This window comes from Panicum virgatum, chromosome 4N (genome assembly GCF_016808335.1).
Source record: "Panicum virgatum strain AP13 chromosome 4N, P.virgatum_v5, whole genome shotgun sequence".
Classification (NCBI taxonomy): domain Eukaryota; kingdom Viridiplantae; phylum Streptophyta; class Magnoliopsida; order Poales; family Poaceae; genus Panicum; species Panicum virgatum.
Genome location: NC_053148.1, coordinates 9,933,998 through 10,004,465, shown reverse-complemented (window position 1 = coordinate 10,004,465; position 70,468 = coordinate 9,933,998). Strand labels below are relative to the sequence as shown.

Below are 70,468 nucleotides of genomic sequence, written 5' to 3'. Positions count from 1 at the left end.
ATCCCGTGATGGCGAATCAGGTCTAGCTAAGGTGGGTAATGGCTATGTCGGGATCTACACCAACACTTCGGTGCTCGTGTTGTGGTAACCGTTTGTGGGTAAAGTTGCACACCTCTGCAGAGTTAAGAATCTATTCGAATAGTCCATGCCCACGGTACTGGGCGAGTTACGGTGTGGTCTCACTACTAGTGTTTACCTTGGGATGGGCTAGCGTGAGTTGTTTTGAAAAGGTGTCCGGCAGTTGTGCTGTGTGCTACGACGGACGGGGAGTCCGGTAGCAATTTAAAACTTGAACTCAGTGTTACTCAATACAAAAACTGTTTTCTGAAATGCTTTTCTGCTAAATAAACCCCTGCATAAAAGTTAGCTTTCTGCAAATTAAACCGTAACCTTATCCTTGTTTTACCCGTGCATGTTATTCTGATATAACCCCCTCCGTGGGTGTGGTTGGACTTGCTGAGTATGTTTGTACTCACCCCATTCTTACTTTTTACAGAAGAAGACCCAGACTTCGTACCAAACGACGCCGAGTAGGGTTATCATTCTACACCTAACCTTGCCTGTGGACCGGCCCTGTTCGAGATGTTTTCGCTGATGCAGTACTCTGAGCCTGAGCTAGACCCCATGTGGGTTGCGGTCTGGTGTTATGTCGTAGCTTGGTTACTTATTATTATTATCTGTATCAAGTGTCCTCCTCGGAGGTTTGTACAGTAATGAACCATCTGATGTAATAAATGTGGCATCAGCCTCCTGGGACTGGTGTTTGTATCACATTTAAGTCTTCTCTTATGAGGGGACGCTTCATGAGGACACCCCTTCTAGCTGGAAGGCAATTCGGACCCCTAAGGACCTGCTCAGGAGAACTGGTGCCCATATCCTGGGGTAGAGAAGCTCTGCGTAGCTTAGCTTGGTAATGTACCCTAAGCCTACGTACTTCACTGCCCTGTTACGAGTCCCCTAGTATCCGAGACTGCTGTCCCTAGAGGTCCCGGGCTCCTTTCTGGTATAAGGCCTGGTTCTCTACAGCTTGCTAAAAGGACCGGTGGCATAATTCATGGGATCGTCAGCAACGACATCAAGTCCACTCCGGTGGCCCGCTCCGGCGGAGACCGCTCGCCACGATCGCCAAAGTCCACTCCGGTGGCCCGCTCCGGCGGAGACCGCTCGCCACGGTCGACTCAAGTCCACTCCGGTGGCCCGCTCCGGCGGAGACCGCTCGCCACGGTCGCCAAAGTCCACTCTGGTGGCCCGCTCCGGCGGAGACCGCTCGCCACAGTCGACTCAAGTCCACTCCGGTGGCCCGCTCCGGCGGAGACCGCTCGCCACGGTCGACTCAAGTCCACTCCGGTGGCCCGCTCCGGCGGAGACCGCTCGCCACGGTCGACTCAAGTCCACTCCGGTGGCCCGCTCCGGTGGAGACCGCTCGCCACGGTCGCCACAGCCTGGTTCGGGGAAGTGATTCTCGCTCCCTGAGCGGTCCGAGGTCCGTGTAGCCGCTTGGCTTGGTTCCGTACCCCAAGCCTACACCTTCGCCGCCCTATGGAAAGCGCTCTAGTACCTGAACCTGGCAACAAGTGTTACGGCCTAGAAAGGGTCCGGAGCACCCGCTCTCGACATGGGCACGCCAACGCAATCAGGATTGCGTCACGATAATGGCCCCACCCGCGGGTTCGTACCTCTCCCGGGGTGGCCCCGAGGGCCACTGTCGGTACCCCAGGACTGAGGTACCCCCTCTTGCTGTGTCAAGGCAAGAGCCTCGTGGTTATCCTTAACTACGCCCTGACGGACGAGCGGCCGGACCCTGTGGTCATGAGTCCTGCTCTCCCGGCCAATGGCCCCGGACCCGCACCCCGCTTGGGAAGGGTCCGGTGACGCCACGTATCCCGGAGGAGGTGGCCCTCAGCCAAAACAGCTAGGGCCCCCGGACCTCCCAGGGAGTCCCGGACCCCTGCCGGCTCCGGACCCCAGGTGCTACCCGGACCCCTCAGTAGGGAGGGAACAGACACCCCGCCTAGGGGGGTCCGGAGCCGCCACGTGTCCGCAGGCGCAGGTACGAGCGCGGCTGCCAAGCTTCCCCTGGAAGACTTGCCCACTTACCGCATTCAATACGGGAGATGTTAAGCGCGCTCTACCGCAGCAGAGCTCGAGGAGACTTTTGCCAGGCTGTACTGTTGGTGGCGCGTTACCAAGGTGCACAGTACAGCCGCTGGCGCCACTTACGCCACGCGCGTCAGTCTACTATGCCAGTTAGACACGACAACTCGGCGACGGAGTATCATAACGGCTACGCGGTAGACCCAACAGACTACGCCGCAAGCTACACTACCTCAACGGGCGCCTCGCCGATGGGACAGGGGCAGACCCCCCTCGGTCAGAGAGTCTACAAGACGATGAAGATTATCCGGCAAGAGATTCTCTGTCACTATACCACCATTAGTATCTATCTAGTATAATATACATCAGTGTTGGGCCCACCTGTCGGGGTCCAACACCTGTGTACGCGTCCTCCTTGCTCTATAAAAGGGAGACGCCCGCTAGAGAAGGACTCAGGCCCGGCTGGGCAGAGGATAGACTCATTCATACTAAGTACACCACACAGTGGATGTAGGGTATTACGCTCCGGCGGCCCGAACCACTCTAAATCCGTGTGTTCTTGCGTTCTTGCCCCTGAGATAGATCAGCCTAATAGCTTGGCACTTCCCGGAGTACTCCCCCTCGGGGAATAGGCGGGTGTGTTCCGCCACCCGGCTGTGGGTACCCTCAAAAGCACACGACAACTTCCTTCTCACCACCACCACCACCACCACCGCCATCACCATCACCTTAATCAAGAGGAGGTCAGTTTCGAGCAAGCCTTGTGCATTCCATTTCTAACTAGATAATTTTTTTTGGATAAATGAATATTGAACAATATCCCAGCCTCTATATCAAAGTGATATATCCGGCCCTTATTACAAACTTTGAGAGATAAACAGGAAGCAAATTATAAGCCACAAAGCCTATTACTAAACTGCCACCCATTCCGCGCAAAGATGTCCATCGCCGTCACTTTCAAGGCGTGGCATGCCTCTACAATCAAGCCTCTGTCCTCCTCCTTTTGCAAAATCGCCCATGTACTGGTAAAATAAGTGGCCCTGAAAAGAATCTGGAGAGTAGTTTGTTTTTGAGTATTATGAAAAACTACATTATTTCTGGATAACCAGATTGACCAGAAAAGTGCACATAAGTCTGTGAACATAACTTTTTTCTGGATAACCCTGCAGCCAAGACCCGAATAAGTGCACAATATTATTAGGTTTTGTAAGACCGAAGGTGATGAAAATTATCCTCCAAAGTAACCTAGCCATATGACACCCGAAGAAGAGATGCACAATTGTTTCGTCATTCATGCAAAAACAACATTGTTTGCTCCCCTTCCAATTGCGCTTGGCTAAATTATCCTTTGTTAGGATAACCCCACGGTGGAGTAGCCAAATAAATATTTTAACTTTCAAAGGAATTTTTAATTTCCATACGGGCTTGTTTATGGGTAGAATTCGAACATCTAATAGAGCTGAGTACAGAGAATGAACTGAAAATTGGCCACTTTTGTGAAGTTGCCATATTCCAATATCCTTATTAGCTCTCAGCTGAATATAAGCAACGCGATGTCGCAAATCCATCCAGTCCCTCGGGTTATTTCGCGTAAGATGTCTCCTAAACGAGACATTCAAAGGGTCTCCATTAAGTACAGTATGAACTGTAGCGTGTTTGCGATGAACCAGATTGAATAAATTGGGATATTGATCTTTAAGGGCCGAGTTCCCCAACCACTTGTCTTCCCAAAATCTGGTTTGTTTCCTATTCTGTACCTTAAACGTCATCCATTTAAGAAAATCTTGTTTTACAGACATAATCCCTGACCAAAACTGTGAATCACCAGATTTTTTCTCAACTTGGGTGAGGGTTTTGGATTTTAGGTATTTATTCCTGAGTATCTGTTGCCAAATGCCATCTTCATTAGTAAGTTTGAACAACCATTTACTTAAAAGACATTTGTTTTGGACTTCTAAATCCATAATTCCCAGACCACCTTGTTCTTTTGATCTACATAATATATCCCATTTGGATAATCTATATTTTCTTTTGTGACCATCTCCTTGCCAGAAGAATCTAGATCTATAAAAATTTAGTTTTTGAGAACTTCTTTAGGGATTTCAAAGAAGAAAAGCATATAAACAGATAGGTTGCTTAAAACTGAGTTTACGAGAGTAAGCCTGTCACCATAGGAGAGCAACTTACCTTTCCAAGTCTAACTAGATAAATACAACAAGATATATTATTCATCAACAAGATAACAAGCTTTCTTATCTTTTTTTATGATTGTTCTATGATAACAAGATATAACAATCTAGCTAGGCGCATATAACCCAAAAAAAAAACTAACCCAGCCTCGTGTATAAGTTGCAGGGCAACGGGGCTTTGGCTGCCGACGAGGGATCCAGCGCCGGGCGCAAGATCACTACTCCGAACGCTGCCCCTCCCGGAGTGGCGCAGGCCTGCTGGGTCCCGGACCCGTACCTGATGGTGCAGCAGCTCAGGGAGTTCGAGCCCCTCGACGAGGTGGTGGCGCTCAGGGCGCAGCTCCAGGAGTACGCGGGGGAGATCGAGAGCAGCATCCAGAGGGACAGAGACGGGAGGAACTGGTTCCTCGCCCTCCCGGCCAGCGTCAGGGACGTCCTCGTCATGGCCAGGGACGCCGTCTCCGCTGCTGCTCCGGCGAATTAAGCAGCTAAACAGTTACACAAATGCTGTGGTTGCCCGTTTGCCTTTGGCAATAACCATGTCTCCTGCGTATGTGAGGATTTTTACTCCCTGTTTGTCGCTGGTACTAGGCGGATTAACTGTGACGATACTGTTGGTGATGAATCCGTGATGTGAATGCAACCTAGTTACTAGCAGAGTGGTTTCCTATGTTATGATACTCCTGACAATGAGCCCAGAGCCTTGTCGCCCTCATTATCACTTATTTGGTTCTAGTAGCATTTCTTTTTACGATTGTTCTAGTTGAAATCTGGATTCTAATTACACTCCCTAGTTCGGTCAGGTGTTGATAGTGAAATCTGGAAACCAAGAAAAGGATCATCCCGCGCAGATGCCCACTACTCATGCCGCATACTCTGCTGAGGCATTTGATAACACATTCAAGCTGTCTCTAAACATTTTGGCTGATGCCCATAACAAATTCTGAGATCCAGCAAATTTTACCAGACTCAATACAACAGTAGGAATTATAGAAAAATATGAAAACAATAACAGAAAACCCCACAACAGTTGAAAAACACGATTCATCATTCTGTCACAAGCCAATTACGGTATCATAGGACAAACATCGAACACGAAATCGCAGGTGAAATCTAATCTTCCAGCTTAGACAATGAAAGCAGCCAGATATGCGCACACCTGACAGAATACCAAGCTTATCTTCAACTTACATCAAACTCCAAGGTGACTGGATGGTGGATGCACCATCTTAGTCAACATTCATCGCGCCAGAATGGTAGTTGTCGAGCTCCTTGTCCAATTGTTCAGCTGATTTCTCCACGTTTCCCTTGCGCACATAGCCACGTCCACGGCCTTGACCAAAGCTACTACGCCCACGGCCCCGCCCGCGACCACGCACTTGTCCTCCCCCTCTTTGGGTAAAACCTCCGCGCACTTGTCCGCCCCCTCTTTGAGCAAAACCTCCACGCTTCCACCTGAACATGGCACAATGATTACAAAAAGGTCAGTTACTGCAAAATGGAAAAACATGGACTGTAGATGGAATCTCACATTCTACTATGAATATCTTCAGATTTTCTCTGCCAGATGATAAAATAAAGATCCTCAGACAACCTCAAACATGATAGATGGGAGCTTAAAAATACTTTCGACAACTATACTTTTTCAGGTTACGCTGGATGGAGTTAGTTGTTACTTGCTAGTTACTCTGATATGCCATGTGGTAATACCACAAGCAGAATGCTCCATTTATACATGGCAGACTGAAGGTTATCCACAGCGAGCAACCACCATATGATTTTAAAGATCAAATCTGCCACAACCACACACGATTTCAAAGATTTTAAGAAATATCTGCTTTGACACCACTAACAGTTGACTCCTTGTTTGAATGGTTATTTTGGTAACATTTCTAATGATCTAGCCTCATAGTTGGAAAGCTGTGAGATCTGTAATTCTGATGAGCTAAGAAAATATAGTCATGAGAACCTACCCAGGAAGCGAACTAGATGAGCCAGCTGCACCTCGACCAAACCCAGTTCCACCAGGCCTGAAAATAGACATGTTCCAGAAAAAAACGAAAGATAGATTATTACAACATGACTGGACAATCCAACAGTAAATGCATCATTAAAGCCACACTGCCAAAGAAGAGCCATACATCATTACAACTTCTCTCTGTCCTCTTCCCCTTGCACCAGGAACAACACTAATCCGGGGTGTGGCAGCTGCAGATATACCTAAATCTGCTCCTATCACTTCAATCTTCATTGCCTTCCCATCAAGGCGCACATTATTATATCGTTTCAGCGCCGCAAGAGCTTCGCTTCTCCTGGTGAATATCACCTCAGCAGAACCCTATTTAAAAATATCCATGAACAAACCAGTCCATAAATACATTTAGTACAGATTAGCATGTTTCTGTTTTTGTTAAGCAATTACAGCACCAATATATTATTATTATTATTGACTAGCTAGAGTTTAAAGCCTCCAATCTCAAATACAAGTCATTTAGGTTTTTTCTTATGTCAACCTTTTTAGTCTTGACCATCATTAGCTAAAAGATCATATGGATTAACATAAGGCCCATGCTACCAGATTAACCATGAAAAACATTTTAACAATAACTCTTTCTATTTTAACAACAATTCATTCTATAGATTTAGCTAGTCAAAGTGTCAATGTCCTAAGTTTTAACAGAAACACCTGAATACATTGTAAAGTTGGGCAGGTAGAGGTTGACTGGTCAATCAAACATGTCTTTTTGTTAAAAGTGCTTAATTAAATACAAAACTGAGAATTATGGCTTTCCTAGTAACAAAAAAATATTCAAAATGCATTTCAATTTGATTGTTTTTTAAAAATTAATAGTACGGTAATTATATTTGTTTGATGCACATGTGTGGTTTTACTTTTCCCACAGATGGATGGAGGTGCAGGGATGCATGTGATCATTACTGGCAATATGCCAGGAAACAGAAGACAGCGTGTAATAAGAAAACAGCTGAAGAAAAATACACTTGCAGGAACTCTGGAAAAACAAAGGAACTAAAGGATTATTTTGAACGAATAGTATGGTGCACTAGACAAAATTCCTGTAGGTTGTAATACTACATGTCCATCCCATCAAACTTTATATAATCAATCAAAGCAATATCCAAACACAAAACATGCAATTGACATTCCAGAATGTATTAGGGCAGAAGGCACTTGTACTTGTAACATACTATGAGAAAATAACCAAGCATGAATATGCAAAACAGCAGAAAGATTGTAAAAACATCATTTGTCAAAATCTCTGTTCAAAACCGCAAAGCTAGGCGATCCAGCACAACTTCAACTAACACCTAGGCATTTTCCAATTTTCTCCACTTTTGCATGTTAATATACAATAATTCCTATTTTTCCCGTTTTCCTATGTCAATATGCCAAAATTACAAACCTAGGCAGCAGACAGAGCCTGGTTGCCTGCCTAGAGCCTAGCATTTTTTGAAACATTGATAAAAAAAATTATAAACAACAGATTTAAAATAGAAGTATGACAGATTTGAAGTGTCAGTTTCAGAAACTACATGGTTTAAAAATTGTATCAGAAAACTATGTGTTTGGTGTGTAACATATCACAGAAAAAGAACCAAGCAAGCTTTAGAGAGACTCACGGTTGGGTGTCTATTATTGTCGTAGTGAACAGCACAGTGCTTCAAATGACCCATTTCTGAAAAAAGCTCCTGAAGCAATATTGTTGATAGACAAACATCAGCTTCAGAAACGCTGAACATGAACGGGACTGTCAGATATCGTAGTACGAAGATGAGGTTCCAGCTACCTGTATATCTTCCCTTGTCACTCCATAGTGCAAGTTTGAAATGTACAGTTTTGTACCAGATTCTATCCCAGAAAGCCCGGCTGCCACCATGCTATCCTCAAATAGATCATGTCTCCAAACAAAATCCTTTGCTTTATTGAATGACTGATATTCCATTCCATGCATGTCCAGATTGTGATGAGAAAGTATTAGCATAAAATCACAAAACTCATCAATCCATGGTACTTGATGAGGCAACTAGCATCAGCAAAATCATAAAACCCTAAACCATTTGCATAGAATGGTGTATTTCTGTATAAATCAAAGGCCTTATCCACAGATTAACATGTGGCCCATCAGCATGCTGACAACGAGTAGACACAATGTTTTCAGTTTGAACTTTGAAGCATTAACCAGCAAAAACCAACATATATCTCGCCACCCATACTCAGCAGAAAAGGGCCAGTCCTCTGGTACTTCGAAACGAGAAATCCATTGGATCCTCTTTGAAGCTCCACAGTTTAAAGGTAGCAGATATGGCCTGAATCGAAAGCCATTGGGCTGTCCCCTTTTAACAAATTTATAGCCACTTCTTCTCAGGTACCTACTATTTGGATTCTTGAAGGTATACAGAAAAACAGTGATAGTTTTGTGCTTGCCTTGGCAATAGCAAAGGATGAAGACCGAGTATTAACACCAAGTGGCCTTCGCGAAGGCACACCAAGTCCCCTTCCACGGAAGGTGCCAGTACCACGCCCACGCCATGTGCCACGACTCAATCTCTGGCCGTCACTTCTGCCTCGACCCACTATTTGTCCCCTGCCTCTTCCCCTTCCCCTCCCATTTCTGCTTTTAATTAAATCATCCAGTGGAACATCCAAAGAGGTTGCCATTCAAGACAAAAACTTGAGGCCCAAAGTTAAGAACACAGCTCTGCATAGGAGAAACAATTTCAGTATCTTGATTGTTCAGTTGGGCACAGTAGACCAGGCAATCACACATTTGCACACAATATAGATAATCACAGCCTTAAGGTTACCTCCGTTTTTCACATCTTTGGCATGATTAAGATATTAATATTACATAAACAAAGTGTGCAGCCAAGCATTTTGCAGTTTAAAGAAAATCTCCAGCCTTGAACTTTATAAGATTAGGACACATCGAATTTTTAGTTGCCACCTTATTCTTCCACACTTATCATCATGTTTCTTATAAATTTGTCTCCGACTTTTCGCACATAAACAATTTGATAAGGCAATCATAATCTTCCAAGTTACAGTATCAGGCATCATAAAAAATAAAACTCAGTAACTTTTAAAATTTTTAAAATATCAGTGTATCAGGCACCCTGATAGCATAGAAGTAATGGGAAAAAAAGATGATTTGAACAAACACCAGGCTTATTACAATAACATTTCTGAACCTCTACAATACCTATTAAATGTTCCCAATATCACAGTATCAGGCACCCTGATAGCATAGAAGTAATGGGAAAAAAGATGATTTGAACAAACACCAGGCTTATTACAATAACATTTCTGAACCTCTACAATACCTATTAAATGTTCCCATGTTAGAACACACGAACAAACTGGAAACACTCCAAACAAAGACTCAGCACAGCGCAATGGCATCTACATTGATATAGGGGCGAATTTGTCCCCGTAATACAAGTTAAACTCAGATAATGCAAGACAAGGGAGCTAAACACTCCTTGTCTGGCACGTGTTGTAATCATTAGGCAGTTAAGGCCTATATCCTAACATTTTTCTTTCTTGTATTAATAGGTAGAAGCTAGTAATTACAGAACGCTCGGACTTGAAATTTATACGTACATGTAATATTGTAATTTGACCTTTGAATGTTTTTTTTCTGCAGTACTTGCCAGCAAAACAAGTTTTGACTAAAACTCAAGTTAGCAGATCTCAACCGAAGCAAGGCACTTATGTCAAATGTTGCGCACCCCTGAGAACATGGTCAAAATAGAACACTCAACAGTAATTACTATCCATCGTTGTGGTAAAATACAGTTGATTCCATCGCTCCTGATCTCCAAAAGAACAAAAAATAATTTGCAGTAAACCATGAACGCACACCAATCTGGACTGGTAGCACGGGATACAATGTAATTTAGCAGGACTAACTACCACCTTAGTTTGCGCGCTTCATCAACAATGCACACAGTGCCAGATCTGAACACTAAAGTGAAGAAAACTGTGGTTCTACTAGTAGTACCTACAAGTCAATCGGTCCGCCTATGCTGAAATCAAGCAGGTATTTGAAAGAACGATAAACAAAAGGAGATCCACACACCTGAGGGTGGCAGGACGCTGGGGGATCTGGACGGCCGCGGGACGGTGACGGCAGACGGGCCGCGGTCGATCCCGTCACGCGGCGAGGAGGGGCCGACGGGGTGACGAGGCGAAGGGCTCTCTCGAGAGCTTCCCGGGGGGCGAGACGGCAGCGAGACGGGATCGCGGTTCGCGGTATCCCTTGTTCGCCCGAGGGCTTGCGTGGTTCAGGGGAAGAAACGAGGTGCGGCGCGCTGGGTGACTAGTGTTCGGCCGACTCCTGGAGAGGGGCTCTCCCCGATGGCGCGGCGAGATAGGAGAGAGGAGTAGCAGAGGGAGGGCGGCTGCCGGCTTTGATGTGGGGCCAGGCCAGGGGGATTGGGTTCTTTTTTAGAGTGTTTAGTTAGCGAAAATTTTTGATCCAAAGATCACATCTATTGTTTGACCAAATGATAGAATGATTTTTCGAATATTAATTAAAAAACTAATTTCAGAACTTGTTTGGAAACCACGAGACAAATCTTTAGAGGCTTTTGACCGTATCATTAGTATATATTGATTACTGCAGCACTTATAACTAATCATGTACTAATTAGACTCACAAGATTTGTCTCGTTGTGGACATTCAAACTGTGCAATTATTTTTATTGTTTAACTATATTTAATATTTTATGTATGTGTCTAAAGGAAAGTTAAAAAATTTTGGCCAAAACATTTTGAGAACTAAACAGCCCCTTAGTGCGTGGTTTTCCGTTTTCCTCCGCTGGGTGGGGTCCACTGATTTTTTTTTAGGAGAGGTCCACTGATAAATGGGTGGGGTCCAATCATAGGCCCAACGAGCGTTCCCCCGCCCCCGCGCTTTTTTCTTTTTTATATTTTTTAAAAATAAAAATTTCAAAAATATATATTCGTTTTGAAATATTTCAAAAATACCCCCCGGTAGTCCCCATAGGGCGACAGGCCTTAAGTGTAATTTTTTTTTCTTCAAAATCACAATGAGGTCTCTGGAAGAAAAAAAAAGCCCTGTCGCCCCCCCAACGGGCGACAGGGGGCCTGTCGCCCCCCCCCCCCCCCCCCGCAGGCGACAGGGGGGCCTGTCGCCCCCCCCCCCCCTCGGGCGACCGAGGTATCCCCTATAAAAGCTCCAACCCTCCCCTTCCCTCCTCATTTGAGCCCGAAAATTCCACCAAAAATCCAGAAAAAAAGAGAGAAGTGAGGAGAAGGAAAGCGGCGAAGTCCTGCCGGATTCAGCACTTGTGATCTGCAGATTAATACATTTAGTTTATATATTGTTATATTTAAGTACTACGTATTTAAATATGAGTAATTTAAGTAGGGGTGAGTAATTTAATTTAATTAGTGCTATAGTAGAACCATTTAAGTAGGAGTTAAATGATACTTTAGTTTGTAGTTACGTAGTAGTAAATTAGTTTAGAAAATTAGTTCTACGCATTTATTATTACAATTGCAGTACTATTAGAGACGTGTTTATAAATTAATTATGATTTAGAATAGAATTTGGCATATGCAGTATAGAATTTGAGTGTCATCACGTAGTTATGAATACTTATACGTTGTAGTTGAATTTCATACTTAGTTTTTACGGATTATTGAATAAGGTAATGAAGTAAAGAGTATAACTCGATAAGTATTATGTGATATACAGATATGTCGAGCAAGATGCAGTTTCAAGTATTTTATGGTGAATACAATGTTATGTATGGGCCAAATGGAGTAGATCTTTCTGCCTTTAAACGCACATCTAGCGGCATAGATAAACCTCTGGAAAGGAGTTTTGGTTCCATATGTAAGTGGCTGCAGCGTTGGTTCCATGTTGATCCGTTGACACATGTGATCACTGTCCAGTGTCTTGTTAATTGGGAGGTAGAAAGTGAATTATGGGAATTGATGATGATACACAGCACTGATGACTGGCCGTGTGCAATACGAAGACAGCCACGGGTCATCTCAGGCCTCGTCGTCGTTCCCGTGTCCGTCGACCATGCACGGGCCGACGTCGCAGTTCTTCCCAAGTGCATGTTTAGAGGGACAGCACCAGTTGGCGGACTGTATCCAGGGATGGTACCGGGGCCACAGATACCGGCCTACACAGGTTAGTTTATGTTTCGTATTTCGGTTTCTACATGTCATGACAAAATATACGAGCGTACGCTAACATCCACATTTTTTGCGTAGGATTCTACCCCCATGCGGGCGCCGGACCTTCTTCTTCCTCCTTTCGACCAGATAGCGAGACATTCACCTTAGACGACTTCGACAGCTTGAGTCCAGAAGAGCCTGCCGCGCAAGGTGACCCCGATGTCTTGGGGTATTCACAGCTAGGAGGAGCACCACTTGGGATCTCTCAGCAGTAGACACCGCAGCCCCTTGCGCGTCCTGAGCGACAGGTGAGGTCTCCGGATGTTCTCACCTACTCCGAGGGCCATGTCCGTGCCCAGCAGAGGGCTAAGAGGGTTCGATGCCCTAGGGGTGGTTAGATGTATCTGATGTTTGTATCTCTGATGTTTATTTGTAATGAGATAGCTGTGGACCGCTTATTTGTATCCGATGTTTATGATTGTGGTAGTTTACTTGTCATTTATTTCTATAGATACTATTGATGTGAATTTATTATGTTTGTGGGTTCCATAATGCTCGTGAAATAAGGGAAGTTCTTGCGATTTTTTCCCGTGATTTAATGAAGGACAAGTTAGGTGCGGTAGGAGTTAGCGGCCGAGATCCTGCCGACGATGATGACGACTACACGCTCGAATAGCTCAAAATAGGAACCATAGTGTATCTAGCTGCGAGTACGAGATCACAGGTTGCCACTGCTCAGCACGGCGATCACGGGTTTCCCAAATGTGGCATTCTTTGCCCAGACATACGTGACCCAATAGCAGTGCCCTTCCACCATTTCAAAAAGTACGCAATTCGGCAGAGTTTCGCCGTTTTTCTTCTTCTCACCCCTCTCTTTTTTCCTGAATTTTTATGCTCAAATGACAAAGGGAATGGCGGCATATGGCAGGCTCAAATGACAAAGAGAATATACAGGCCCCTGTCGCCCGTTGAGGGGGCGACAGGGCTTTTTTTTCCAAGGACTTCATTGCAAATTTGAAGAAGAAAAAATTACAATTAAGGCCTGTCGCCCTATGGGGGTGGCGACCGGGGGGTATTTTTGAAATATTTCAAAACGGACATATATTTTTGAAATTTTTATTTTTAAAAAATATAAAAAAGAAAAAACCGCCCCGCCCCCGTGCCAAGCTTCCAGCCCATCTTGTAAAGGCCCACCACGTGAAGGCCCAGTAGTAAGCTTAATCAACTTCCGTGCTGGCCTAGGCGGCCTTCACTCCTAGCGGGGCAGCGACGGCAGCGAGCATGGAAGCGACAGGTTCCCAACATTCCCAGTGACGCGCTCGTGCTGAAAAGCCGCCGGTTCCGCGCCGAAGTTTCTACTCTAGCCTTGGCTTCGAAGGAACCTGTGGGGGCCGCGCGCACGTGGGTCTATTTATCGCACATGCGACTAGATATTATACTATTGTACAAATTAGTCGGAGATAAAAAATATTCTAAAAATAGAAATTGTTTCAGAATAAAATAAAATATTCCAAAAAAGATAAAGATATTCTAGCGATAGAAATTGTTCCAGAATAAATAAAAATATTTCAAGAAATATCTAGAGATAGAAATTGTTCCGGAATAAATAAAAATATTTTAGAAAAAATATTATCTAAATATAATCAAGTGTGATAGTATAGTTTCTAATCGCACGTGCTATGAATAGGCGCCATACCGCGCGAGCCCAGCCTCCTCTCCGTCTGGTCTCCACTTCACATGACGTGATGAAAGCCCCCCCCCCCCCCTCCCCCCTGGCTTTGCTCGCACTTTGCTTGATGCTCCTGCTCTCTGTGCCAGCCTAATCTGCGGTCTGTTTGGATTCGGGGGCTAAAAATTAGCCCCTCCGTTTTTAATTTCAAAAGATCCAAACAGGTGGAGTTATTTGGAGCTAAAGTGAAATAACCCTCTTAAAAAATTAGCCCCTCCAAAAAATGTTTATTGGGGTTGTTTCTATGTGAATCCCATCAAAAAGCTATTTTTCTCTTCACCCCCATGTATGAAAGGTAGAGCTAATGATTGAGATATATGCTTTAGCGCTCAATTTAGTTTATGGATCCAAACAACTCTAGGAACTAAACTTTAAAAAGCTAATTCAAAAATTAAATTTTAGTCCTCAAATTAGTCCAGACCGATCGGAAGCACAGTCGCCCCCGTACCGGCGGCTCCATGGAAACAAAGCTTCCACGCGACCAGATGTGAGAGGGACGTTTTCCAAACCAGTACCGAATCCTTTTTTTTTCATCCGATCGAATGCGTCGTCGACTGGTGTGACCAACATGCAGAGTTGTGTGTGTACACATGCGCTTGCATCGTGTACCCTTGGCTTCTCCAGTTTTGATTTTGGAGTTAATTCCTTGAATGTCATCAAAATTTATATCAATTCCTTCAATGCCACTGGAAATTAAGCTATCCCTTTGATGCCATCAAAATTTAATGTTTTATCCCTTCAATGCCATTCCGTTCAATTATGCTGTTAACATAACGGAAGCTACTGCGGACCCCCACGTGTAAGTGAAAGGGAGGCCTAAAGGCCTTCCTTTTTACCCCCTTCTTGATTTACCATGGACAGGTCATGGTCGGCGGCGTGGCGAGCTGCCTCCGCTGGCAGCGAGGCCGGCGGCTGGTGGCACAGTACGGCTCTCTCCTCCTGCTCCTCCCCTGCTCTCTGCTCTCTCCCTCGTCCAGCCCCGCCCATCCCTGGTGGCGAAGGGCCGCGCGGACGGCCGGGCGGGCCGGCAGCAGAGCTCGGCCGCCACGGCTCCTCTATCCCGCCATGGCGGTGCGCGCGGCCGGCCCATGGCGCTCGCGACCGGCGCCCTCCCTGCTCCCTCTCCGCGCGGAGGCACGACGCGGGCCGGCCGCCGGCGCTCCTCCCCCTCCCTCGCCGGCGCTCCCTCACCCATCGCCGGGGACGGTCCTCCCCCTCCCTCGCCGGCGACTGGATCGGGGCGCCGCCGACCCTCTGCCCCATCCCTCCCTCTGCCCCCTCCCTCCCTCTCCGCCCACCCTCGTCGGCGCCGGATCCGGAGTGGCGCGCGGCCGGCCCCTCCTCCTTTCCTTCCATGGCAGGCGGCCGGATCCGGAGCGGAGCAGCGGCCGGCGAGCGCGCAGAGGCCTGCTTCCGCTCCCCCTTGGGCGTGGCCGTGGCCGCGCGACGGCTTCAGCAGGCGGCGTGTCACCGTGGGGGCGGCGGCGGAGGCTCTTTGCGGCGGCGGCACCCGGCCGCATCCTCCTCCGGCGAGCAGGGCCATAGCGCGGCGGCCCTGCCGATTCGGAGTGGCCTCGACGGCAGCAGCGCACACGACGCCCTCCCTGGAGCTCGGGGGCGCTCGAGCTCGGCCTGCCTCGACCTCTGCCCATCGGCTCGCCGGGGGGAGGGAGGGAGGAGGAGCAGGGGCCATGGCGCGGCGGGGCGGAGCGAGCGGAGGCGCTGTTGGGGTGCGGCGCGAGCAAAGGCCTTAGTCCTCCCTTTCACTTACACGTGGGGTCCGCAGTAGCTTCCGTTATGTTAACAGTAGAATTGAACGGAATGGCATTGAAGGGATAAAACATTAAATTTTGATGGCAACAAAGGGATAGTTTAATTTTCAGTGGCATTGAAGGGATTGATATAAATTTTTATGGCATTTAAGGAATTAACTCTTGATTTTGACAGGGATTAATCCGTGTTCCCAAGCACGACAACAGCTACTCCCTCGGCCCCTTTTTAAGAGTCGCTCAGACAGAGTACGGCAGTAATGAAGCTACAGCTGTTGGGATTTGAGAATGCGATTGAGATCCCCTGCAGTACTGCTGAGGGGGCCGCTGTCAGCCTCCAAGTTTTGCACGCGTACGCAGGGCTGGACGAAAAACTCGTAAGGGGCCGCTGTCAGCCTCCAAGTTTTGCACGCGTACGCAGGGCTGGACGAAAAACTCGTAACTCGCTAGCTCGCTCGACTCGCTCGTTAATGGCTCGGCTCGAGCTCGACTCGTTTTATAATGAGCCAGCTCGTTTTATAACAAGCCAGCTCGTTTTATAACGAGCCAGCTCGAGCTGGCTCGCGAGCCGCTCGCGAGCCATAACGAGCCAGTTAATTATGAAGCCAGCAAATTTAAATGGGTGCATTGTTAAAGACAAAAAATTCTAATGACTCATATTTGAAGAAAATGAGTGCTGCAATGTTAAACAAATTTGATAAATATTTGGAAGAGAAGAACAATGTCATGGTTATTGCTACAATCCTTGACCTAAGTTCAAAATGATATATATTCAGTTCTATTTTAGTCAGCTTTATGACTCCTCAAGGTATGAACAAGAGGTTGCTTATATAAAAAATGAGTTAGAATAGTTGTATAAGAAGCAAGAATTGGAACAATGCTGGAAAATGGGTAAGAAGAGCAGCATAAGAAGCAAAAATTGGAACGAGCCAAACGAGCTATAACGAGCCAAACGAGCCATACTCTGTGATGATGTGTGTTCATATTGTCTCTCTACATTGGCTCGCGAGCCAAACGAGCTAGCTCGAGCTCGCTAACGAGCCGAGCCGAGCTAGCCTGCTGGCTCGTTAGTATAACGAGCCGAGCCGAGCCAATATGTTAACGAGCCGAGCTATAACGAGCCGAGCCATAACGAGCCGAGCTGGCTTGATATCCAGCCCTACGTACGCCTGGCCACGAGGTGCCCGTCCGTCGCTGTCAGTAAATCCCCTGGTTCATGCCCGATTACTTGATGAAAGCTAAAAACCCAGGCAAAACCAACGCCGTATTAGAGAAAAGATTGGACGCCCCAATTCAACCGTTGACCTCGGGGTCGCTGTCTCTCTTAGGTTCTGTTTGTTTAGGCCCTGTTTGGATCCCAATTTTTTTCAGAAGTCTCTATCATATCAAAAGGAATCTTACTATTTTATAGTATTAAATAAAATCTGTTTATAAATGTTTTTTGACAGCTGAGTGCTTTTTCGCGAGACGAATCTAATGAGCCTAATTAATTCATAATTTGCTACAGTGATGCTACAGTAACCATTCGCTAATCATGGATTAAGATACCTCATTAGATTCGTCTCGCTGTTTAGCCCCAGGGTTCTGCAGTTAGTTTTATAATTAACATTTATTTAATACTTCTAAATACTAAAAAGTCCCTGGGACTTTTTTGAAAACCCTATTCCAAAACACCCCCTTAAGTCTTTACCCGTAAATCGGGTAAACAAAAAAAACATCACATCGAATGTTGGGATACATACATAGAGTACTAAATGAAGTTTATTTACAAAACTTTTTGTATAGATGGACTGTAAATCGCGAGACGAATCTAATGAACCTACTTAATCTATGATTTGCAACCGTAATACTACAGTAACAATCCGCTAATTATGGATTAATCATAGATTAATTAGCATCATTAGATTCGTCTCGCGATTTACAACTCATCTATGCAAAAAAAAATTTGTAAATAGACTTCATTTAGTACTTCAAATTAGTAAAATGTGAACACAAAAATTTTATATGTAAAGAACTAAACACTACTTCAAATTAATAAAATTCCAACACAAAAATTTTTACACGTAAAGAACTAAACACGAGCTTACTCCTACTGCACTAAACACGGGCTTACTCCAACTGCTTAACAACAACAACAACAAGGCGACAACCTGCGCCTGCGCGAGCGAGAAAGCCCCTACCCATCAATAATGCCCTTGCCACGGTGGCACCGAAAGCGTCCAAACGGCGTGCGCCAACTGTGTTCTGAGTTCTGACCCTGCAGAGGGATGGAGCCAGTTCATCATTCCTACCTCAAAATATTATTCCACCATGTGCTTTTTTTTAATCGTATCCCAGCATGTGCTTTACTTTCAAGTTTCAGCCACTCAACCGCTCAGCCCCGTTGTTTAAGACCCAAAACATTATCTTCGCACGATCAGGCTGCAGAATCGACCATGTTGTCGAGAACTGAACTGGGATTTGAACGAATCTTAGTTCAATTCTCGTTGTATTCGTGCTTCGAAACAAATTTGAATGTTACTATTATTCAGAACTTCCTTTTTCCAGGACAGGCTTCGAGGTTTTCCTCGATGACTCCGCAATATATTATTCACCCATTCGACCTCGATTGCTGAAGCTCGTAGAAGGAAACTGACTGCTGTATGCCCGCGTTTGACCGAGATGGATGCCGTGTTTTGCCGTCCGGCCGGATCTCACCGTCCCACGGCTTCCGGCGGCTGGACGGCCGCCTAGCGCCACCGCGTGACTGGCCGCGTCGACCCGGAAAGCGCCCGCGAGAGGAAAGCGAAGAGCCCAAGTGGCCAGCCAGTGCGAGCAACGCGGTATTTTGGTGTACGTCCGCGGTATTTTGGTGTACGTCCACCCAGCAGACGTTATCTAGACCGTTATCTAGACCATAGATCTCAGCGTGCGTCATGTCGCCTGTGTCTTCTTTTTATTTATCGTTTTGATGCTATACATGTATTTTTTACAAATATACGGTACTTATACGCCCACCCATATACACTCTTTCTCTGTCTAGTCTCTCTCTGTCTTCTGTCTATTTTATTCCCTTTTAGATTTGGATTCGTCTTCGACCTCCCCGCTCGTGCGCCTCCGTCGCATGCCGCGCACCGCCGTCGCACGCCGCGCGCCGCCTCTGTCACTACCATTGACTCCGGTGAGTTTCCCCTCTGCACGTCTCTCTCTCTCCCCCCCTCATCTCCGGCATCTCAGCACGGCCCGTAGCAGCGGGAGAGAGAGAGAGCTACGCAGCATGGGGGCACCAGCACGGGCGCTGGCGACAGGGGAAATACTGGACCGAATACAACTCAAATACAACAAGTTGTATCTCCTATCCCGAATCTTGACGCGCAACTAAACGCTGGAGGATAATGTGCGCCCAGCGCACATTCCTTGTAAGGCATTTTCGCAGTGCAACATGGTATTTTGGTGGACGTCCGCCCAGCAGACGTTATTCAGACCGCAGATCTCAGCGCGCGTCATGTCGCCCGTGTCTCCCTTTCATTTACTGTTTTGATGCTATACATGTATTTTTTACAGATATACGGTACCTATACGCCCACCCATGTGCACCCTCTCTCCGTCTGGTCTCTCTCCGTCTTCTGTCTATTTTATTCCCTTTTGGATTTGGATTCGTCTTCGACCTCCCCGCTCGTGCGCCTCCGTCGCATGCCGCGTGCCACCGCCGTTGCACGCCGCGCGCCGCCGCCGTCACTGCTATCGACTCCGATGAGTTTCCCCTCTGCACGTCTCTCTCTCCCCCCTCATCTTCTCTCTCCCCTCATCTCCGGGTGCCCCCCTCCGGCACCCGGAGATGAGGGGGGAGAGAGAGAGCTACACAGCACGAGGCACCAGCACGGGCGCTGGCGACGGGGAAATACTAGGCCGAATACAACTCGAATACAACAGGTTGTATCTCCTATCCCGAATCTTGACGCGCAACTGAACGCTGGAGGATAATGTGCACCCAGCGCATGTTCGCTGTAAGGCATTTTCGCAATGCAACGCGTTATTTTGGTGGACGTCCGCCCAGCGGACGTTATCCAGACCGCAGATCTCAGCGTGTGTCATGTGGCCCGTGTCTCCCTTTCATTTACCGTTTTGATGCTATACATGTATTTTTTACGGATATACTGTACCTATACGTCCATCCATGTACACCCTCCCTCCGTCTGGTCTCTCTGTCTTCTGTCTATTTTATTCCCTTTTGTATTTGAATTCGTCTTGACCTCCGTCGCATGCCGCGCGCCGCCGCCGTCGCTGCTATCGACTCCGGTGAGTTTCCTTTGCACGTCTCTCCCCCCGGCATCTCTGCACGGCCCGTAGCAGCGGGAGAGAGAGCTATGCAGCACGGGGCGCCAGCACGGTCCTATCCCGATGCGAAACTGAACCCTGCAGCATAATGTGCGCCCAGCGCACGTTATGCCGCGGGCGCACGCGGGAGGCACAAGACAGCAAGGCACGCCGGGCCCCACCAGGAGGCCACCACTCCAGCTCGCCGGTCTCGTGGGTTCCGGAAGAAACAACTCGCGAGACGCCGCCCAAACCCGCAGCGCCCAGCAGCGGCCGGAGTCGGAGGCAGCCGAGGAGAAGCGGGCGCGGGGGTCGCGGCGCGGCGTCGGCCATGTCGGTGAGCTGCGGGCTGGAGTGGGTGGTGTGCCTGGGGTGCACGCGGTGGGCGTGGAAGCGGCTCACCTACATCGGCGCCTACGACAGCGAGACGTGGCCGCCGGCGACCCCCGGCGAGTTCGAGCCCGTCCCGCGCCTCTGCCGCGTCGTGCTCGCCAACTACGACCCGGACCTCAGCGACCCCAAGTTCGCGCCGCCGGGCCGCGGGTACGCCGGCGTCGACCCCAGGGGCGTCGTCAGGCGCGCCACCTACGAGGACGTCGGCAACCGCTGCCCGCCCTACCTCATCTACGTCGACGAGGCGCACAAGGAGATCGTCCTCGCCGTGCGCGGCCTCAACCTCGTCCGCAACGCGGACTACAAGGTGAATTGATGATTGGGAAAAAGGGAGGAGGCTGTTCCTCTCCTTCCGGCTTCCAAAAGAGAGGCGCGAGATTTATTTGACGGATTCTCTTCGCCGGCGCAGGTGCTCATGGACAACAAGCTGGGGATGCAGATGTTCGACGGCGGCTACGTGCACCACGGCCTCCTCAAGGCCGCCCAGTTCATCCTCGAGCGGGAGACGGAGACGCTGCGGGACCTGCTGCGCCGGTACGGCCCCGAGTACAAGCTCATCTTCACCGGTCACTCGCTCGGCTCCGGCATCGCCGCGCTCATGACCGTGCTCGTCGTCAACAACCGCAAGGAGTTCGACAACATACCCAGGAGCCGGATCAAGTGCTACGCGCTCGCGCCCGCCAGGTGTATGTCGCTCAATCTCGCCGTCAAGTACGCGGACGTCATCAACTCCGTCGTGCTGCAGGTACGGGGATGCGTTTAACCTTTTTAAGGTGGTGGTGCCGTGCAGTTTCAGGTTGTTGATTTGGGCGCTGCCCTGTTCGAATCGTCTGGGGGCGAGCAATTTGGTCAAATGTGCTTTGCTTTGCTTGTTTCCTGATTGGGAATGTCTGAGAAAGGTGAACTAGTTTGATTGTACAGAACGGTAGGAATCCCATCATTCAATCTGGCTATAGTTGTGCCTTGAAGAGAGGTTGTTCAGTGGAGATCTGCTCATCATCAAATGCAATGCTTAATTTGAGGAGCAGCAGAGTTTGTACGAGTAGATTGTACCCTGTTTTCCTCATTTCCTGAGTAGACAATTAATCTGTTTTATACAGGAAGTCGAATTAATAGGGAGCAAGGTTTTTATTTCTGAAGAAACTTCGCTAGCGCACTTGTCCATGTAGTATAGTATTTGTGTGTGCTGCAAGCCTGCAACTGCTAATATTGGTTGTTGCTCCGTTGCTGTCTTGTTTATTCTGAATGAGTGAACGTAAACTCAACCAGTCCTATGTTGTCAGTTGAATGTTAATCCTTACCATCTCTGGTATTAATTGCATTTCAGTCTCACCTGAAGTCTTTGCCTAACTTTACATGTCTTTTCCAGGATGACTTTTTGCCAAGAACGCCAACACCACTTGAGTACATTTTTGGGTCTATATTCTGGTAATCTTATCTGACTCACTTTCTCCAGATGCTTATGTAGTTCTGCTTCTTTCATAAAAAATACAGCATGTATGATCGAATTTTTCACCAGGCCTTTATACTTTGGACAGCTTGCCCTGCTTGCTATTCCTCATTTGCTTGAGAGATACATTTAAACAAGACAAGCGAAAATTCAAGGATCCAAGAAGATTGTATGCTCCTGGGCGAATGTATCATATCGTTGAGAGGAAATTTTGCAGGTAAATAGTATCTTTAGATGGTACCTGCTAATTATTGTTTTCCTGTTTATATTGTAAATACTATAGATATTAAACCAGACCTTCTAGGATAAGTAAGCTCTAACCTATTTCTTTTTAGTAGTTACATCAGTTTTTTCTCCATGATTTAACCGAGGGATTTTAACCTTGGCTTTTCTAGCAGAAGAAGCAAAGTTTAAGTTTGCTTGTGTAATTGGGCACGGATTTTCACAGCTAACAAGGATAGAGGAATATGAACATCATGCATTCTCATATATTGTTTGAATGACAGCCCAGTTTGAAGCTTGATATCTTCTATAGGACAAATTAGAGGAACATCTTTATCTCTGGTCGAGTCTTATATATCGTTTGTATGAAGTGTACCCTTCTTTTCCTTGAGTTTCTTGTATGTAGTTTCTGCTGATCAATGATAAGATAAAGTGAACTTGGAATCTAAGGAAAAATGACGTAGAGTTCAGAAGCCTAGTACATATAGGATATTTCAAAATTGGTTAGTTACAGCTAGCAAGCTGTCTCATCACATAAACTGGGTAGGGATTATTGGTAATATAGGATTTTGGTTTATTATCATGGAAATTTGTTATTGTTAGTACGTATGTTGCCACATCACAGTCTGCATATCCATCATGGCTAGAAAAACTCATAAAAAATCTTGGAGAATGGATATGTTTCCTAGAATTTCTGTATTGTTGTACACAAGTGCCTTTCACATGTTTCATGACTACAGTACTACTCATCTGTAGATGCGGAAGATTCCCACCTGAGGTCAGAACTGCAATTCCTGTGGAAGGACGATTTGAGCATGTTGTGCTATCATGCAGTACTACTTCTGATCATGCTATTGCTTGGATCGAGCGAGAATCACAAAAGGCTTTAGAGGTATACACACGTTACACTACATGTTGCCAGTTTATTTTAGCAGTTTTCCATAAGCCTTTCCTTTTTCTTTAAACGTAGCATCATGTTGATGGCATATTTGTCTGATTGCTAAATCTAGGTGATCGTGTACTTATGTTTGATATGTCAATGTACTTAATCTAGTTTAAGAATAAAAGAGTACTACATGATATGTACTGACTTGGGTTGAACTACAAATTACGGAACCACGTTTTTGCCCTATGGATAAACAGGGAAAACTCTGCCCAAACCGTCTTTGCCAAGCAGCTATGGATAAAGTCTCCTTACATTAAAATATAGTCATATCCCTACGAGTCACAGAATCAGAGTGCCATCTTCACTCCTTTTAAAACAGAAACCGAGAAATTGAATTTACTTCTGTGAAGTTATTCCTTGCATTCACCTCTCTTGTACTAGAAACCAAAGTTGTTTTTGCTCTTGTAACATTCAAGAGACCTTGGCAATTGTGACCTTTTGTTGTTCATTAGAGATGGAACAAACCTGTTGTGAAAGGTATCAAAAACCATTACCCCCTTTCTGTTCAAGTGGTCCAAAATGCTGCTAGAGCCTAGAGGTGAACTGAATAATGAATCTGGATCTGGCAGGTTTAATCAAGTTTCATGACACCACTGACCAAAAAGTGCTGTTCTGTTCTTTTCTTTTGGAAAATAATTGTGGTAAATACACTTATCACATTTTCACATTTCACACCAAAGCAACCACAAGCTCACAGCAAGGAATAGACTGGTCTGATATAGGTATGGACCAATGGTTTATAGGTTAAACCTTGCTGCTTCTTCCTCCAAAATTTCACTAATATTAAGGCTTCACTTGGTATTTCATAAGTAGCACTTAGTAAATCCGGCACCTTTGGATGGCTTGTAGCCCTGTAAGATCTATTTTTGTATGCAATTTTGAGTACTCCAAAATTATCCATGCGTGGTTATTTTGTAAGAAAAATTAACCGTGCGTGGTAATTTTGTAAGGAAAATTAACCATGCGTGGTAATTTTGTAAGGAAATCATCTTAATTTGCTGTCTTCTTTTATAAGAAAGATGCACATGCAGGATAAGCCTGTAACTTATAGCAATATTTGGAGCATTAGTCTCCTTATTATTTGCATTAGTAATCAATAACTGTTTGATAAATGAAAGGATGTGCAAACACCTGGCAAATGTTATGTTTGGTTTTCATAGGGTCTGCAAGTGAACAGTGCAAAACTCTACTTGAAATATTTTTTTATGGATTTATGTGGTTATAGTACCTAAGATTTCATTAGCAAATTTGAAGTGGGGCATACATCTTCGAGATTGGGCCGCGCCATATTGAGGTCTTTTACGGCGCACAGTACCACCACTTAGTGGTATATAGTGTAGAGGAGATCTAACCCTTCATTAGCAAGGATAATTTTATAATTATTTTTCAGTTAAAAATAAAAATGAAGATATGGAATTAGAAAGATGGTCCGAATAAATGAATCTTGATGTCATTAATATTTTTTCCCATAGTACCCTTATACTACCTATATTACTTACGTATACTACCTATATTACTTACGTATACTACCTATACTACTAATGAACTTTTCAGCAGTATACAATTAACCTGAGCCGTCAGATGTTTATATACTAGTTCTTTACTTCTTTTTAAACACTAGTATAGACCAGTATTACGTACCATAAAAGACCTCGCCATCTTTGCCTTTTGCTTCTGTAATTTATCTTTTCTGCATATTTTTTTTGTGTGTTATGGTTTACATGGGAGATGCTCTAGCTTTTGCTAGTACTGAATTAACTTGGAAGAAAAAAGGATGAATTGATTGCAAACAAAATTTTCAGAAATGCACATCTGCTGGAATTTGCCATTGGTTCTAGTACTGATTTGCTTAGTTCCACAGAATGAATATTTGTTTATGACTGCATGTCTACATCTGTATATTGTCGCAGCTAATGATGGAAAGTGAGAATGCAATGGCTCCACCTCCGCAACAAAAGATGGAGAGGTTGCAAAGTTTTGAGGAGGAGCACAAGAGTGCCCTCCAGAGGGCAAAGACATTGGATGTTCCTCATGCTGCCGACCTGTCAGAAGAGGAAATTCTGGAGGATGGTAGCACTGCACCACCCTCTGATACTCATAGCGAGACAACTACGGAACCGAAATCTGCAGGAAGAACCAGCTGGGACGCACTGATGGAGAAGCTTTTCACCAGGGATGAAGATGGGAAGCTTGTCGTGAAGAAGGACATGGCAAAGGAGATTGTTGTTGAGTAATGACGGTTATGAGACTACTCTGTACATGGTAGTTCATTCTTTTATCCGGATGTATAAAGGAGTAAGTTGTGGGTGCGATACATCTATGCCCCCCCCCCCCTATAGTCCGTTGAAAACGTCTTTTTGAGGTACATTCTTTTTTGCGTATATAGAAGAGGGGTAGTGCGAAACAGCAAAAGGCTATCTAGTTCACTTCTGTGTAGAGGCTTCATCTGTGTGCATTCTTGGACATTCGAAGTCTTTGTAAATTTATCAGTACAGACTTTGTACATTGTTCCTGGTAATGAATTGCAAGTTGAGAATTTATTTGGTAATTTTACGATAACTGATTACACCATCATGCTTTGTTCCTGTTATTGCAAAATCCATCAATAATGGATTGTAACACATAAGTGCAATCTTTTTGTTTCCTTTTCATTTGTTTTTAATATTTTTATGTCAATCTTTATAACAAATCATTTTTATAAGATTATGATTGTGTATATTAATTCATACTTAAATATTTTTTAAGAAAAAATTAGTTCACCAATCCGTGAAGAATTGTCATTCCAGATAAAACGAGTTCAACATTTTATATATGAATTTAGAAATTAATTATGAATCCATTTTCACTGATGGCTTGGTTATCAGTTATCACAATTGTTTCATGGCCAGACTGACGGTAATAATACAATTATGCCTGGCGGTCCATTTTTTACAGCTGTACGTATAGAACCTACGATGATTTCTTTTTGTTATGATTATTTTAGCACATCCAACCCCGATATAAATAAGCAAATTACAAACCAACTGTAAATGAGGTTTTCGTAGTAGTGGACTAGTGGGTGGTTATCATTTACATCTATTAGACTAAAACCTTGGGCAGTGCAAAACCTTTAAAACCGTTGTTTCTCTTTCTTTGCCCTTGCTTCTCTTTCTCTATATTCATATAGAAACACACATTGATATCAAGCTCTGAAACTTCAACAGTTATAAATGAACAAAATGTGGGTTGTCTGGAGTCTTTTTTTCGGAGACCGTGCCTGAACACATTTTTTCATTAAGAAGAGAATCACAAGGACACGGCTACGAGAGAACGCTCGTACCATGTTATCTGAAGTCTGAACTTCATGACCGGAGTTTTAGTATCATGGCGGAGCAAGATAGATTGACATTGTCCACCGGTGGGTCTAAGTTATAACAGATTAAATTAATCGGATATACTACTAACGTTGTAGCTACAAATTTTACAAAACATACAAACTTGTAAAGCAGATACTTAGACCCACCGGTTTTGTATGTTTTGTATATGAATATAGAGAAAAGTACGGAGTGACCTGCCCTTCAAACTCATATTGTATCTCAACTTATAGAGTACAGTGATCTATCAAGATCTTCTAACCAGCTGAGATTACTAACTCTAATGAATATAGAGAAAAGTTGGGAGTGACCTGCCCTTCAAACTCATTCCAACCCAAGGAGAGTACAGTGATGCTATCAAGATCTTCTAACCAGCTGAGGTTACCAGTCAACTTATTGTATCTCATATCCAGTATGATAAGGTTTGGTGTGCTGAAAAGACCACGAGAGATATCTCCTGAAAAGGAATTCCCCGCCAGGTTAAGTGAACTTAGATATGTACTGCTACATTTTGGTATTGGCCCGCTGAAGTTGTTATCTGAAAGATCCAGAATCTCAATGCTTGTCAAGTTGCAAATCTTTGGATGAATGTTACTAGTCATACGGTTTCCAGAAAGATTTAAGACTGCTAATCTAGAAAGATTCCAAAATGAAGTGTCAAGTTCGCCAGACAGCTTGTTATCATGCAAACTTATGATTAATAAGCTTCCTGATAAAAGACGAGGCAGCGTTCCTTCAAGCTGGGTGTTTGAGATACTGAAGATCCGCATGTCCGGAAAATCAGTGAACACACAAGCGGGCAGTTCACCAGAAAAATTGTTGTTAGACAGGTCCAGAAGTCGCATGCGGTTGATGTGGCACAATGACATTGGTATGTGTCCATAGAAGTTATTGTGACGAAAATCAAGAGTGGACAAGCATGGAAACATTGAGCCAAAGCCCATGGGTAACTGCCCTGTTATATGGTTGTTAGATATGGACATATATTGCAGAGCAGTTTGGGGGTGCCCTATTGGATCTAGCGATCCAGTTAACGAGTTGTAGCCAAGGTCTAGGTTAACCAGAGTTGCTTCCTTTGTAAACAGCCAGTTTGGCATGCTTCCTGACAAGTTATTGTTGGACAAATCAAGCTCCTCCAAATAAATCTGCGTGGGTAGAAAGTGTGGTTCTTCGATAATGGCTCTATCAAGATCACAACCAGAGAGTGCTAGCCGTTTCAGTTGGAATGGAGGTACCCATCCAGGGATATTTACATGAACAGCTAAATTAGTGTTCCCAGACAGGTCAACCTCTTCGAGTTTAGTGAGGTTACGCAGCCAATAGAATGATAGTTTGCCGCTCAAATTATTCTGAGAAAAGCGAAGACTCTTGAGAGACGAAGAAAGATTTGAAGAGGGACTTAAAGGGATAGGTCCTAAAAACCAGTTTCCTGAGAGATCCAACCGTTCAATATGTGGAAGTGAAAACAAGAATGCCGAAAGGTTCCCGCTAAATTGATTTGAACTCAAATCCAGTTCCCGTATGTTTCTGAGGTATCGAAATGCTGTTAAAAATGTGAAGATCATGTGACATTTCTGACGCATCAATTCGAAAATTTGAACCAAAATTTGCATGAAATGGTTTGTTTTTACCTTGTTCTGTTGGAAGAGCTCCTCCCATCTGGTTGTGGCTGAGATTTAACACTTCCAGTGAAGCCGGTTCTTTATCTGAAGACGAACTAGTTGGAATACCTCCTACTAATGAATTCCATGAGAGATCTAGGATCTTAATTTGAGGAAGTATAAGCAAAGTCTTTGGGAGGTCTCTGTTGAAATCATTCTCTCTCAAATTCAGTTCGCGCATGTTCGTGAGGTTTCCAAAAACTGCAAAACATGCAGTTATACCAATATAATCAGCATTGTCGTCGATTCTTGATTCATCAATATATGTCACAAGTACAAAGTGTTTGTTCCTGTACCCGCACATTTCATTAAGGAAAAAGTCCACTTTTGGCCTCTCAACTATTGAGTTTGTCCAACTTTAACCCTCAACTATCAAACCGGACACAATAGACACCCGAACTTTCAAAACCAGATCAATTTATACCCTGAGACGGATTTGGGTGGTATCGAGCTGACGTGGCGGTGGTTTTGACTACTTTGACCATGACGTGGCAATTCTGTCATGTAGGCCCCACCCCACATCCTCTTCCCCTGAGCCTGCCGCCCTCTGGCTCGCAGCACGCACACCAGCTCCGCCGCTGCACTCCCTGAGCTCCAGCGCAGCCAGCGCGTGCTCCGCCATGGCCCCCACCGGCACCTGAGTCCTTCCGCACCAGGCGCCTCTCCTCCACCGCCGTCCGCAGCACCACCCCCTCCGCGCGCTCCTCGCCTTCGGCATCTCCACCGCGGCGCTCGCAGCGGCCTTCGTCGACTGCCTCCGTGCCGCGGCATCGGCGCAGGTGGGCGGCGTGCGGGTCTGGGGCGAGCCACGAGCATGCGGAGCGCGGCGAGTGGCGAGTGCGACCCTTCTCAGAATTGTCAGCGCCGCGAATCGATGGCGCCGGTGCGAGCCTTCTCCGAATCGATGGCGCGTGGGCCAGGGGCGATCCGCGAGCATGCGGAGCGCGGCGAGCGGCGTCGGCGCGGGGGCCAGCAGCTGCGGTGGTGCGCGGTGTGGCCAGCAGCTGCGGCGCGAAGAGCAGATGAGGGCGGAGCCCGTTGCAGGGTGCGGTGGCGTGGGAAGGCATCGCGCTTAGGCCAGAGGGGTTGGTGGTGACGGCCGCCGAGATCCCGCCGCCGCCCGTGCCGTCATGGCGGAGCGCCAAGTTCGCGCGCGCCGCCGAGGCCGAGGAGAGCAGGGGACGAGGCGGCCCCATGGAGGAGCAGGAGCCGCCGGATCTGCTCGCTCGCTCATGCCGCAGGTGCTCTTCTGGTCACCCGCCTGCCTATGCCGCGCTCCGCTCGAGCGGCGGCACCGACGACCCCGCCTGCCGCTGGCTCTACGACACGCTCCTCTTCCCCGACCCGGACCTCCGCCTCGCCTCCGCCTCGCTGCAGCCCGCATGGCAGACCGCCGCCGCCGCTGTGAGCTTGGCAAGCCCGTATGGCAGGGCGCGTGCGTCTCCGCCGCCGAGCTCGAGACACAGGGCGAGGCAGCTGGCGGGCGGAGCTCCAGCAGTGGGGCGACGCGGCCGACGGCAGTGCTCGTGAAGGCGTGGACCAGCGGTCGGCGGCGCTGGCGTGCACCGGCGGCGGGCGAGCAGCGCGGGCGTTGACCGGCGACATGCTCAAGATGCTGGGGAGGGCCACTCCGGCAGCAGGGGACGGCAGGCAGCGGGGGTGGACAGCGGCGGCGCAGGAAGAGAAAGAGATGCTCGAGCTCGGCGGTACCTTACACTATATGCACTCGTGGTATTCTAAAACCATCATCTAAACGGAATATTCCTGTCTGGTTATCGAGATTCTCTCCTCTACATTGGCCCTGTTCGCTGTGCTGGTGCTAGAGGCTGCTGCTGGAGTGGTGTGAGAGAAAAACACTGTTGGCTGGCTGGTGACTGGAGGCTTCTGCTGGAGTGGTGTGAGAGAAAAACACTGCTGGCTGGCTGGAGGCTGCTGGAGCAGAACAAGGTCAAAGTTTCGCTGCATCCATTCATTGAATATATTTCTCCTCTATACCAACTATCCACTACAGGACCCACATATATATTTTTTTATCTTTTTTTACCCTCCCACCAACCCCTCCCTTCCATTCTCTCTCTCCCGGCTCCCCACCTCCAGCGCGTCGGCCACCGCCGTCCCCGGCGCCGCGCCTCCCTCGCTCCCCGGTTCCTCCCTCCATCGCCGACCGCCACTCCCTCTGCGCGCGACGGCCGCCAGGGCGGAGCTCCAGGCTCGCGCGCGCCGGCCAGGCGGGCCTGAGCGAGCTTGCCATGGCACGGCGAGGCTTGCACGCGGCAGCGCATCGCGGCCGGCCTGCGCGAAGGCGGCCATGGCCGGGAGGCGGCACGTCGCGGCCGGCCTGCGCGGCGGCGCGTTGCGGCCGGTCTGCGCGGCGGCGGCCATGCCGAGCGCGCGCAGGGGCGGCGAGCGTGCGCGGGGGCCGCACGCGGGCGGCGGCGCCGAGCATGCACGGGGCGGCGAGCGCGTGCGATAGGCCGCCCCACACTATCTCTCTCCTCCCTTCTCTCTCTCCAGGCTCGTCCCTCCCCGGCCGCATCGGCGCCTCGAGTGCCCGGTCGCCGGCGCCCTCCGCCTCGTCGAGCACGCCGACCGCCATTCCCTCCGCTCCGCCTCCCCCTTTGCTGGAGCGCCGGCGGCGTCGGAGGCAGAGGCGCAGCCACGGGCACGGCGTTCAGCGGCGGCGGTGGGCCGGCGCGAGGCTGCAGCTGCGGCGTTCGGCGGTGCACGGCAGCACCTGCGGCGCTCAGCTCGGCCACCTCGAGCTCGGGCCTCCCTCACCGGCGGCCTCCCTCCGCTGCGGGGCGAGCTCTGCGCCGGTGCCCCCTCCCTCATCTTCCCCGACGTCGCCGTGGCGCCAAATCTGGCGCGAGCAGGGGCTCCTCCAGTGCGGCTTCGGCATCCGTGGCGGCCAAGGCGAGCGCGGCCCGGCCGCGAGCTCCGCGGCGGCGGCGCGGCCGGCCTCTCCCTTTCCTCAGTGTTCGTGCAGGCCGGCCCTCTCTGGCGGCGGATCGGGAGCTCGAGCTCCGGCAGTGGCGGACGCGCAGCAGGCCGGCGAGCCGTGGGGGCGCCGCAGTAGACGCACGTCGGGCCTTGACGGCAGCGGCGGCCCGGCCATCCCCTTCTCTCCCCCCTTCCTGCACACGGCTCTGCTCGACTCGATCCGAGGTCCGGCTGCGGTCCGGCGAGCTCTGCTCGGGCGAAGGGTGGCCGGAGGAGGTGGCGCGGCGTGCCGGGCCGGCGGCGGCCATGGCGGCGGTGACGGCGGCTCTGCTCGTTGCCGCGGGCGAGCGCGAGCGCGCGCGGAGCACGTATAGGAAGGCGAGCCCACGCCATGTCAGCGGATTGTGGAGGCCCTCCGCTTCCGCTCGGAATACCGGAGCAGCGGCCTTCCGCTTCGCAAGCGGACGCCGTAGCATCCCCCGCTGCAGGCGTCCGGTTCGCTAAAGCTCCCTGGAGGGAGCTATCCCGTCCGCCGCTGCGGATAGCCTTAGACCTGGCCGCGTCCGACCTGGCGTTGTTTGCCAGCGTGGCGGGTCAAACCCGCTCCACGTCAGCCCAAAACCAGCTAAATCGAGCGCAGGTGTCAAAGTTACCCGGTATTAGTAGTTAGGGTATTAATTGTGCCTGGTTTTGTAGTTGGAGGTCAAAGTTGGCCGAAAGCAATAGTTGAGGGGCTAAAAGTGGACTTTTTCCTTTCATTAAAGTTGAGATCCAAGACTTGAAGTGAAACCAATTCCCCAATAGGTGCAAGGATACTCTCTTCCAACCAGTTGCCACTGAGGTTGAGATACTGAAGCTTTGTCAGGTCCAGCCCTACTAACCCTGTCAGTGGAGGGTTTTCACCTATACAGGTTAGGTCCTGTTTAGTTCCCAACCCGTAAACGCAAAAACACAAAATTTTGCGAAAAAATCTTACTAATTTGAAGTACTAAATGAAGTCTATTTACAAATTTTTTTACATGGATGGGCTGTAAATCGCGAGACGAATCTAATGAGCCTACTTAATCCATGATTTGCAACAGTGATGCTACAGTAACCATCCACTAATTATTAATTAACTATGGATTAATTAGAATCATTAGATTTGTCTCGCGATTTACAACCCATCTGTGTAAAAAGTTTTGTAAATAAATTTCATTTAGTACTTCAAATTGGTAAGATTCTTTTGCAAAATTTTTTTGCAAAAAGAACTAAACACGGCCATACACTGCAAAGACTAGATGGTAATGGTATGTAGAAGAACAGAGCTGATCGGTTACATACCGTCGGACATTAGCGAGCAGGGGTAATTGCTCGACAGATCCAGAAACCGGAGCTCAGAGAATGATGAGAAGACCGTCGTATTCAAGCTCCAAAAAGGCTGGCCACCATGCGTAGATGGAATAGTGGAACGATCATGTAGATTCGAGAGGTGGAGACGAGACACTCTCCGTGTGCCGCCGCCACCGCTGCAGTTGATGCGCTCCCACGAGCAGCAGTCGCCGCCGCGCCCCCACGAACGTGGCGTCGCGGCGCCAGCGCGCACCAGGGAGGAGCGGATCTCCATCAGCGCCGCTCTCTCCCCAACGGAGCAGCCGTGCGAACCGGGGTGGATGTTGGAGAGGAGCACGCACAGGACGTGGGAGAGCAGGGTGAACCGTCCCTATGGAATGCGGTTGCTCATAGCTGATTAGCTGCTGCTGACGAGGGGAAGGGGGGAGCTCCTCCTTCGATCACCTGCTGCTCTCGTGTGCAGCGGCCGTAGCGCGTAGGATGGCTATGGCTTGTATAGGTCCTGCGTTGCTTGGCTGGTGGAGAAGACTAGAAGAGAATCTCCCATGGTTGTTTTAAGCTCTGAGCGTGCTACATACTGTACTCCAGTTTCCATCAACTTGCGTATATTTTACTCGGAGGTTGGGTATCATGGACGACCGACTTGCACTAGGAATGGTGGAATGGATGTCGGACGACCTTGACTTGACTTGACGCACGCGGCTGCGAGCTCACACGTCGCAGGAGCTCATGAGACGACAGATGAGAGTAACGAGACCCTTTTTGGTCCAAATGCTAATGGAGTGCTAATGAGTGAAATTGTTAAACTTTAGCACTGCTCTATGTCACACCCGGTTTTAAGGACAAAACCGAATACATAGCTATATATATGCAAGGATCAAGTTTCATACATATAGAGACATCATAAGTGAATAATCAGTAACAGTATCAAGTAAAAGAGAATTACAACAAATAGAAGATTATCAGAGTTATACAGCTTATCCTGAAAACGAAGGCTTCAAACTTCACAGTCAATCGACTGGGGGTTGCGTACGGCTAGAACTCAGCAACATCTTCAACATACTTCATACATCTTTCTTTGTGAGCAGCAGTAAGTAATAGTGAGTACACTTATAGTTGGTACTCAACAAGACCACAAGAAATAACCAGAAAATGATTTAATTCCATCTTTAAGTTTATTAATCATGTGAGGGTCCAAGCCGCTCGTGACCATGAGTACGGCTGATATATCAGTTTTACACTCTGCAGAGGTTGTACACTTTCACCACAATTCGCGTAAAAGTTCCGAAGAACTTTGAACCCAACCACGCAATGTGCTAGCTAGGCACAATACTACACTTACGAGGTGTGATTGCATAGGGACGCTATGAGGCCTTTACAAAGATTCCCTAATCTATAACAATCCGCTAAGGTTTCAAGCCAAAGCGGTCATAACACTGTCCTAATGAGGTGGTACCTTGCCAAAGGACCATTAAACAATATCAATTGCCCCAAGAGGACCGAGCTATACCCCATCGATGCATCCCCTCTTGCACTTTCGGTAAGACTGTCACAAGCTAGAGGCTCTAATTAATCAGCCAAGACCAGAGCCATATAGTATTGTGGTTGTACTATTTTTTTGGGTGGTTCTCCATGTTCCAATTAAATCATCATAATACTCTTGTGAATAAGCATAGATAGAAAGATGGTTAGGGTCACTTGCCTTTCTCCAACGAAAAGCTACTCTTACTGCTCTTCACTGCTCTTCAGCTTTTGCTCACTTGCAATTCTTGATCTTCAATCTTCGAACGATGATCCTTCTACTCGAAGCAAACACCGAGCAAACATACAAAACAAACAAAAAGATACAACTAAGAACAATACACCAAAACAAAGAAAGGCTTTAAAAGAACATACTAAAAGATAGGGCTCGCTGCTATGGTTACGAGAGCTCAAGAAACACAGAAAACGGAACTAAAACGGTGATTCTATGGGATAAACGATGCTTCAGGGATCTAGTCGTGATTAACTATAGAGTTAAGAGCTAGCGGAAAAGATTTGCAAGACACATAAAACTGTGCTCACAGAGGATAAAAAGGTCATAAAGCTATCGCACACGTTGCAAGGATCACGTGAGCGCGAGAATCGATGAAAACGGAGTTAAAACATGAAAGATATGGCTAAAATAAGGTTCTAAGGACATGTTTGCAATAGATTTAAACTTTCAGGGGCTAGCTCTAAAGAAACCAGGGACTAAAACGATATTAAACCTAAGATACAGGGGCTAGCTTGCAAAACAACGCACTAAGGATGGCGGGTCCTATTTTGGAGAAGCTCAGGGGTTAAACCATAAAATAAAGGACTGGTTTGTAAATTCTTTTCACCTAGCATGGACCGCGGCTTGATTCCTATAAAATCGAGGGGCTCTTTTGCAAAAAGGCCAAGGACGGCTCAGATCTGGCTTGGTTCTGGTGGATCGGATCCGTTGGATCTCGATCCAACGGCGGACGGCGGCTAGGCTCAGCTGGCGGGCGACGGCTCGGCTTGGTTGCGCGGCTCCAGGAATAGGGGAGCAGCTGGCGGCTCGGCGCTGGCTCGGTAGGGGCTCGGGGCGGATGGCGGCCACAGTTTCTCCTGGGATCTGGCCTAGGAGCTAGCTGGGGAGACGACGAACCCGACTGCGGGGTTCGCGCGGGGCATAGGCGGCCACAGCGGGCTTGCGACGGCGAGCGGCGACGCGCAGATTCCGGCGAGGCCGCGCGGATGAGAGAGAGAGGGGTAGGGAGAAAGGATGGGTCGGCGAGCGTCACCTCTACCTCGCGGAGCTCCTGGGCGTCGAACTCGTCGAGGAGAGGCGGCGGAGCGGCGGGTCGGTGTCGAGCCCGAGCTCGGCGGCTCCAATGGCGACGGCGTGGCTAGGGTTTCGCGCGGAGGCGGCGGCACAGGCTTGAGGGGGTTCGGGGAGGGGGCGCATTGCTTTTATAGGGGCGAGGACCGGGCCTCGGCGTGCGGGCCCAAGGCGGCGCAGCGGCGTGCGCCAGGCCGGGTCGGACTCGGCAGAGTCCTGCCCGAGCACGGGGAGGAGAAAGCCCTGACGGGCGGGGCTCGCGCGATAGAGGGAGAAACCGGAGCGGGCTGGGCCAGGAGAGGAAAAAAAATGGGCCGGCAGTGCTACTTTGGGCCGCGGAAGAGAAAAGAAAAAGGGAGAGGGAGAAAGGAGAGATGGGCTGGGCCGAAACAAGAGAGAGGGAAAAAGAGTTGGTTTTCCATTTTTGAATTTGGAGAATTTAAATTCAACTGAACCCAATCAATTAAACAAGTGCAATTCAACATGAATGCATAGCAAACCAAAAGGACCTCATTTAATTTAGAAGACAACCAATTATTTTTTTTACTAAATTCTCTGTAATGAAAAGAAATGTTTGGAAAATTTTAAAATTATGAGAAAAACATTGATTTATTTTTAATTTTAATCACATCTTGAAATCCAAAAATTTCAGGGTGTGACACTCTAGAAGCGAGTGCTAACAGGGTGGGTTACTTTAGTCAAGCCTTAAATATTTTATCATATGCATGGTGCTAATATGCGCTAAAATTTAGCACCCAACTTTATTTCCTCTAAACAGACCTAAATGAATAATGATGGATTGTACTCCCTCCATCTTCCGAAGAGTGCAATTCTAATTTTTCCAAACATATTAGTAGTGATGTGAAAAGACTCTCGTATCTTATTTGTTTGCCATATGGAGTTAGTTTTAGTATGCAAATCAAATCCGACTCATTAATTAGGCAGCTAGTTAAGATTCAATTGTTAAAATTGCATTTCTTGTAGGATTTTTTTAAAACGTAGATGGGTGCACCCCGGGAGCACAGCAGCCTCAGTGCGCCCCGTGCCGGATTGTTGCCACCTGTCACCACCTGCCCCCTCCGCCCGCATCTGACGCCCCTGCGCCTGAGCGGCCAGGTCGGCTCCGGCACAGGTCCATCGCCCTCGGCTCTCGGCTCTGTGGGAGCTGGGAGATTCACCGTCCGATCCAACGTGAATGGCATCCGGCACGGGGGCGCACGGAGGCTGCTGTGCGCCCGGGGTGCACCGGATTTTTTTCCGCGTAGACACAGCAGGCGGACAGAACTGGATGACGACGGATCGAGTTGTGGGCTGGCTATTCCTGAGACAGCGTTTTTTATATTTTTATATTTTTCAAAATCGTTTTTTACATAAATATATTTTCAGTTTCAAGGTTTGTACCCCTACCACCCGGCAAGGGGCGGCAGAGGCTTATATGTAATTAAAATTTCTATTTTATCGCATGGAGGCCCCTACCGCCCGGCAGGGGGGCGGCAGGCTCCCCACCCCAATATAAAAGCCGAGGTCACCCCACCTGCATTTGCAGCAAACAACATCCATAGAGGGAAAAAGGAGAGACGTGGGGTGAGAGAGGGAGTTGCAACAGCGAAGCCCTGCCGGATTTTGGATCCAAACCGCAGGTAACCAATATTTCTCAACTTTGTCATTCTAAATTTTTTGTATTTTTAATTCTATAATTAGTGTTTTTTTATAATTGTAACCGCTTAGGGTTCGGATTAGTAGTTATAATTGAAGCCGTACTATGGTTTTAGAAACTGGTTTAATTAAAATTAAGTCTTTGGATGGCCAGATATGTCGAGTAAGGTGGCGTTTCAAGTTTATTATGGTGATTTCTATAGAATTACTCGTGATTCCTATGGAATAAATCTATCATCATTAGAACGAAGACAATGCAGTTTAGATAAACCCCTAGAGAGGAGTTTTGGTTCCATACGCAAATGGCTTCACGGGAAGTTCAATGTGAATCCAAAAACTCATTTGCTTACGGTTCATACCATAATTTTCTAGGAAACAAATGGGGATTTCTGACAGTTGACGCTTATAACTAGTACGGAAGAATGAAAACATTACATGCACGCAGCTCTTCAAATAGGGTGGTCTCTCGCAATGGTAATTCAGATTCACCAGAAGATCGGTGATTTAGGTGAAGAATCAACACACACAACATATGACTGTAATGAAGAGTTGGAAGAGGATAAAGAAGAAAAGAACGTACAAGCTGCAATATTTAGAAACAAGTTTAATACTATATTTCACTATCCAAAACTTAATTCTATTTTAATTTATAATTTATTTAGAAACAAGTCTGTAATAAACTTAAATTTTAATACTGAACTGAAATTTTAATACTATAGCATTAATTAAATTAAATTGCTTTACAATATTAATGGATTCATACGTAATTTACCTGCAGATCACAAGTGCGGAATCTGACAGGGTTTCGCTGTTGCAACTCTCTCCCTCACCCCACGTCTCTCATTTTCCCTCTATGGATGTTGTTTGCTGCAAATGCAGGTGGGGGACCTCGGCTTTTATATTGGGGTAAGGAGCCTGCCGCCCCCTGCCGGACGGTAGGGGCTTGGACCGCCCCCTGCCGGGCGGTAGGGGCCTCCAAGCCCCTACCGCCCGGCAGGGGGCGGCAGGGGTACAAACCTATAAATTGTGAAACTGAAAATATATTTATGTAAAAAACAATTTTGAAAAATATAAAAATATAAAAAACGCTCCTGAGACACAGCGTTGATTGAAGTCCAATGTAGCGGCCCAAAAAAAATTGGGGCCCCGGTTCGCGCGGCCTAATATCAAATCAGCCCAATAAATATTTTAGCTGCATCTTTGACGTGTCTTATATTGGGCTGGTGCACTATTCTATACACTAGACAGCAGCCTTTTAATCTTACTTCTTACTACGTGCAGATTTTTAATTTTATTTTTCCTTGCTAGTAACAGATTTTATTTTTCTACGCATATGCATACAAATCAGTTGACCAGCCGCATGCAGCAAGCATATTCATGTAAGTACCTTATCTTTTTTTAATTTTGTCTTTCTATTTCCTTTATCCTTTTATTTCTAATGCTCCGGTACATATTTCTTCTCTAGTATATAATATATCTTTCTTTTCTTCTCATTTCTTCTTATTTTATTCTCTATTTTCTTTATGTGAGTGTTTTAAAGGTATTAATAATTGATGCATTTTTCTAATCTTATTTTCCTCCTATTGCTTATCTATGTTTTTCCTTTATTCTTTAATTTCTTGCCCTTTTTTATCTATTCTTTCTGTACCTATCCTCTTTTTTATGTTTTCTATATTGTTCTCTTAGTCATTATTGTTTAATTTATCAATTATTGTGGGGCGGCCTGTTAGCGAGACACAGCGTTGATTGGAACCCAGTGTAGCGGTCAAAAAAAAAAAAAAATTGGGGGCCCGCTGCAGTCGGCTCACTCGCACTGCGCCATATACGTAACAGTAACGATTCACGCTAAAAAAAAAGTGTAGCCTAGCTGTCCCTATAGGCCGGAGCAGTCTTGCCTGCCGGCGCCGCGTCTGATGCTCTATGCGTGTCATCTACTGGACTACTGCGTGCGTGTCATCTGCATGACGTGACGGCGCAGGAGAACGTCGCCAGCAGTCGTTCACACGTCCCAACTCCACTATACTCCAGGCATCAAGTTTGTACCTAGCTAAAACTCTCTTTACCGACATGATCAAGTAATGCTACTGCTTTCTTCTTTGTCCTTACCCCCTTTTTTTTTTTCTGTTTTCTGAATCCTAGGAAAAAGCTTTGGTTGAGACTAAACCGGTGCTTGAGAAGGCTGTGGCGCAAAGTATGCGCTGCTGTCCTCCCTCGAAATTTGGTGGTTTGTGATTTAGGCTGTGGTTCAGGTAGAAACACACTCATCTTCCTCTCCGAGGTGATCGATCAATGCCACGAGAGGCCATCCTGTAGTGGAGCTGCAGTTCTTCCTGAATGATCTACCAGGCAACGACTTCAACCATATCTTCCAGTCATTTGAACAGTTCAAGGACTCAACCGTAGAAGATCATAAGGGAAAAATACTACCTCCCTTCTATATTACTAATTTACTGGGGTACCTGGGCCCTATTATACCAGCCAATTGTCCTTTCGGAAGTGTCCATCTCTTTCACTCTTCATTTAGCCTCCACAGGCACTCCCAGGTATACGAAAGATGGCGATATATATGCACAACTCCATAATGCTCAATAATTCATTGTCATCTTACAGTTCTTTCTTAAGCTGATTATAGCAAATATACATTATTCACTATGGGAATCAACATGTTCCTTTAGGATTATCTAAAGTTTGCTAGCGAAAAATTGTTTTCCTAGAGTTTATCCATAAAGTATAGGGAAATGTCGATTTTTCAAGAAATCTATCTCGTTTTGTAGGAAAATATTGAATCTTTATCTAGAGAAATACCATTTTCTAGAAAAATATTGCATCAACCGTCCTTTGTATTCAATCTCATCCCCTCCCTCCTCACTCTCTTATCCTCGTCTGTCCTCACTCCACCTCTTCCTCTCACTCTTTGAAAGAGATCAGGTGCTCGTAACCTAAAAGAGAGAGGGTGAATTAGACAACTTAAAACCTTAACCTATGGCTCCATCTAATTTGCACATAAATTTAAACTAAAACATACTATCTAGATATGCAACTACGATTCTTCTAATGTGAAACTCTTATTCCAAAAGAGTTATGCAACCTATAGTCAATCTTAGTAAGATACTACTCTAAAAAAGTAAAGGTACACATGTTGCAATATGAAATGCGAAAACATAAAGAGGAGATGAGAGAAAGCGAATTCTTAACACAAGGATGTATCCTATGGTATCAGTAGGCAAATGTCACCCCTAGTCCACGTTGTTGAAGCACTCAATTAAGAGTATCGCTTCTCGGACACCAAGTCTCTTCCCTGGACACCTTGACACACCACTAAAGCAATGCCATCAAGGCTTGTGCCAAGTTCCCGGTCACCTTGGTCTCACTTTCCACTAAGGAGCTTCTCCATGAAGGATGGAGATCTCCACGTCCCCCGCACAAAGATCGTCAACGCCGCTCCACACTAAGCCGAAGGGTCGAAGACGTGCCGGCGAGCCACCAAGACTCCAAGCAAGCCGACACACAAACATACAAACTCAAGCAGCTCTCAAGCACAGCACACAAGGCACACAACCTTGCTCTCACACTCAAACTTGATCTAGCCTAGCACTCTCACTCACAAAGCTTGTGCTAAACCTAAGGATTTGATCTATATGTTCTTGGATGGCTTGGAGATGTTTTTTCAATGTGTATGGGGTTCCTCTAAACTCCAACACCTCTAAAAGTCTGGGGTGAGACCCTTATATAGCCCTCCAACTTATATTGCCCTCCAACTCAAAGTAGCCATTTGTAGCCGTTGGAGACTTTTTTTTTTGTGCAAGCTTCGGTTTAACCAGTGCCAAGTCGTCGGTTTAACCGGTCACTAATAGCATGAACTAGCTGTTGGCCCTTTCTGACAAGTTCTGCAGCTGAAATATGGTACTACCGGTTTAATCGGTGATAGAATCGGTTTAACCGGTGTTAAAAAAAATTTTTGGAGCAAAAAACATGCTCTCCGGATAATAGTACGGTGCATTACACGGATGCCTTTTTTACTAGCATCGGTTTAACCGGTCACTCTAAAAAATTAGCTTCAAGGTACTTCGTATTTTGGTCATAACTTTTTACTCTGAACTCCGATTTTGATGATATTGTACTCTATGGAAAGCTTGTGAAATTCTCTACAAGATTCTGCTGAAGTTCATCCCATTTGACCAAATTTTGAGTATCGTAATAATCGGTGATAGTGCATCGGTTTAACCGATGTCACACAGAAATTAGCTTATTCATGTTTTGATCATAACTTTTTACGCGGAACTCTGATTTTGATGATCTTAGGCTCTATGGAAACCTTATGAAATACTCTTCAGGAATATCCAAAAGTCCATCTCATTTGATCAAATTTTGAGTGTCGGTTAGACCGGTGCAGGGTCATTAGAAGAACCGGTGCTACTGTTTTTTGCAGAACTCGTCCAATTAAGCGTTTCTTTGAGTTGTTTCTTCATGTTTTGCTTTGCTATGATTTTTTATTATATTTTTGGAACCTAAAAAAATTCCGTTAGTCCCATTGATTGCATTGTCATTCGATCACCAAAATCACTCGAAATGGTATAAATGGGACCATGTTACACCGTTCCAGATCCGCCGCCCTATCTCTCTCCCCCTCCATCCATCTCTCTCTCACGCCGACGGGCAGCAATGACGCACGGCGGGATAGAGTGGAGTCGCGGCACACCAACGCGCGGGCCGGCGCGTAGCCGGGCAGTAGCAACGCGCGGCGGGGCGGAGAAGAGTGGCGGCGCCGCGTCTCGGGATCATGCGGTCGGGCAGTAGTGGGTGCGGTAGAGCAGAGCGGCGGCGCCGCGGCGGCATGGTAGTGCGCAACCAGAAGAGGAACATCAAGCCTTCGTCCGTGGTGCCCAACCCCGGCGCAGGCACAAGAGGTGTTTGGGCCGGCGAAGCATGGTGACAGTGCTCGGAGCCCATGGATCCCGGTGGCAGAGCGAGGGCTCGCGAGGCACCGGCGGCAGGGCGCGCGCGGCTCGGAACCATGGAGCACGTTATTTAACTTTTTCTAGACAGGCTCCCTGTGGTTCAAAGTTTCCCTAAGGTTTTCCATCCAAACTGTAGCGCAGATCCTCGTTTCCGTCAAAATTTTCCTTATAAGTCTTCCCATACTAAATTTTCTAGGGAAATGCTTTCCCTAGAGTTTTAGCTCTACGGAAATAGGTCAATTCCAGTGACCAATTATTTTTTTGAAATTTTTAGTATAACTGTTAAGAAGGCCACCACATTTTTTTGAGAGATATTAGAAATTATCACGTTAATCTAAAAAAGAGAAAAATGTATACCGTTGGTGTCAGCATCACGGGAACGGGCCCTTAGCCCTAGACAAATCAGGGGTAAGGGCATCTCCAAAAGACTCGGTATCCCGAGTTGGCTCGTGAAAAAAAACGAATCACTGTAAAAACGGCTTCCAACAGGTTCTGCAGCCTGCTCGCTACTGCATCCGGTTCGTCATCCCCGCTAGTTCGCTCGGCGAATCTCCAGAGCGAGTCTGACTCGCCATCCGGCCCTCCCGCGCGCTTCCGCCCCTCCCGCGCACCCTCCGCGCTCCCGCGCCCTCCCACCACGGTCGCTGCCCCTGCACGGCTGCATCCATCACCGGCCACCGTAGGGCCCTGCTTCGGCCAAGCCAGCAAGGAAAGAAGAGGGACCGGGAGGTGGGGTGGAGGAGGAGGTGGGGACAGTGGCTGGCGCCGGGGAAGAGGAGGTGGGGGCCGGATAGGAGCCGCGTCGCTCCGCGTGGCCACCGGTGGCCGCGGGCCCTGCGCCGCCCGGCCACCTGCCGGGAGCCGCGCTGCTCCGTGTGGGTGCCGGTGGCCGCAGGCCCTGTGCCGCCCGGCCTCCTGCCGGGAGCCGCGCCGCTCCGCGTGGGCGCCGGCGGTCGCGGGAGCGTGCCCCCCTGCGCGGCTGCGCCGCCCTGGCCCGCCCGGCCTCTTGCTGGGCCTCTCGCTGGAGAAGGGCGTGGTACTCAGACGCCGGCGTCGAGGAGGGCGGTGGCGGAAGGGGATCGTGAGACCGGTGGAGAAGACAAGGAAGGAGGAAAAAGAGTATGACGTGTGGGACCTACGCATTTGGAGAGTGAGAAATAGATAGTCTGTTGGATTCAGCCTCTTAATACAGAGAGGAATTTGTTTACAGAGTTGGATGGAGACTCAAATAGAGAACCAAAAATGACTATTGTGTTGGAGATGCTCTAAGAGGAAACAATGGCCATTCCACGGGCAATGGGCCGAAACACAGGCACTAGCGTGGGGGCACCTCCGGGAAGGCACAATACCGAGGGTGGTCGTGCCCCCTCACAGTTGGGGCAATCCCTTCATGGTGAATGACCTGCCTGGTGGCACATTTAATGCGTCACCTTGCTACTGCAGGACGGGGTCCAAGGAGTCCAGGACAGCGTGCCTTCCCTGTAAAACAGCATGATTACAAGGGCGGCATGCTTACAGATGGCACCATGACCAGGCCAGGGGAGCCTCCCCCCGGATCACCTGGCGACGGATGGTGGGGTGGCCCCACCACTGCAACTTCCCATCACATCAAGCAAACATGGAGAAGAGTGATGGCGACCCCGAGGATGCTTCGGAAAAGATTCCGGAAGAAGCAAGGATCCCAGGACATCCCCAGGGCATCCCGAGGTCCTCGGGGAGGGACCCGGACAGAGACAGGTCTGCCCCGCAGGCCTGGGCCCTGCCCAGCGGGCAGGCACCACTTGCAGGTCGACGCCCACCTTAGGGTGCCACGTTCACACATAAGACGGTAAACCTCTCCCCACGGCCAGGGAGAAGGCTATAAGTAGAATAGATAGACAACATGTAAAAGGGACCGAACTCTCGGAGATCACAAGACTTAACCAAATATAACCACAAGCACACATGACGTAGGGTGTTACGCTCTCAGCAGCCCGAACCTATCTAAACTCTCTTGTCCACTAATCGTGACACGGACAGAATCCTACTGCGTGTTACACTGCTGGCCGAATCTCTAAATGGGGTTCCTATGAATTTCTGCTCGCGGTACTCACTCACCGTCAATTGAATTTTATTAAGATCTAATGTTCTACATTATTTTAAAGATTCCATATTAATTTGGTATTTTCTATCAGATTTAGACTTCATTAGCTTTTCTAAAGTACAAAGGATTTGGACTCCATCTTTCCATAATCATGTTTCCGATCAGGTAAATAAAAAAGGGAAAGGTGACATTATAAAACATGTCCACCGGTTTCTGGTTAGGTGCAAATAAAAGAGGAAACATAAAAAAAACATGACTGTTTTGAGCAAATCAAAGGTTTGGTCGATCAGGTTCCATGATCGACTCTGACACAAATGCGCTCACCCTCATCAATATATAAATAGAACGTTAATGCAATTCATACAATCAACTTGGTTTTGCTTGAATTTTTCTAGCCGAAATGATTTCTCCATCTTCTACCGCCATCCTCGCCATAGATTCGTCCACGGGATCACAAGTATTTGAACAACACACACTGCTACAAAAATCTTAACCGAGGCGGTCAAAAAGCATTAACCGAGGTGGTTTAGATAGTTTTTTTCAACCGCCTCGGTTAATTCCACGACTAACCGTGACCTGTGTGGTGGAGAGAGGGAGAAGGGAGAGAAATCTGAGACTCCAAACCCTAGCTAAGGAGGTATATATACACTAAGCGGGATATTGGGCCGAGATGGGCTATTTGGGCTCCAAGTTGGACCTATATTTTCCAAGACGGGCCTTATAGTGTGCCCGCCTCGGTTAATCTATTAACCGAGGTGTTTGTTTACAATAACCGCCTCAGTTAATTGATATTAACCGAGACGGTTATTTTAAAACTGCCCCGGTAAATCCATTTTGCGAGGTGGTTTTTTTAACCGCCTCGGTTAATGAATAATGACCGTGACAATTAATGCTGGCCATTAATCGAGGTGGTTATTTTTTCTGCCTGCCTCCGAGGTTTTTTTTAAAGGTCACGGTTAATTTTTTTTTGTAGTAGTGACAATCGAACCAATTTTCTAGCACATAAGATTTGTTACCTGGATTGCACATGCTGCTACAAAGTTTTCAGTTTAGGTCAGGTTCTGTACACAGTAAGTTCCATACAAATCTATACAACTGCAGATCTTTAGACATGACCAACAAATACCTTTTTATGAAAATATCATAATGGCATAAAAAAGACTTAGGCAGCTGGAAACAAACGGACAGGCATGGAACATTAAAGCGAAATAATATGAATGTGGAAATAGAATAATTTTGCAGTCGATTTTGTGGATATTATGTACATTGTTAAAAGAAATCACCATGTACGTCGAGAGGGTCTAGAAATTCCATGTTTATAAAAAAGAAAAGACCACCATTGGAACTATGAAGATCGAATGGTGCAGACTAATTCAAAGAATCCGTACCCGTATCGAATATGGTCAATAGATATACGAAACAATAGCAAGCAGTTGTTTAGATGCCGATAAATTTGAAAGATCAGGTGAGCTGGTCATTCATCACAAATTCACTTATTGTTACTCCGTGCTCCACGTTACTTGCTGCTAGTCTGGTCCTTGATGGCGGGCCTGTCATTGTCTCCAGGGCCCACGCCCTCCTCTACAGCTAGCTCTGTGACTCGATGAGATTGTTTCTGGGGGCTTCTTCGGTGGTCTTGGGCGACATCTCAGACCTAGAGACGCTGGAGGCTCTTGCATGCAGGGAGCTCCCAGGGAAGGATTTGCTTCTTCGTAATCCGGTACTGGCAAGTGTCTGCTCCAACATCATCCGGAGTATCAAGGGTGGGACAATGGGACCATATGGCCAGATTGTCCAAGAGATCAACATGACGGCCAAAGACTTTCAGTCCGTCCAGTTCATCCACGCATGTAGGTCCAGGCTCAAATGTATACATATTTAGGTTGTCATGTATGATTCCTCGATCCGCCAGTGGGTGTATGTAACTCCTATCATGTCTATGATCAACAAAATCTGTAGATGATGCTAAAAATTATCTAAAAAAATATGTTTAATCCCCTCCAAGCCATGCAGTGGTGGGCCCAGGATTTGAAGGTTGTGTATTCAAAAATTCAAAATGCAAAGCAAAATGGCTATTTTATACCTATTATTCGCATATATACATTTAGTATACCTTTAAATACTATAGATTAGCAAAAATAATTGGTATTCAGTGAATACCATTGCATGCCAAGTGGGCCCGCCCCTGAAGCCATGTACTATGATGGTTGTACCTAGTGGGCTTGCGACACTCGAGCATGAGCTCTTCCACATTGGCGAGCGCACTAAATGGAGTGGCAGGTCACGTAGATTGAGCAGCGATGAGAGACTAGATGAAAGGGTTCGCTTTGGTGAGCAGCATTGACTTAATGTGAAAATAGACAAAGGAAGCTTCAGGTTCTGCATATGGAGAGAAATAGTTCTTGCTCGATTGAAGGGGATCAAAACTCCTATGGCTAATTGGCCAAGTTGCAGCATAGAAATAAAACAGTCATACATGGTCAAGCTAGATAGCGTTGTGGCAACTTTGAAGAATACAGATCCTCAATGTGGAATGGTGCATTCTTTTTCCTGATTTTATAGTAGACAAAGAATACTAATCTCATATGCAAAGCTTATAAATATTTCATTACAATTCTGGTAAAAAGTGTGATTAAATAGTCACCACTGAGTTTTATGATTATTCAATGGTCTAAAAAATCAAAAGAATCAATATCGAATCCGATTAGTAAATAAATAAATTTGGAAATAGAAAAAGGAAAATATCAATTTGAACAAAGAGTACATGTTGAATACGATTAGTAAATATCTAACTTGAAATAAAAAATTAGTAATTCATTTATATACGAGTTGAGAAGCAAAATAACTAAATAAAGGGTCTAACATATACAATTAATGAATGATTAAAATTGGGAATTAAAACAATCAATTTTTTTTGAATTTCAATTTAGATTGGGAAGCTAATTACTTGCATAAAGAGCCGATGTATATTATAATTTTTTGATAGACAAAATTTGAATTAGGACTTATAATTACCATGATAATAAAAAATAATTTACACAATTGATTTTTATGATAATCTAATGATCTGTCTAAGAATACATGATAAGTACAATTGTAAATGATGAATAGCTAATTTCAGAATTAAAATAGTAGGAAGATTTTAGTACCCTATATTAAATTGTAACAAAAATAGCAAAACAAATAGTCCATGTCAATATCAATTAATCAATAACTAAATGCGAAAAAAGAAATAAAAAACAAATTTTAATTTCCATTGATATTTTAAACATATTAATTAAATAAAGAGACCATGTAGGAGTATGTTTATAGACAAGTTTTAAAATAAAAATATTATACTCATACTTTTATATTTAGTAGATAAATTTTGAAGTGAAACTCCCCCATTAAACAATGGAAGAGGTGACAAATGATAATTATGGAGAAAACTTACGTAATGAGCAATAAAATAAATTGTTTAAATAATTTATTTTCAAGTAAAAATAATCCAAAATGTTAGCCAGAAAAAGCTAGCTACCCGCACTATTTGCGCAGGGCACCTTGCTAGTTTATGCATACTTCAATGTTCTTTAAAAAACTTAGTTCATGAATCTGTGAAGCCTTAACAGTTCATATAAAGCTAGTTCAACTTTTTTTATATAAATTTAGAAGTTAATGTGTGAATCCGTTGTCAATGATAGTTTGGCTTGTACGCTAAAACCAACTGTTATGGAGAAAACTTATGTAATGAGCAAAAAAATAAAATTATTTAAATAATTTATTTTCAAGTGAAAAGAATCCAAAATATTAGCTGGAAAAAGCTAGCTACCTGCACTATTTGCGCAGGGCACCTCGCTAGTTTATACATACTTCAATGTTCTTTAAAAAACTTAATTCGTGAATCTGTGAAGCCTTAACAGTTGTACGCCACGGATAACACCTCCAGCATCGATAGCCTGGTTAGCTGCCATGGGATCGATCCGGTCAGCTTGTTGTGTGACAGGTCCAGGCTTTCGATCTCACTCATGTTTGCAATGCTTGTCGGGATTTGGCCACTGAAGAAATTGTTGGATAGATTGAGGGACTTGATATGGCTCAGATTCCCGAGCTCCCATGGAATTTCCCCAGACAGCTTGTTCGCAGATAGGTCGATGCCCGACATCAAATCAGAGAAGTCGAAACCAAATGTGTATTGATTCCCTTTTGTACCAAAGGTGAAGACTGTGTCTTTGCTAAGTTCAAAAATGAAGCCTCTGTCGTTCAACTCTATTTTAAAATAACTTTCCGCTGTAAAATCTATAGGCACTGGGAAAGGATAATCATATTGTACTGTTTCACGGCCACAAAAGATTCTGCCAAGACATGGCGGCAACGAACCTGGCAGCTTGTTATGTGACAAGTCAACTATCCTAGGGCAGAGATTACACAAGTGGAGTGACCTGCCCTTCAAACTCATTCCAACCTAAGGAGAGTACATTGATGTTATCAAGATCTTCTTGTTAGAATTGCCAAAACTTAATATTAGTGGCACGTTACCCAAGATCTTAACATAACCTAGTTCATGACAAATCAATCTAATGCGGAATAAATGGTAATCATTATACCAGCGTTAGCAGTTGCAGCAGCCATTTATGCCTAATCCGTAGAGGAAGTAGGCGTTCTTGTCGGTGTAGAAGATGCAGCAGCGAATCAGCGTCCTTCGGGCGCCAAACGGGAGTGCTTGGCCTTCCAAACCCCTCCAGTGCCCTTAGCGATCAGACTAGCGGTGGCTAGGGTTTTAGAATGACGTGAATGGGTCATTAAGGTGCTAACCACGACGTTATATTTATAGGCACTGTGGGGCTGGGGGCCAGCCTCTGGAAACGGGCCTAATGGGCCTGCTGATCACAGCCCATTAGAGTTTTGTCATTATGTTTCCTTAATCATGTTTAGGTGGTTTAAACGCTTTCCTTAATAGTGAAGATCACATATATCTTAATTGAAATATTTCCAACATTCTCCCACTTGATCGAACGGTTAAGGCTAATGTTCGTATCATACTAATGTTCACCCTTAGTAGTAACAGAAAGTACCGGACCAATGCGTCGTCAGTAGCTTGATGCACTACTGGGACCCCATTACCCACAGTCTCACTGAAACACCTCGGTAGAACGCTTATTCGTTAGTTGGGAGTCATAATGGCCCTAAACCAGGACCTAAAGACTATCCACCAAACCCATATTAGTAACATGTTGCTTAAACACGTTCGGTGGTAAGCCTTTAGTGAGCGGATCCGCTAACATAGAATTAGTTCTTATGTGCTCAATCTTAATGGTTCGATCTGGCATCTTTCTTTCCCAACACGATACTTAAGGTCAATGTGTTTGGAAGCACCACTTGACTTGTTGTTACTCGAAAAGAATACTGCAGACTGATTATCGCAGTATAACGTTATAGGTTCCGTAATGCTGTCAATTACCTTGAGACCCGGAATAAAAATTTTAAGCCAAACAGCCTGTCCAGTTGCTTCATAGCATGCCACAAACTCAGCTTGCATCGTCAACGCTGCAACAAAACTTTGCTTAGAGCTTTTCCATGATATAGCTCCACCAGCTAACGTGTAGATATATCCTGATGTAGATTCCCTACTATCCACACATCCAGCAAAGTCAGCATCAGTATAACCCACAACTTCAAGGTTATCTGATCTTCTGTATGTGAGCATGAAGTCTTTAGTGCCTTGGCAGTAACGTAATGCCTTCTTGACACCAACCCAGTGGACCTTTCCGGGATTTTTCTGATATCTTTCAAACATTCCGGTAGCAAATGCCAAGTCAGGACGCGTACAGACTTGTGCATACATCAGGCTTCCGACAGCTGAAGCATAAGGTATGTCCTTCATCTCATCTAATTCCAATTGGTTCTTAGGACATTGGGCTTCACTAAACTTATCGCCCTTCGCTAATGGAATAGGTGTGGCCTTACTCTTATCCATATTAAATCTATTAAGCATTTTCTCAATATATGCTTTTTGAGACAATCCTAGTACTCCTTTGGTCCTATCTCGGTGTATCTCAATGCCCAGAACATAAGAGGCTTCACCAAGATCTTTCATATCAAAATTGGATGAAAGAAATCCCTTTGTCTCATGCAGCATACGCTTATCGCTGCTCGCTAATAGGATATCATCCACATAAAGCACTAGAATTATAAATTTACCACCCTTTATCTTAGTGTAGATACAATTATCCACATCATTCTCCTTAAATCCGAATTTCTTAATCACTTGATCGAATTTAAGGTTCCACTGTCTTGACGCTTGCTTAAGCCCGTAAATAGATTTCTTAAGTCTGCATCCTAAATGTTCCTTGCCCTTCACAACAAAACCTTCCGGTTGTGCCATGAAGATGGTTTCATCCAAGTCACCATTAAGGAATGCAGTTTTGACATCCATCTGATGTAGCTCTAAGTCATAATGAGCCACTAGCGCCATAACGATTCTGAATGAATCTTTCTTAGACACAGGGGAGAAAGTTTCATTATAACCAACCCCTTCCTTTTGTGTAAAACCTTTGGCTACAAGCCTTGCTTTGAATCGTTCGACATTCCCTTTAGAATCACGTTTAGTCTTGTAGACCCATTTACATCCTACTGATTTGACTCCATTAGGAATATCTACCAGATCCCAAACATCATTGGAACTCATGGACTTAAGCTCTTCTTCCATGGCCTCAACCCATTTGGCAGAGTTCTCACATGATACTGCCTCTCTAAACGAGTTAGGATCATCAGCTTTCCCAATATCATACATGTCTTCACTTAAGTATGTCTCATAATCAGAGAAAACTGTCTGTTTCCTAGCCCGCTGTGATCTTCTTAATGGTTCAACAGGCTGAGGTGCTGGTTGAGGTGCAGTCTGAGGCACCTCGACAGGGTTCTCAACTTCAGCATTAGGCGCCATTTGCTCATCTCGTTGTTCGCTCGCAGGCTCAGGAGCTACTTCAACAGGCGGAGCAGCGCTAGTACTCTGAACATGAGGCGTAATCTGAACAGATGGTGTACTCTGAACGGAAGGAACGAACAGCGGCACTAACTGAGGTGTTACTGTTTCTTGAATCACTGGGATGGGAAGCTCAGCCCGTATTTCTTCAAGATTAATTTCCCTCCACGGAAAGCTCCCACTGATTCCTGCATCCTCTAGGAATACAGCCTGCCTGGTCTCAACGAACTTAGTGAAACGATCAGGACAGTAGAATCGGTATCCCTTAGACTTATCAGGGTATCCGATGAAATAGCAGCTCACCGTCTTATCATCTAATTTCTTTTGCTGTGGATTAAATAACTTAGCTTCGGCTGGACAGCCCCACACACGCAAATAATTAAGCGATGGCTTCTTCCCAAACCACAACTCATAAGGTGTTTTTGGCACGGATTTGGAAGGAACACGATTAAGTATGTGTGCACCTATTTTTAATGTTTCCATCCACAGCTCCACAGACAAAGTAGAATAACTAAGCATGCTACGTACCATGTCCATTAGTGTACGATTACGATGCTCAGCAACTCCGTTTTGCTGTGGTTCGCCCGGCATACTGTACTGGGCCTTTATACCATTCTCTTCAAGATACTTAGCGAATGGTCCAGGTACTTGGCCGAATGGAGCATGTCTCCCATAATATTCACCACCTTGATCCGATCTCACTAATTTAATAGTGACATTATGCTGATTTTCCACTTCAGGCTTGAATATTTTGAATTTATCTAATGACTCGGATTGATCACGAATGGGGTAAATATAACCATAACGAGAGAAGTCATCTGTGAAAGTAATGAACGAGTCAAAACCATCAACAGACTTTACTGGGAACGGGCCACAAATAACAGTATGAATTATTTCTAATAGGCCCGAACTCCGAGTAGCTCCTTTCTTAATTGTCTTAGCGAATTTCCCCTTAATACAATCAACGCATTGTTGATCTAAATCTTAGAGATCTAATGAATGGAGTATCTCTTCTCTTATGAGATGCTCAATTCTCCCCCTAGAAATGTGGCCCAAACGACAATGCCACAATTTCGAAGAAGTCTCATCATCACGCTTACGCTTATGCGATACATCATCCACATTCATTTCAGAATAAACATTATCAAGAGAGAGCAAATAAAGATCGCCTTGCAAATGACCAAGGCCCACACTTAAATTATGAAATTTAATGTTGCACACAGAGTTTCCAAACTCACAAATATGTCTCGACTTATCTAAACGTGAAACAGAAATAAGGTTTCTCTTCAAACTAGGAACATAAAGAACATCATGCAAACTAAGGTTGAAGCCACCTGGTAACTCCAAATTGAAGCTCCCAATGCCTTCAACCTTCACTTCATTGCCATCAGCCACTCTTAGGCTTCGCTCCCCCTCTCTTATAGTTCGGATCGAACTGAATACCTGCAGTGAATTGGAAATGTGCACAGTGGCACCTGAGTCAATCCACCAAGTATTAGGAGAAAAATTCACTAAGAATGATTCATCAATAAAAGATACATAATCAGTAATTGTACATTTGTTCTTAAGCCACTCCTTAAATCCATGGCAATCCTTCTGCTCATGTTTATGTGACTTGCAGAACTTGCACAGCCTCTCATTAGAGGTCTTCTTATGTGACACGGCCTTGCTCTTATGGCCCTTAAACTTTCTCTTATGCTGCCTGCTGCTGCCAGACTCAGCCTGATGCTTAGGAGTGTTGCTCATGCTAACACGCCCAAAGCGCTCGCTGACCATGTTGACAGCATCCTTCATCCTTTCAGCTTTCTGCCTTTCTTCTTCCTCAACACAGTAGCTAATGAGCTCAGCCATGCTCCAAGTCGCCTTCTGAGTGTTGTAGCTTATTTTGAAGGGAATGTACTGTACTGGCAGAAAAGTCATGATGAAGTGCACCAGAAAACCATCAGAGATAGCCATATCCAGTGTCTTCAGCTTATTTGCCATGTCACACATGCTCATAAAGTGCTCCCTGATTCCACTTTGCCCATCATACTGTGAAGTCAGCATCTTCATGATCAGGGTGCTAGCATAAGTCTTGGAAGAACTCTTAAAGTTCTCCTCCACCTTGGCAATGTATGCCTTGGCGCTTAGATCATTACCATCCTGGTCCTTATCAGGAATAGCACCACAGATGGCCGGAGTGATCGTGTTCTTAATGATCATATTGGCCATCCTGTCTGATCTCTCCCACTTCTCAATGGCAGTACGATCACCATTGGGATCAGCGGGCTCTGCTGGCTTGTTTTGACGTAAGGCGAGATCATACTCGCACACAGCAATGGCAACATTAACATCTTTATACCAGCTTGGATAGTTGGTGCCATTCAGGGACTCAATGGATTTCAGATAGCCCGTCACAGTGTTCACTGAAAATTATGAGAACAATAACTTCATTAAACTCACAATTAAGATGCGCATAAGAAGTATGGAATTAACCCTACGATGGTCTGATTAAAATCATACACAAATTTCAATTTGCATCACCGATGGGGAAAACAAACGAAATTTATCATTAAAACTCATAATTGAATCAACGATGGTCAGAATTAATTACAAGTGCTCTAAATAAACTTCCCGATGGTTCCATTTAAATAGAGTGCATCTTAATTGCTTATGGTGGATAAACATAATTTTCAGCGAATAAATGCAATTAAAATATAATTAAAAGCATTTACATAACTCATGGAAAATTAAATAAACATAATGCTGGTAATATAAGTGCAACAGAAATAATTAAAGTCTTTAAACATAACAGCAATTAAATTGAGTTTAAATCATTAAAACAGTAATACAAAAGGCTTTAACATCAAAACTGGGTTAAAAGCTTATAAACCAGCCCAAAACAACCCTTTCACGTGCGGCCCAAGTGTGTACCAGCCCAGTTTGGCCCATCAGCCGCAAACCCTAATCGCGGAGAGATCTCGACCGTCCGTTCCGGTCGAAGGGCTGAAAACTGATCTAACATCATATATAAGGGAGGAGGCCGGTCGGAAAACCCTACTGCCTCACTGTTTTCCCTTCCATTTCCCTCAGACAGCAGCCGCCGCACGCTAGCGCTTCTCATCCGCGGCGCACCGCTCGTCGCTGTTCATGCGCTGGGCTCGGCCGCCGGATGCGCTCCCAGTGCTGTGCGCTGCTCACGCGCAGGCCCGGTGGCAGCGCAGCCTGCTGATGGCCGCGTGCTGGCTTGGGAGCTGCTTCGGCCGTCGCTTCCTCATGCGGGCGGGCTCCACAGGCAGGCCACGCGCCGCGAGGCACGGGCTCGCGGCCGCTGCTCGGTTCGCCGCCTTGTGCCGCGCGCCAGCGGGCCCGGCGGTGCCTGTGCGCGGGCTCGGCCGCCGCCTGGTGACCGCTCTGCGCACCGCTAGGAGCGCGTGTGCGGGCCACAGCCGCGTGTGACCAGCAGAGCCGCACGTTCTCATGCGCCGACCCTAGGATCTCGGGTCCCGGCCACCTGCCGCATGCGCGAGCCGCACTGACCTCGCCGCGTTACGCGGTGCAGTGCGGGCCCCGCGCTCAGGAACGTCGGCCGGTGCTCCATGGCCGCGAGTTCTTCTGATGTGCCATTGCCGGTCCTCCCGCCGGCGCCGCATGCGACCGAGTCGCGCGCGGCTTCGTCGGGGGGTCCTGTGATGGTGCTTGCTTATGCTCTGCAAACCAACTCATGGTCGCCATTAAGGTAAGATTCAATCTTAGGGTTAGGATTCATGAGGAATTTGGGGATTTCTTGAAGGGATCTGAAATTTGCATTCCCCTTCTTCTCAAATGCTTACTGATGCATCTAATTTCATGATTTTGGATCTAATTTGCGGAAAATTAACATGAACATAGGCTTAATTTGGGGAAAAACTTGGTACCGAAACCCTAGATCCCTAATTGCATTATTAATCATCAATTGCCTCGGTCTAAACATTAATTAGCATTAACATAAAACATTTGCATCTAATTCGAGACACTTAGCATTAACAGATCAAGATTTAACTTAAACTTGACCTAAACCGAATTAGATTAGATCTAATCTCGTGATCAGAAACCTAATTAACCATGATTTAGATCTAATCAAGCATGATTAATATGTGAATGCCATTTTGCAGGATCTAATTACATCTAAAACATGCATCAACCTTAACTGTGCAATAGGATCTAATCTGCACAGCACATATGGATCTTAAACCGACGAAAAACAGAGGCATGAATATGGCTCAAAATTGACTGTGCATGACTAGGTTAAGATGGCTCATGATACCGATTGTTAGAATTGCCAAAACTTAATATTAGTGGCACGTTACCTAGGATCTTAACATAACCTAGTTCATGACAAATCAATCTAATGCGGAATAAATGGTAATCATTATACCAGCGTTAGCAGTTGCAGCAGCCATTTACGTCTGATCCGTAGAGGAAGTAGGCGTTCTTGTCGGTGTAGAAGATGCAGCAGCAAATCGGCGTCCTTCGGGCGCCAAACGGGAGTGCTTGGCCTTCCAAACCCCTCCAGTGCCCTTAGCGATCAGACTAGCGGTGGCTAGGGTTTTAGAATGACGTGAATGGGTCATTAAGGTGCTAACCACGACCTTATATTTATAGGCACTATGGGGCTGGGGGGCAGCCTCTGGAAACGGGCCTAATGGGCCTGCTGATCACAGCCCATTAGGGTTTTGTCATTAGGTTTCCTTAATCGCGTTTAGATGGTTTAAACGCTTTCCTTAATAGTGAAGATCACATATATCTTAACTGAAATATTTCCAACACTTCTAACCAACTGAGGCTACCAGTCAACTTATTATACCTCATATCCAGTCTCGTAAGGTTTGGTGTGCTGAAAAGACCATGAGAGATATCTCCTGACAAGAAATTCCCCGACAGGTTAAGTTCACTTAGGGATGTACTGCTACACTTTGGTATTGGCCCGTTAATGTTGTTATCTGAAAGATCCAGAATCTCAATGCTTGTCAAGTTGCAAATCTTTGGATGAATGTTACCAGTCATACGGTTCCCAGAAAGATTTAAGACTTCTAATCCAGACAGATTCCAAAATGAAGTGTCAAGTTCGCCAGACAGCTTGTTATCATACAAACTCATGATTACCAAGCTTCCTGATAAAAGACGAGGCAGCGTTCCTTCAAGCTGGTTGTTTGAGATACTGAAGATCTGCATGTCCGGAAAATCAGTGAACACACAAGCTGGCAGTTCACCAGAAAAATGGATGTTCGACAGGTCCAGAAGTCGCATGCGGTTGATGTGGCACAATGACATTGGTATTTGTCCATAGAAGTTATTGTGATGAAAAACAAGAGTGGACAAGCATGGAAACATTGAGCCAAAGCCCACGGGTAACTGCCCTGTTATATGGTTGTTAGATATTAACATAGATTGCAGAGCAGTTTGGGGGTGCCCTGTTGGATCTAGGGATCCACTTAACGAGTTATTGCCAAGGTTTAGGTTAACCAGAGTTGCTTCCTTTGTAAACAGCCAGTTTGGCATGCTTCCTGACAAGATATTGTTGGACAAATCAAGCTCCTCCAAATAAAGCTGTGTGCGTAGTAAGTGTGGTTCTTTGATAATGGCTCTGTCAAGATCACAACCAGAGAGTGCTAGCCGTTTCAGTTGGAATGGAGGTACCCATCCAGGGATATTCACATGAACAACTAAATTAGTGTTCTCAGACAGGTCAATCTCTTCGAGTTTTGTGAGGTTACGCAGCCAATAGAATGATAGTTTGCCACTCAAATTATTCTGAAAAAAGCGAAGACTCTTGAGAGACAAAGAAAGATTTGAAGAGAGGCTTATAGGGATAGGTCCTTCAAACAGGTTTCCTGAGTGATCCAACCGCTCAATATGTGGAAGTGAAAACAAGAATGCAGAAAGATTCCCACCAAATTGATTTAAACTCAAACGCAGTTCCCGTATGTTTCTGAGGTAGCGAAATTCTGTTGAAAATATGAAGATCGTGTGACATTTCTCACATATCGATTTGAAAAATTGAACCCAAATTTGCAGGAAATGGTCTTTTTTACCTTGCTCGGTTGGAAGATCTCCGCTCATCAGGTTGTAGTTGAGATTTAACACTTCCAGTGAAGCCGGTTCTTCAACTGAAGACAAACTAATTGGAATACCTCCATCGAATGAATTCCCCGACAGATCTAGGATTTTATGGTGAGGAAGCACAAGCAAAGTCTTTGGGAGGCTTCCGTTGAACTCATTATGGCTCAAAATCAGTTCGCGCATGTTTGTAAGGTTTCCAAAAACTACAAAACATGCAGTTATACCAATATAATCAGCGGAGCCGATTCTTGATTCATCATTATGTGTCACAAGTACAAAGTGTTTGTTTCTGTACCTGCAACAGTAAGATCCCGCGCATTTCATTACTGTTGAGATCTAAGACTTGTAGCGAAACCAATTGCCCAATTGTCACGACCCCTGCCGGACAGTCCGGATGAAGGCCCGGACGGTCTGCCGCTCCTCTGTTTCGGCGGGCGAGTTATGCGTCGGCCATCCTCGTTCCCCGTGCCGTGTGTCGGGCGTCGCCGCCGACGAACCTTGTTCTGCGCATCCTCATCCGCGTCGAGTCCGCTCGCTCGCCCTCTCCGTCTCCATTTCGACCGGCTCCAAACCCTAGCTCCCGTTGCCCTCCACCATTGGCGCCGGCCCGAGCTCCTTGCCGCCGCCGATTCACCGCCCTTGGTGGGCCTCCCTCCGATTCCTCGCGCAGGGAGCATCTCCTCCCTCTCCTCGACTCGTTCCCCTCCTCATCCGGCCCTCTCTCTCGCCGTGCAGGGCCCTCGCCGAGCACCTCCGCCCGCCGCCGCTCGTCGCCGTCACGCCGCCTCCTCGCCGCCGCTCCCCGTGCTGTGCTTTGCCGGTGAGCTTCGCCGCCCCCCTGGGACACGCCGTGCGTGTGCCCCCTGCTCCTCTCCGGCCCTGCCTCGCTGCAACGCCTTGCGTCGCCGCCGCGAGCGACGCGCGCGTGCGCCGCACCCACGCCGCGGTCAAGGCCCCGGCTTGCCTTGACCCGGCCTGGGGTGGGCCGCTGGCCCTGGGGCCCACCTGTCGGCGCCTGGGGGTGTGGAATTCGAGTGACCTCGAGTGGATCTAGCATTTAGGGATCCTTGAGTTGTGTTGTGTTCTTATAAAATTCGTATAAATTCGTATAGATCTCCGAAAAATGTTAAACTTGTTTTGTTAGCTTCCTCTAGCTTAGATCTACCCATGAAAAATATTGTGTTGCATGATATCTTGCTGTATATTTATTTATGATTTATTGTTGCAAAAGTGAGTTAAATGTTTAGTTAATTGTGTACTACTCTAAAAATGTCAAACCAAATTTTACTAGACTCCTTGTGAAGTGTAGTTTCCAGTGATGCAACTTGCTCATATGTTTCCCTACTGTTTGTTAAGGATTTAGTGTGTTTTCATGCTTGCTGTCGGAAATATTGTCTATTGCATAACTCTTTGCAGAAAAATGATAAAATGGTGAAACCAATTTTATTAGCTTTGTTTTCTTGTCTAGCTTCTATGGTAATTTTCCTAAATTTGTTCAGTTAATTTTGCATGCCTTTTATGAATTTACTTGTATAGGATAGATGAAACTTGTAACATTAATAGTAATTCTAGAAAAGTGATTTTGACGCAAATCCATGTTTCATTCATAGCATGTCTTTTCATGTCACTGCATCATGCTAATGCATACGCATCATTTCATGCATAGCATTCCTTGCACAATTATGGCATCATGCTAATTTTTGCATCGCATTCATGCATTATAGTGACTGAGCCGTCGGAGGTCGAACCCGTGGAGCCCACCGAATCCGTTGAGACTGAACCCAGAGTCCAGTTTGTGGTCGAGCCCGAAGTTAACCCAGGCAAGCAGCTAAGCATAATTTCTTGCACCTATTTAATTTGATTAGTTTAGTTATATCACTTGGGTTTTGTTGGGTTATATATATATTATGTATGTATTGCATTCTTGTACCTATTTTGATGCACTATCCTTACTTGAATTGTTTAACCCCGTCCTTGCCACATGTTAGTCAGTTAATAACTTAATTTGATTAGATGCTTAGCCCTGCTTAGAATTCTCATCTTGCTTGCTAGAAAGTATGGCTAGAATATCACACTTACCGTTAATCCTTGATCGCACTGGTTCGGGTTGGGTGTTGATGAAGTAGTAGTACCGAGATTCGAGCGGAATGGTAGGACCTAGAGAATAAAGTCACATGGGCATAGTCTGCTTGGATCGATTAAGGACCGAGTGGATGACGTCGGTTTTGAGCACCTTTCCGTGCTACCACATATCCAATATAATGGTACGGATAAGCCAATTACATTTTTTGACTTGATCATTGATGTGCAGTCCTAGATACGTGGCTAAGGGCTATGCAGAGAGGCTTAGTGTGTCCCCGGATGGAACTATATGTAAGAAAGTTTAGAGATGTCCCCGGTGGAACTAAGTCTCTACGCGTAAGCTAGGTGTGAAGTTCAATGATCGAGCCTTGTTGGGAACGGTTGACGCGAGTACCCTTTATCCAACTTTGGCCGGTTGGGTGAGTCGCATGGTCCTTACGTCGTATGGGTAAAGTAGTACACTCTTGCAAGATTATAATCAATTCGAATTGCTGCGCTCGCGGTTATGAGCATGCTCTTTATCCCAGGAACTCCTCTTAGAAGTGCGGACATGTGGGAATGGATTTTAGTATCTTGGGAAGAACTATGTTATTCTTAGTACGTTCCACTAAAATTTAATGGGGGTTCGGGCAACATTAATTAACTTTGCTAGGTGTTAGTCTAGGGAGCTTATGCTTATGCAATAATTACTTACCCTTAAAGCTATTACTTGAGCCTTTGCATGATCCTTGCTTATTTAATCGCGTAAGTCTTGCGAGTACCTTTGTACTCAGGGTGCTTCTAACCCTAGTTGCAGGTGAACCGGAAGTGGTGTTCGGCCACTTCTACCCCGCCGATCCAGGTGCGGGGAAGGAGTATGTCATTGCGGCTGTGGTGGTGTCCTTGAGCAAGACACTGTCATCTTAAGTATGTTTTTATCGTATTAGAACTCCGAGAAAGTATATAAATGCAGTAAACTTTAAATTTCTGTTTAATATGGATTTCGTGAGCCCAAGGCTTGTGATGGAAATTAGTTTGAACCCTCCTATATCGAACTTGTAATATTAAGTGTGTAAAATTACTCTATGTGGATCATCGGCAATGTACGCGTTTGTATAACGGTACGTGTGCTTAATCCTGGGCATGTGGCAAACACGTACCGGGACTACCGGGTTTGCTCTCGTTTTGGGTAAATTGTGTTGATTAAGTGCCTCTAAGGTGTGGATTAGCACGTGGCGTGTCGAGAGACGAACACATGTTAGCCCTCAACTTAAAGGATTAATCAATAATTTCACATAAACCGAGTGTAAATTGGGCAGTTCTCACACCAATAGGTTCAAGGATTCTCTCTCTCAGCGAGTTTCCACTGAGGTTGAGATGCTGAAGCTTTGTCAGCAGGTTCAGCCGCCCTACTAACCCTGTGGAGGTTTTCATCTGTACAAGTTACATTGCAAACACTAGATGTTAATGGTATGTAGAACAGAGAAGTCGATTACGTACCGTCGGAACCTAGCGAGCTGGGATCAGGATATTTGCTCGACAAATCCAGAAATTGAAGTTCAGAGAATGCAGATAAGACCGTCATGTTGAAGCTCCAAAAATTCTGGCCACCATGCGTAGATGGAACTGTGGAAGAATCATATAGCTTCGAAAAGTCGAGACGAGACACTCTCTGTGTGCTGCCGCTGCAGTTGACGCGCTCCCACGAGCAGCAGTCGCCGCCGCGCCCCCACGACCGCGGCGCCGCGGCGCCTGCGCGCTCCAGGGAGGAGCGGATCTCCATCAGCGCCGCTCTCTCCCCCACGGAGCAGCCGTGCGAGGCGTGGTGGATGTTGGACAGGAGCACGCACAGGACGTGCGAGAGCAGGATGAACCGTCCCCATGGAATGCGGCTGCTCATAGCTGCTGCTGACGAGGGGAGCCACTACTAGAGAATTGACCATTGCCAACGGGCTATCACCGCCGGTTTAACATGAACCGGCGGTGGTAAGGTATCATCGCCGGGTCTACAGTAGGTGGCCGTAGTGGCGGTTGGAACCGGTGGTGATGCTGCTTATCACCGCCGGTTCGTGTTACGAACCGTTGGTGATGTCCTGCGAGCATATCACTATCGGTTTGTAACACGAACCGGCGGTGATAAGCAGCATCACCAACGGTTCGTATTTAGAACCGGCGGTGATAAGCCTGTACAGTACAAACCCCAACTCCTCCTTTCTCCCACCACCTTTCTTCTCCAACCCGACGGCCACACCTCTCTCCTCCATTGTTGCTGCCGGATTTTGCCGAAATTCTCATGAAACCTCACCATTCTTGATGTATTGGCTCCACCAACTTATTCTAAGGTTAGTAGCCATCAATTCATTGGCTTTGTACCCATTTTCTTGGGATTAATCATGCATTTCGTGACGAATTGATCAAGGAGGGGTTTTTTCTCCATTTTTGGATCATTTCTCATCATTGGGGCTTCTTTTTGTTGTTGTTTGAGAGAACCAACTTGTGATAGGTTTGTAGCTAGCAATCCATTTGATTCATAGTCTTTATCTTAGGATTAGTCATTCATTTTGTGATGAATTGATCAAGGAGAGTCTCTTTTTCTTCACTTTAGGATAATTTCTCATGAACACTCATCATGAAGTCATCATGGAGGCTCATTAAATTTTGAGGACTGGACTTCACATATTTGATTGAAGGTAAAAACTAGCTCTTTATGGTTAGATTGTTGTCATAATTTCGATGATTGGGATGTAAGGGGTCTTTCTTAATTAGTTTATAGGATATTTATTAATTATGATGATCGAGATGTAAATGTTTTTTCTTAATTAATTTAGATGGCATTTCTTAGTTTTGATGATAAGGAACTTGACAAAAATTGAAGTAGATATTTTAATTATTGAAGTAAAGCATCTTTCTTAATTGATTTAGATGGCCCTTAAAGTGTGATATTTGTTACGAAACTTGATAAACTGAAAATCTATGTGTTGAGATGATAATTTTACTAAATTCAGATTCTTGGATTTTTTCTTGTGTGCGTAGATGAATCGAGGTTGGATGTACGGTACAAAGGCTGGAAATTTGGATTTTGTCAATGGTGTGGACTCGTTTGTGCAGACTGCGAAGGCACACAAGAATCTACAAGATGATGGCCAAGGGCCAAAACAACCTGGAAATGATATCGATGTTTATTTGGAACCACTTCATTAGATCATCCACCAGTGGTTCCAAATAAACATTGATACCTTGGATTAGTAATGGCATCATGATGTAGGTCCGATTCATACACAACCAAGGAGGAAGGTTGTATATGCAAAGAGTTACAGGCCACGTACTGTGTTTGCTGCTCACCATGTTAAAAGGACACATCCCATCCGTACTCAAACCGAATCTTATGTTTCTTATTTCCTTTGCAAACCGATTTTTGTATTTGTAGTTGATAGCTCTCCACTGTGAACCATCTGCAGGGTGTCTGAGATTCCCATCAACGAGTCGATCTTCGGCATGCCACCTCATCAGCTTGGCAGTCTTCGCGTTTGCAAACAACCGTTTCAAACGAGGAATGATAGGAAAATACTAGACGACCTTGGCAGGTGGTCGTTTGTTGCGGTCACCTTTCATTGACAATGCCGATTCAGGACATTTGTACCGTGAAGCTGAGCACACTGGACATGCATCCAAGTCTTCATATTTGCTGTGATACAAGATGCAATCCTTAGGGCATGCATGGATCTTTTGTACCTCCAGTCCCATTGGGCAAATCATTTGCTTCGCCTGGTATGTGTTTTCAGGCAACCCGTTAAGGCTTGGCAGCAACTTCTGCAATAAGCTTAACAAATCATCAAATCCCTTGTCTGACAAACCATTACTAGACTTCATCTCCAATAGCATCAGGTTTGCTTCAAGTTTAGACACGCTGCAACTTGGGTAAAGTGGTGTTCTTGCATCTATCCTCATCTGCTCCAACTTCTTCAGATTCTTTTCGTCAAGAAAGTCCGGTTCCCCATCACGTATCATCTGGTCTAGTGCATCCACAACATCATCAGCAACTAATGTTTCCTGCATGGTTTCATTTACGCTTTCATGTCCGGTTTCCTCTACTATTTCCGGGTTAGTTGTTTCCTCCACTGTTTCATGCCTGTCCTCATGGACGGAGTGCATTGTCTCACCAACCTCACCGTGCTTGTTCCAAACTTGGTAGTTGGGCATAAAACCTCTAAATAACAGATGAAAGCGGATCTGCTCAACATTGCCAAACTGCTTCTGATTTTAGCAATCAATGCATGAGCAATACACGTAGCCATCATCTTGTAGATTCTTGTGTGCCTTCGCAGTCTGCACAAACGAGTCCACACCATTGACAAAATCCAAATTTCCAGCCTTTGTACCGTACATCCAACCTCGATTCATCTATGCACACAAGAAAACATCCAAGAATCTGAATTTAGTAAAATTATCATCTCAACACATAGATTTTCAGTTTATCAAGTTTCGTAACAAATATCACACTTTAAGGGCCATCTAAATCAATTAAGAAAGAGGCTTTACTTCAATAATTAAAATATCTACTTCAATTTTTGTCAAGTTTCTTATCATCAAAACTAAGAAATGCCATCTAAATTAATTTGGAACTCATGATTACCAAGCTTCCTGATTACCAAACAGCTTGTTATCATACAAACTCATGATTACCAAGCTTCCTGATAAAAGACGAGGCAGCGTTCCTTCAAGCTGGTTGTTTGAGATACTGAAGATCTGCATGTCCGGAAAATCAGTGAACACACAAGCTGGCAGTTCACCAGAAAAATGGTTGTTCGACAGGTCCAGAAGTCGCATGCGGTTGATGTGGCACAATGACATTGGTATTTGTCCATAGAAGTTATTGTCAGAAAAAGCAAGAGTGGACAAGCATGGAAACATTGAGCCAAAGCCCACGGGTAACTGCCCTGTTATATGGTTGTTAGATATGATCATAGATTGCAGAGCAGTTTGGGGGTGCCCTGTTGGATCTAGGGATCCACTTAACGAGTTATTGCCAAGGCTTAGGTCAACCAGAGTTGCTTCCTTTCTAAACAGCCAGTTTGGCATGCTTCCTGACAAGTTATTGTTGGACAAATCAAGCTCCTCCAAATGAAGCTGTGTGCGTAGAAAGTGTGGTTCTTTGATAATGGCTCTGTCAAGATCACAACCAGAGAGTGCTAGCCGTTTCAGTTGGAATGGAGGTACCCATCCAGGGATATTCACATGAACAACTAAATTAGTGTTCTCAGACAGGTCAATCTCTTCGAGTTTTGTGAGGTTACGCAGCCAATAGAATGATAGTTTGCCACTCAAATTATTCTGAGAAAAGCGAAGACTCTTGAGAGACAAAGAAAGATTTGAAGAGAGGCTTATAGGGATAGGTCCTTCAAACAGGTTTCCTGAGAGATCCAACTGCTCAATATGTGGAAGTGAAAACAAGAATGCCGAAAGGTTCCCACTGAATTGATTTAAACTCAAATCCAGTTCCCGTATGTTTCTGAGGTATCGAAATTCTGTTGAAAATGTGAAGATCATGTGACTTTCTGACATATCGATTTGAAAAATTGAACCCAAATTTGCAGGAAATGGTCACTTTTTACCTTGCTCCGTTGGAAGAGCTCCGCTCATTTTGTTGTTGCTGAGATTTAACACTTCCACTGAAGCCGGCTCTTCATCTGAAGACGGACTAATTGGAATACCTTCTACTAATGAATTCCATGAGAGATCTAGGATTTTAAAGTGAGGAAGAGAAAACAAGAATGCCGAAAGGTTCCCACTGAATTGATTGAAACTCAAACGCAGTTCCCGTATGTTTCTGAGGTAGCGAAATTCTGTTGAAAATATAAAGATTGTGTGACATTTCTCACATATCGATTTGAAAAATTGAACTCAAATTTGCAGGAAATGGTCTTTTTTACCTTGCTCGGTTGGAAGATCTCCGCTCATCAGGTTGTAGTTGAGATTTAACACTTCCAGTGAAGCCGGTTCTTCAACTGAAGACAAACTAATTGGAATACCTCCATCGAATGAATTCCCCGACAGATCTAGGATTTTAAGGTGAGGAAGCACAAGCAAAGTCTTTGGGAGGCTTCCGTCGAACTCATTATGGCTCAAAAACAGTTCGCGCATGTTCGTGAGGTTTCCAAAAGCTGCAAAACATGCAATTATACCAATATAATCAGCACTGTCGATTCTTGATAAATCAATATATGTCACAAGTACAAAAGTGTTTGTTCCAGCCTGTACCTGCAACAGGAAGATTCCTCATTTGATTAAAGTTGAGATCTAAGACTTGAAGTGAAACCAATTCCCCAATAGGTGCAAGGATACTACTATCTTCCAGCCAGTAGTTGCCACTGAGGTTGAGTTGCTGAAGCTTTGTGAGGTTCAGCAGCACTACTAACCCTGTGGAGGTTTTCATCTGTACAGGTTACATTGCCAAGACTAGAGTCTAGATGGTAATGGTATAAATACTAGGATTCACCGTGATAAGAAAATTACTAAAACATTAGATAACAACAACTACTCCATAGATCACATATGTGATAAGAGCACTAGCAGGGTGGAGGGTTCAGACATGGATAATGTGTACTGAAACGATTTCATCGTTATACAGATGGTCAGTTGTTGGGGGGGGGGGGGGGGGTGGTTTCTCATAGTGGCCATTCTCATAAACACTTTACCCATGGTTTTCAGATACAAAATGTCTTATTGCAAGATGAAAGCGGGTCAAATCTCAGAGTTCATATTTCTTGGTAGTACTGTTCCTCGCATTATTGGTTTTTTTAGCATGAATTCAAAGATCTCACATATTAATTGGTACACAGAACTCAACAGAAATGCAATGAACTGCACATTAATTTCCTGTATTATGTAATAACCTGGTGGTATAGTGAACACATCTGAATTTTCCATGCATGCTAGATTTAAATCTGGATATGGTAGTGTTTAGTATCTTGATGATGACCATGAATTGCATCTTGCATTTTATTAGACTAGTGTAGAACAGAGAAGCTGATCGGTTGCATACCGTCGGAACCTAGCGAGCTGGGATGATTGCTCGACAAATCCAGGAATTGAAGTTCAGAGAATGCAGAGAACACTGTCATGTTGAAGCTCCAATAATGCCCGCCATAATATAGATTCGAGAGGTCGAGATGAGACACTCTCCGTGTGCCGCCGCTGCCGCTGCAGTTGACGCGCTCCCACGAGCAGCAGTCGCCGCCGCGCCCCCACGAATCTGGCACCGCGGTGCCTGCACGCACCAGGGAGGAGCGGATCTCCATCAGCGCCGCTCTCTCCTCCACGGAGCAGCCGTGCGAGGCGTGGTGGATGTTGGAGATGAGCACGCACAGGACGTGCGAGAGCAGGAAGAACCGTTCCCATGGAATGCGGTTGCTCATAGCTGCTGCGCTGATGAGGGGAGATCCTCCTTCGATCGCCTGCTGCTCGTGTGTGTGCAGCAGCCATAGCGCGCAGGATGGTTATGACAGGCTTGTATAGGTCCTGCGTTGCTTGGCTGGTGGAAGAGAATCGCCCATGGTGGTTTTAAGCTCTGAGCGTGCTACGTACTGTACTCCAGTTTCCATCAAACTTGCGTGTATTTTACTCGGAAGTTGGCTATCATGGACGACCTTGACTTGCCCTAGGAATCGTGGAATGGATGTCGGACGACCTTGACTTGACTTGACTCGTCATGTAAACACACTGACTCGTGCCATTATTATCGCAAATACTCGTGGTCACGCGTGCAGGTGCATCCCCAACGTACATACTTTTACCCGTTCCAATTGCTTCACCGTCACCAGCAGCCGTTCTGACCAGTTCGATCGTATTTGGCGGCTCTGCATTTTCAGGAAAGGAAAATCTTCCTACATATAGCAGGGGTGCAGTACTTTCCATTGCTCTGTGTGCTGGAATCTGGATCCTTAGCGTTGGAGAAGCTATGAGGATGGAGAGTGACTTTCACATGGTGAATGGAGAAAGTTTGTACCTAAAACTCTCTGAACCGACATGAACAAGTAATGCTACTGCTTTCTTCTTTGCCCTTACCCTTTTTTCCTTTTTTTCTGAATCCTAGCAAAAAGCTTTGGTTGAGACTAAACCGGTGCTTGAGAAGGCTGTGGCACAAGTATGCGCTGCTGTCCTCCCTCGGAATCTGGTGGTTTGTGACTTAGGCTGTGGTTGAGGTAGAAACACACTCATCTTCCTCTCCGAGGTGATCGATGCCACGAGAGGCCATCCTGTAGTGGAGCTGCAGTTCTTCCTGAACGATCTACCAGGCAACGACTTCAACCATATCTTCCAGTCATTTGAACAGTTCAAGAACTCAACCGCAGCAGCTCATAAAGGAAAAATACTGCCTCCCTTCTATATTACTGGGGTACCTGGGTCCTACTATACCAGGCTTTTCTCTTTCCGAAGTGTCCATCTCTTTCACTCTTCGTTTAGCCTCCACTGGCGCTCTCAGGTATTTAGAAATAGATCTTCCTGTTTGCGTTTCTTTTTCCTTGGACTTTATGAATTTATTTCGTAATGACTGTTAAAATTGTTGATGTTGCCATTCAGTTTCCTGATGTGTCAGATGGCAACGAAGGGAACATTTACATTGCAAAGACTACACCACCATCTGGGGTGACTGTACCAGGAGCAGTTCCAGAATGACTTTATACTATTCCTTGAGCTACGATATGAAGAACTAGCTTTTGGTGGACAAATGGTGCTAATGTTTTTTTTTAAAACACCCAGGAGCACTGGGGAGTCATGTAAGATTTTTGGACGCCCACGTTGACCGGACTCAACGCAGACGAGGCTGCCCGAGTAGTCTCGGAACGTGCCATACCGAGACTTACGCACACCACACACACGCACACACGCCAGCACACACGCACACAGTCTCGGCGCCCAGATGCGGGGCGGGGGCTCGAACCCCCGCCGGCAGCCTCCCATCAGGAAGGAGGATGATGTATACAGTGGCAGTATGAACTATCTTTATGACCTTCTCGCACAATCTCTTCAGTCTCTTGTTGAGAAGGTAGATGAATTATGAGTAGAATGGAAAATATTTCACTCACACACCACAAACTTATGTGTTGCATGGGGATAACAAGTATATCGATCTCAGAACCACAAAATTTAGTGCCACTAAGGATGTATACAAATACACCTAACAACACTTAACTATCTATGCCATCCCATCAAATGCATTATGCATGTGTAGTATAGTAGGTCAAAATTTTTGTGTAGTAGTATTAGAATGTACCAAACAGAGGCAGTTTACTACTGTTCTATGATTGCTTGGACTTTTCATTTTTAGTAAAAGGTTAATTGTGTAACTAATAAGTTGACTTTTGGATATCTTTTAACAGGATCTCGTGAACCAGAAGAAACTGAACTCCTTCAATTTACCAATTTATGGTGCATCTGTGGCTGAAGTTAAGGAAGTGGTTAATCAGAGTGGGCTTTTTGACATTAATCACGTCAATTTGTTTGAGTCGAATTGGGATCCTTACGATGACTCAGAAGACAACAACGTGCTAGATATTCAGAGTGGAGTGAACATCGCAAAGAGCATAAGGGCAGTCATGGAAACTTTGCTTGTGAGCCATTTTGGTGAATTCATGATCGAGGCACTCTTCAAAGAATTTGCGAGTAAGGTAGCAGAGTACCTTCAGAGGGAGGATAATACCAAGTACTCAATCATCATACTTTCCCTGCAGAGAAAGTGACAGGGATAAGCATAACTGATTTGCATATGTTGTGACAGACATAAATAATTTGCATGCATATGTTACTTGTCACCACGTTTCTTATCCGTATCAATGTATTATTTATCGCAATTGTTTTATATTCAAAATACATAAATATGATCATCCTATCCTCTATCTTTTAGAGGTGGCTACGATTATTTTTTCGAGAAGGGAAATTTTATTCAATTCAAGGTTTTACATCTAGATAATTATTTTTGGTAGGCCAGCACTAGCAGAATTAAGCTCTGTGATATGTTCAAGTAACAATCTTGGAAGCGTTCTCCAAAACACCTGACAGAATGACCCTTGAAGGCAGTCGCCAAAACACCTAATATGATTATGCAAGTTAGTCTCCGAAACGCCTCTGAAGGTTTGCTAATGTGCTACTGGAAATACCTTCGCTTTGAACAAACTGAGGTGGTTATAGATCACGCCTTTTTCTTTCCAAAACCTTTTAATACCATGAAAATAGCTGTCAGTTTCCAGAACACCTTCAAAGATTTCTAGAGGAAGTTTTCTTATCTTTTATGGACATTGTCCCTTCCTGTGTCAAGAACCCGGTTTGTGGCGTTCAAAGAAGCAGAATGTTGTTGGGTTGATCTCTACCAGTTGGCCCAGCCGTTGGGCCAACTGGGCCTTTGACTCGCGCTCTGATCAGGAGCGCCCAGCCCAATGCAAGGCTGGTGGCCCCCCGTCGCGCAGTGCAATAAATAGGAGGCGGGGGGCCAGTGGTGCAACCAACGAGCTTCGCGCGCCGCCACTGTTCCACCGTCCTAACCCTAGACCGATCGAGAGTGCGCATTGTAGGCGACGAGAAGTGCCACCGGCGCTGCCACTATCGCCACTGCGATGCTACTGCATTGCAACGTCACCGCTCGCGCCGCCACCACTCCTGTGGCTACGCAACTCCGTTGTACGGCGCCATGGAGGCGGTACGGGCTACGAGCAAGGTAATCTCCCCAACAGAGAACACTTTAACCACTCGATCTACTCGTAGACGATTCAATTGTTCTAACAAATGTATCATGGCGCTCACACAGCATACAGAATCACGGGGGGGAGGGGAGGGAGATTTGAGGGAAAGAATCTCGGAAAATGACACCCACAACAGTCAAACAGATGAAGGACAAAAGGGAAAAGGAAAGCCCAAATCATCAAAGGCCCACACTGTGTTGTGTTGCCCTCCCATGTCTCCTTGTTGCATGCTGTGGTCCTCAGCTGGACATAGTTTAGTTTACTGATTACTTTGGCCAATTGTGAGCGTGTTTGTTCCACGTTCCACATATTTTCACAGCAGCAACTGCCGGTGTTCAACTAATTAATGACCGCATATTCATAATCGATTACGTACTTTGGTCTACTGTGAATATGTTCGTTCCCCCCTCTTCCTAGGTACATGTTAGGTCGGAACTCTCAAATCAAGTCTCATGCAGATTGGTGAAGAAACGGTGAAGTCTGATGATTTTTGTCACCTCTAGAGAGGAAGTATATATATGGCCACCAAAAAGGGGCTAATACAGTTAGCTTCCGAAA

The 70,468-nt window shown here is 45.8% G+C and overlaps 5 protein-coding genes and 1 pseudogene across 6 annotated transcripts; 2 read left to right on the top strand and 4 right to left on the bottom strand.

Annotated features, from left to right (window-relative positions):
• Window positions 1-5,148: 5,148 nt before the first annotated feature.
• On the bottom strand, window positions 5,149-10,686 carry LOC120669585 (THO complex subunit 4D-like). Its single transcript, XM_039949374.1, has 7 exons — window positions 10,382-10,686; window positions 8,728-9,001; window positions 8,090-8,233; window positions 7,923-7,991; window positions 6,425-6,621; window positions 6,257-6,313; window positions 5,149-5,738 (listed from the first exon to the last, which is right to left on the bottom strand). Exons 2-7 carry the CDS (start codon window positions 8,959-8,961, stop codon window positions 5,513-5,515), a joined length of 927 nt encoding a protein of 308 aa, XP_039805308.1. The 5' UTR covers window positions 8,962-9,001; window positions 10,382-10,686; the 3' UTR covers window positions 5,149-5,512.
• Window positions 10,687-20,429: 9,743 nt separating this feature from the next.
• On the top strand, window positions 20,430-25,812 carry LOC120670085. The gene is made up of 6 exons (XM_039950074.1): window positions 20,430-20,953; window positions 21,056-21,391; window positions 22,016-22,074; window positions 22,185-22,313; window positions 23,075-23,210; window positions 25,175-25,812. Exons 1-6 carry the CDS (start codon window positions 20,585-20,587, stop codon window positions 25,496-25,498), a joined length of 1,353 nt encoding a protein of 450 aa, XP_039806008.1. The 5' UTR covers window positions 20,430-20,584; the 3' UTR covers window positions 25,499-25,812.
• A 1,062-nt stretch (window positions 25,813-26,874) lies between these two features.
• Window positions 26,875-29,474, bottom strand: LOC120669107 (receptor-like protein 14). Its single transcript, XM_039948920.1, has 3 exons — window positions 28,916-29,474; window positions 28,301-28,479; window positions 26,875-28,191 (listed from the first exon to the last, which is right to left on the bottom strand). The coding sequence occupies exons 1-3, from the start codon at window positions 29,472-29,474 to the stop codon at window positions 26,875-26,877; spliced, it is 2,055 nt and encodes a 684-aa protein (XP_039804854.1).
• An 18,492-nt stretch (window positions 29,475-47,966) lies between these two features.
• On the bottom strand, window positions 47,967-61,074 carry LOC120669106 (receptor-like protein 9b). Its single transcript, XM_039948919.1, is given in 6 exon segments — window positions 47,967-48,483; window positions 48,485-48,545; window positions 49,545-49,558; window positions 55,828-56,998; window positions 57,086-57,316; window positions 60,675-61,074. Coding segments are annotated over 6 exon segments (2,394 nt in total).
• A 1,171-nt stretch (window positions 61,075-62,245) lies between these two features.
• LOC120670768 (LRR receptor-like serine/threonine-protein kinase GHR1) lies at window positions 62,246-66,754 on the bottom strand. Of its 2 annotated transcripts, XM_039950913.1 has the most exons (6): window positions 66,217-66,754; window positions 65,433-65,591; window positions 65,105-65,335; window positions 64,787-65,017; window positions 63,808-64,699; window positions 62,246-63,575 (listed from the first exon to the last, which is right to left on the bottom strand). In XM_039950913.1, coding segments are annotated over exons 1-6 (1,887 nt in total). In that variant the 5' UTR covers window positions 66,590-66,754; the 3' UTR covers window positions 62,246-63,574. The 2 variants fall into 2 exon arrangements, with proteins under 2 accessions (XP_039806847.1, XP_039806846.1); XM_039950912.1 differs by having other exon boundaries at window positions 62,246-64,699.
• A 383-nt stretch (window positions 66,755-67,137) lies between these two features.
• LOC120669105 lies at window positions 67,138-68,948 on the top strand (annotated as a pseudogene).
• The last annotated feature ends 1,520 nt before the right edge of the window (window positions 68,949-70,468 follow it).

What these genes read in the sequence shown, in the direction of transcription:
- LOC120669107 (XM_039948920.1), bottom strand. Translation starts at nt 29,474, where the DNA reads ATGGGGCCGCCTCGTCCCCTGCTCTCCTCGGCCTCGGCGGCGCGCGCG. An exon ending in CCTGGTGCGGAAGGACTCAG is followed by an intron (nt 28,480 to 28,915) that starts GTGCCGGTGGGG and finishes CATGTTTTGCAG; the next exon opens with TTTTTGGAAACCTCACGAAC. An exon ending in AAGAACCGGCTTCACTGGAA is followed by an intron (nt 28,192 to 28,300) that starts GTGTTAAATCTC and finishes TTGATGCGTCAG; the next exon opens with AAATGTCACATGATCTTCAC.
- LOC120669585 (XM_039949374.1), bottom strand. Translation starts at nt 8,961, where the DNA reads ATGGCAACCTCTTTGGATGTTCCACTGGATGATTTAATTAAAAGCAGA. An exon ending in CATCCTTTGCTATTGCCAAG is followed by an intron (nt 8,234 to 8,727) that starts GCAAGCACAAAA and finishes ATGGAATATCAG; the next exon opens with TCATTCAATAAAGCAAAGGA. An exon ending in TGACAAGGGAAGATATACAG is followed by an intron (nt 7,992 to 8,089) that starts GTAGCTGGAACC and finishes ATATTGCTTCAG; the next exon opens with GAGCTTTTTTCAGAAATGGG.
- LOC120670085 (XM_039950074.1), top strand. Translation starts at nt 20,585, where the DNA reads ATGTCGGTGAGCTGCGGGCTGGAGTGGGTGGTGTGCCTGGGGTGCACG. An exon ending in GTTGAGAGGAAATTTTGCAG is followed by an intron (nt 22,314 to 23,074) that starts GTAAATAGTATC and finishes ACTCATCTGTAG; the next exon opens with ATGCGGAAGATTCCCACCTG. An exon ending in AATCACAAAAGGCTTTAGAG is followed by an intron (nt 23,211 to 25,174) that starts GTATACACACGT and finishes ATATTGTCGCAG; the next exon opens with CTAATGATGGAAAGTGAGAA.
- LOC120670768 (XM_039950912.1), bottom strand. Translation starts at nt 66,589, where the DNA reads ATGAGCAACCGCATTCCATGGGAACGGTTCTTCCTGCTCTCGCACGTC. An exon ending in GAGGAATCTTCCTGTTGCAG is followed by an intron (nt 65,336 to 65,432) that starts GTACAGGCTGGA and finishes CATGTTTTGCAG; the next exon opens with CTTTTGGAAACCTCACGAAC. An exon ending in AGCTCTTCCAACGGAGCAAG is followed by an intron (nt 64,700 to 64,786) that starts GTAAAAAGTGAC and finishes CATTTTCAACAG; the next exon opens with AATTTCGATACCTCAGAAAC.